This window comes from Dermacentor variabilis, chromosome 10 (assembly GCF_050947875.1).
Source record: "Dermacentor variabilis isolate Ectoservices chromosome 10, ASM5094787v1, whole genome shotgun sequence".
In the NCBI taxonomy this organism is placed as follows: domain Eukaryota; kingdom Metazoa; phylum Arthropoda; class Arachnida; order Ixodida; family Ixodidae; genus Dermacentor; species Dermacentor variabilis.
Genome location: NC_134577.1, coordinates 51039079 through 51090677, shown reverse-complemented (window position 1 = coordinate 51090677; position 51599 = coordinate 51039079). Strand labels below are relative to the sequence as shown.

At 47.5% G+C, this 51599-nt stretch overlaps 3 protein-coding genes across 3 annotated transcripts; 2 read left to right on the top strand and 1 right to left on the bottom strand.

The window, feature by feature from the left end:
* Positions 1-5858: 5858 nt before the first annotated feature.
* LOC142560534 (uncharacterized) lies at positions 5859-8439 on the bottom strand. Its single transcript, XM_075672710.1, has 2 exons — positions 7034-8439; positions 5859-6607 (listed from the first exon to the last, which is right to left on the bottom strand). Exons 1-2 carry the CDS (start codon positions 8420-8422, stop codon positions 6308-6310), a joined length of 1689 nt encoding a protein of 562 aa, XP_075528825.1. The 5' UTR covers positions 8423-8439; the 3' UTR covers positions 5859-6307.
* Positions 8440-13942: 5503 nt separating this feature from the next.
* On the top strand, positions 13943-29470 carry LOC142559236 (uncharacterized). The gene is made up of 7 exons (XM_075670863.1): positions 13943-14179; positions 14621-14786; positions 17643-17865; positions 19633-19805; positions 20487-20767; positions 27392-27781; positions 28334-29470. The coding sequence occupies exons 1-7, from the start codon at positions 14012-14014 to the stop codon at positions 29468-29470; spliced, it is 2538 nt and encodes an 845-aa protein (XP_075526978.1). The 5' UTR covers positions 13943-14011.
* Positions 29471-30677: 1207 nt separating this feature from the next.
* On the top strand, positions 30678-41139 carry LOC142559234 (endothelin-converting enzyme 1-like). The gene is made up of 3 exons (XM_075670862.1): positions 30678-30957; positions 34287-34639; positions 40223-41139. Exons 1-3 carry the CDS (start codon positions 30678-30680, stop codon positions 40526-40528), a joined length of 939 nt encoding a protein of 312 aa, XP_075526977.1. The 3' UTR covers positions 40529-41139.
* Positions 41140-51599: the final 10460 nt, after the last annotated feature.

Sequence of the window (51599 nt, the reverse complement as noted above, 5' to 3'; positions counted from 1 at the left end):
CTGTAGTGCCTAGGCAGAGTCACATAGTCAAGGAGCAAAAGCCCCCAGATTTTCTCTCTCGCACCCGCTCTTACTCGCGCCTGCGCAGAAACGTCGAGCGCCGTCAAAAGCGCCACGCCCCGCTGTACTTACTAGCAATTGCAAAAACGCTACCCGGTCAGCACCAAGTTGTAATAGTCTTTGTTGTTGAAAAATTGCTGTGCTGTTTCGGTACAAAACGCGAACTGCAATTTCTTGCATCAATATTCGATAACGTAACATACTCAGAATCGCTAAAAGCGGCTAGCCACCAGTGTTAGTTGATGCTCTGTCTATGCGGAAGGTATGTCGGGAACCGACATTAGAAAGTGCCTCATTAGAAATTGAGTTCTCGTATTGCTGTTCAGCCTCGATGTTGAATAAACTGTAATACTTTTGGAAACACACACGTACATGAATGAATTATGGGGTTTTACCTGCCAAAATCACGATTTGATTATGAGGCACGCCTTAGTGGGGGGTCTCCGGATTAATGCAGGGGACACGGGCGCTTTTGCATTTCGCCTCACCGAAATGCAGCCGCCGCGGCCGTAATTCGGTCCCGCGACGTCGTTTAGCAGCGCAAGACCATCGCCGCTAAGTTACCACGGCAGGTGCATATATATATATATATATATATATATATATAAATGAAGTTATTCTTACGGGGCCAGCTTAATTCCTACACTGCAATATATATATATATATATATATATATATATATATATATATATATATATATATATCAGTGGCGTAGCCAGAAATTTTGTTCGAGGGGGGCGGGGGGGGGGCTCGCACTGCAGCTCGGCCTCCTCCTTCAGAAGCTTTAGCTCAGGTGCTCATCTAAATCCATGTAAATGCGTTTTTCTCGGCAACCACTGCAGCAAATTTGACGAGGTTTGCTGCATTTAAAATAAAAACTTAAATTCTACTGACTTTTCGCTTCGATTTCTTTCATTAGGTTGTCAGTTCTTTATTAAAAATTTGAAAAAATTTGTAAAAAATCACAAATTTTCAGAAACCGAAACTATCAAGTTTAACACTCTGTAACTCAACAATTAAAAATAACATCGCAATTATGTGAATTGCATATCATAGTACATCTACAGCGGACAAAATTGATATGTTACACATGAATCTCAAAAAATTTAGTATTGTGGAAATACGGCTTTTGCAGAACCCTTGTACACAAAGTAACCAATTCACGTAAGATACGAATTGACCAATCAAATTTGTCCCCTTTGACTGTTATAATAGATGCCGTTTACAGAAACGCGATATCTGTTTATGCAGAGCTATTAGCTTTTAAACTTCCGAATTTTTCAAAATATTTAAACAAAATTCTGACCCTAAATCGTAATTCCGCTTCCAACAGACACTAGAATTTAACTTTCTATCTCAAGTGCAACAAATTTCAAGAAAAGCGATCGAGGAGTTATCCCAGAAAAGTGTTTCTGCGTTTTACATGTACTTTTATAGGCCGCGTCGGAGTTAGGCCCGAGCTAAAGCTTCCTCTTCAACAATTTGTCGAGGTTTCAAATACATGAATAATAACTGTATTGACATTGCAAAGATGCTGCAAACGAATTAACGCTACACACTGTCAAAACAAGTAAAATATGTATTTTTTCATAAAATAATATATTCGTATGTGCCAAAAATTGTGCCCAGAATACCTGATGTTAACGCTTCCATGTTTCTTTTTTTCCTATCTAATAAGTAAAGAAAATATCACACGAACTTTAGAACTATATCAGTTCGAAACCAGCAAAGCAGTGCATGTCGCTGATATGAAAATGCAAAGGCCATGAAATGAGCAATTTGATGGCAAATGTTTAATGAAACTTTGTCATTCAATAACCTTTTTCCCATTCCTGTACATGTGCAACAACCAGTGAAAAATCTCAATGACGCTGCCATTTGTTCGAGTGTATTACGCAGGAACAGTCGTGTGTCGTGAGTAATTGCATCGAAATTATAGCCGCAACAGAGAGCGTGTATAAAAAGCGGGAGTTCTGCAAAATATACGAGGGCGAGTTAAATGAAAATGAGCCAGTAGGAATACATGACAAACAGGGTATTTTATTTAAAAGTAGTCTTCATGAGCATTTAGACATTTCTCCCATTGACTATCGAGTCGCGTGATTCCCGTCTCATAAAGCTCCTTGGGTTGCTGCTTCAAAAAGCCTGCAACTGACTCTTTCACGTCATAGTCCGACACAAATCTGGTTCTCTTGAGCTGTTTTTTTTTCAGCTGCCCCAACATGTGGAAGTCGCAAGGCGACAGGTCTGAGCTGTGTGGCGGATGTTGCAGCGTTTCCCAGTTGAACTTTGCCAGTTTTGTAATAAACACATCAGCGACGTGGGGACGGGCATTGTCGTGGAACAAGATGACCCCATTCGTCAATATTTCACGTCGTTTGTTCTTGATTGAGACTCGGAGCCGATCCATCATTTCACAATATCTGAAATAATTGATAGTCTCTCAAGATTTAGCAAATTCTATCAGTAACGGCCCCTGACGACCGAAAAAAAAAAAAAAGAACTCAACACCTTTCCGGCGGTAATGACGGCCTTTGCGTTCTCTGGGGGTGGTGAATTCGAATGTTTCCATTGTAAGCTTTGCCATCGTGTTTCAGGATCGTAGTAGTGGCACCATGGTTTGTCCCCGATCACAGTTGCAGACAGGAAGTCGTCACCCTCATTATGATACCAGATCAGATGAGTCATGGCAGCACCGAGCTTCTCCGTCTTGTGGCGGTTCAAAATCTTGGGCATCCATTGCGGACACAAGAGCCGATAACCGAGATGTTCATGAATTATGGCGTGAACTGAACCGTGACTGATGTCCACACGCTCTGCCAGTTCATTGATGCTTATCCTCCGTTCTTGTCTCATAAGATCATCAACCTGCGGAATTTTGTTGGAGGTGATTGCACGATGGCATTATCCCGGTCTTGGATCGTCTTTGCAACTTTCACGTCCTTCTTTGAACCGTTTACTCCAACGCTTCACAGTGGCCAATCAAATGAAATGTTCAACGAACACGGCAGCCATACGGCGACTAATTTCTTTTTGGGAAACACCTTCAGCTGTCAAAAACCTCACGGCACCACGCTGCTCAACTTCTGGAGCATCCATGACGTCACGCAACCATGTTCAACCCAGTGTATGAGAGCATTAAAGAACATTTATCCTCACACCTGCGTGTCACTTTTGTAAATGAGAGATGCCTGTGTGCTACGCGCATGCCTCGCAGATAATGAACCGAACCATTATTGCACGGATTGGGTAGGCTAAATTTCATTTCACTCGCCCTCGTACATTATATGCGGAGATACAATTGAATATACAAATGCGAAGATACAGCTTGATAAAGGGCAAGAAAGTGCCACTGTAAACAAAGTTCACTGCACGTGTACACAAAACCTGGTAACAAGATATTTAAGTCAGTGTTAGATGATGATGCTAGTATATCTCGAATATTTCTAGCTTTACGGTATACTGCTTTAGGCGGATCAGCGAATATGTTTTTGAGGCGTTCACTTTGCATTAGAATATTGTGGTGTTTCTTTAATACATGCGAAACACTTGAGACTGACGCAGTGGGGGTTAGGACAAGATTTGTCTGGGGTTAGGGAGTCGGTTTGTTCGCAATGCAAAGAAGCGCGTCCTTAGGTCATGCACGTCAGCGCGTTTTATTGCATCGTCAATTAATTGTGGTGGGTAATTTTGTTTGGCTAAAGAGTTTTTCAGGGTACCGCAATTTTTTTTTGAAACTGATTGCTCAGAACAAATTCTTTTAAAACGTAAGGCTTGGCTATAAGGAATGCTAGTCTTGCAATGTTTAACGTGACTGCTATCGAAGTGCGAATATTGACATCTATCTGTCGGCTTTTTGTATGGGGCAGTAGATAGTTTATCACTTAGCACTGAAACGCTGATGTCAAGGAAGTTAATAGTAGATGCAGAATACGTGTGAGAAAATGATATGGATGGGCATTGTTAAAGTCAGATATGAAGGAAAGCAGTTCCTGTTCCCCATGAGGCCAAATCAGAAAAAAAACATCGTCAGTGTAACGTTTGTAATAGGAAGGTTTTAACGTCCTGGTTAGCAAAAATTTATCTTCTAGCTGACCCATAAATATATTGGCGTAGTATGGGTCAGCTAGAAGGTAAATTTTTGCTAACCAGGACGTTAAACACTTTTTTACGAACGTTAAATTGACGTTAAATTGAATGTTTTTCTGATTTGGCCTCATGGGGAACAGGAACTGCTTTCTTTCATATCGGACTTTAACAATGCCAACCATCGCGGTAAAAAAACAGGTTTAGCAATGTTAATTTAACCCTCTAAACGACACACACTACAAAATTTGTCCGTATACAGGATGTTTCACGTAACTTGTGCCTAGGACTAAAAAAAAAAAAAAGTGGTTAGCCGCATCTGAATGAAGCCAAATGCATATGGTTTGCCGTCATGTGGCGCTCCTTAGAGAATTGTTTACATTCCGCTTAATTAGGTGACTAACGAAAATAAATTATGCGAAATTTTTAATATTCACTTTAGGGCCAAGTGCGTTTCGTTGCGTTGGCGAGGAAATTCAGAAACGGCCGTTTTTTATTTATTTATTTATTTTTTTTTGCGGCAACGCGCACATGTTGCGTGTGGAGTATAAACCCCATGCAAGCGACAACGACAAGCGACGCGACGGCTGTCGCGTTCGCTCGTCGCCGACAAATCGTACCCCACACGAGCGACGTCTCCCCGGTGTTGCCTGTATGAGTGCAGCAAAAAACTAGCGTGACGCGTGCTTTAGTAACTTATGTTGAAGGTGTTTTACTGTAAAAAGCAGCATAACATTTCTGAAGGTCTTCCAGTAGGTTCCCATCCTTGCACTATAGAAAATCGTTTGCTCGTTCCGTGCCACAGTCGGTACTTGAGTGACGTACATCCAGTTCCAGCTTCGCGCTATTGACTATAGTCACTCATAGCACTTCCTGGCGACGAGCGACGAATTGTAGATTTGCAGAACCGAGCGGTCGTGCGACAAGACCGAGCGATCTGTTCAAGCGACGGCCCGATCCGTCGCTCGAAGCCGTCGCTGTCGCGCACGAAATCGCGCTCATGGGGTTTAGCCTTGAAGAAAGCCCGCAAAATATGAAATAAAGCCACGTGACTGCGCTCGTGCGCTATTGTATTGCAGCGTTCTCAACAGGGCGTCGAGCCTATCGCTTGTCAGGGACGACGGCGCTTCGTTTCCGTGTGCCACCTCCCAAGATGCTGACGCACTGCGAAGCCGATGACGCACTGTGAAGCGGCCGCTTGCTTCGCCACGGTCCGCGTGCACAGTTCTTTCGCACGGAAGAACTGCGCGAACCGCGCACGCAAACGCTGTAAAAAGAAACGGCAATACGCCCAGCGGTGGCGCGCTGGCAAAATTACTATCTCCCATTACTTCAGCGCTCCTCCTTCAGAAGCTGTAGTGGTTTTCAAAAGCTTCGCTGGATATCCACTTTTGCACGGCTCGGATGGCAAGTAATTTTCTTTTCTTGTTGTCCCTCAAAATATATGCACAGCCACAGAAACCAGCAACGACTGAGCGTAACCCGCATCGATCAGCCTCATTCCTTGTTCGTCAAAACTCGAGGCAACCAAATGGTGGCACGACTTCTTTTGGTCATTCTTGAAGCACAGACTAGCAATTTAGAGAGCGCCGAGTGGCAAGGGAGTAGGTGTTTACTGTGCACGTGGGTCATAGTGCCAACAAGAGGGATCATCACACAACGACATGCGAAGTTCCAGAAAGCGCGGGTTTTCGAAAACAAATTCGCGGCGATTGGTGAAGGTAGTAACATTTATTGGCCTTAAAATGAACATTTCGGGGTTAAGAAATGGGCTATCTTGACTAAAAACTGGAGCGGATTTGCGCTAGGACAGCATTTCGTAGTAGAGGCGATTGGTTGAGGCACGCTTTTATACAGGCGGAATGTTCTGCGGAACTATATAGTAAAACAGAGTGGACCGCTCATTGAATGCACTGAAGAGAGCGAAACAGCTCGGACCCTGCTACCATAGTCACGCCGATGCCTCTCGGACACCAACCGACCCTCAAGCTAGGAACATGTGACGACACTAGCGGACAGTTTCTTTCCCGGCAACACTTATATTATTGCGACAGACACAATCATTATTTCAGTTCGACCACAGCCGTCACTCGGATGAGCGGAACCAAATGCCCCCTGGACCGAGCCACCGGTCCTGTGGCGCTCTTGCTTGCTGCTCGGTCTACAACGCCTGGCGACGCGGTTTCGAGAGAGCGACGAACGTCTGGGTGGAGCACATGATGCAGGGTTTGCCAGTCATAACTTTTGCCTGCTCCGAGTTGCCAGCCGCGTCTTCGGGCAAGCGAATCCACGTCAGGCGTGCCTCTTTGCCCGCTTCGTCCACGTAGTGAATGTGCAGGTAGGAGATGGACGGTATCTGGGCGGCCAGCGCTTTGATCCTCTCCTCCGCGCAGCTGGACGACAGCCGGGTGTTGGACAGGAGGCACAGGCGCTTCAGAAACAGCGCAGGGTACAAGGAAGTCTGCAAAAGACGAAGTGCAAGCTTTTGAATTGCCGGCGACTGTGGAATTCGCCATATCTCTTAAGGTACAGCGACGGTAAAGCCCGCGGCATGCTACGTTCGACAATCGTCGTTGCGAGAGGCGCGTCACTCGGGATAACATTGCGAGTGCGTTCACACTTACGAAGACAAAAGGTGGCCTAAATCAAAGACTAGCAACTTGTAGCGACATGAGCGCTCAATTGCCAGCACCGCTCCATGCAGCAAGGCGCTAGCTGACGCGCGTACAGCGTTGCCGAGAAAGACGTTATTGCAAACGATCCTTCATTTTACTCACGCGTTGGCTGATATTTCGTGTAAACATAACCTATATCATGCACGTAAAACAATTCTGGCCCAGACGTTTGTACGCGGTAGAGCAGAAATAAATAAAAAAAAAAAACTTACCACGAAGTTTGCGTCGTAGAAATCGATGTTTGCGAACTTGACTACGAGGGAGCGGAGGCAAGTGTTAACGTTAGTGCACAAGGCTTTCGCGAGTGACAGGTAATCGAAGCGCGGGTTGTCACTGACGTCGATGAACCGCAGGTAGGGCACCTGACAGTTCAGGAAGAAGTCCAGCGAGGCCAGGTTCGGAACGTTGCAGAGAGTGAGACATCCGTAACCCTTTCTGACTCGGAACACGGTCATGTACGTGGTTTCGACGAGCAGCTGCTTGTTGCAGGAATCGCAGCTCTGGAGGCGATCGCCCGCGTTAAAGCGGATGTCCAGGTCCTCGATGTCGCCGATGGCGACGGTCAGCCGGAACACCGCGCCGCTCTGGCGCATGCCGCAGGGCGGCAGGCACAGCGCGCGTAGCCGCTGCAGAGCTGGCGTGGCCAGCAGCTCCGTGAAGTCGACGCCGTCGCCAAAGTGAAACGAACTAACGTTCAGCTCGGTGAGGCGGGAAAACCGGGAGAAGAACTTGCGCAGCACCGCGTCGCACGCGGTGCTGACGGCCGGATACGCGGTGTCGTCGGGACTTTGAGGAAAAAGCATGACGCACAGGCTCCGCAGACCGCTCCAGTCGTACCGGATGGCGGCGTCGTGCAACTGCTCCTCGAGATCCGGCGTGGAGAAGGCGATCAGGACGACGGGGTCGCCATGGATCACCGGGATGACCGATCTGAACAGGTCGCGAAGGAGGGCGTAGTTCAGGCTGTTCTGCCTTTTACGGTACACCACGTTGCCGAGGATACCGGCGCAGTACGCCAAGTTGAGGGGCCAGACAGGTTCCGGCCGCGTCCGTAACGGCGCTTCGCACGTTAACGTGAATACCTCCAGACTGTGCAGGCTTTCGACGGCGCGCACGCACGTCGCCACGTCTACGTCGGAGCGAGCAGGATGCACCACGTGAACGTGAAGGTCCGTCACGTGCGGACAGTACGCCAAGAACGCGGAGAGCACTTGCATGTTCTCTTCGCCCTCGACCTCGACAAACACCTTGCGAAGTCCGGTCTCTCGTTTCCTACGCCCGTTCGCCACGTGCTTGATATGCCTGATCTTGATCTGTTGCTCTTCGGCATCCTCCTTGCTGTCGACGAGCGAGAATTCGAGGTGAGTCACGTTCTCCAACGACCTGAGCAGGCTGTCCAGAAGAAAGTTCGCACTGAGGGGACACGCAACACTCCTGAGAGTTTGAAGCTTTTCCAGGCCGGATATATACCACAGGATGTCTCCCGGTTTCGCGACGATGCAGTTAGATACGTTCAATTCCTGGAGGTTGCCTCGCGCTTCTTCTATGCGGAGTCTAAGCATCGCCTGTCTGGCGTTTGCGGGCAACTCGTATGACGCCATCGTGGGCTTGTGGGGGATGCAACAAGCTCAGTGAAGCGCGAGTCGGGTACTGAGGGCACCACATGGCCGCCACCGCAATATGTATGCGCTGTGTTATCACAGACCAGCCCTGCAAGGCTTGGGAGGGCGTGTCGGTATCAAAGAAACTGGGACGCAGCGTTTAAACACAATCGAGAATGCTTACGCGCTTTCGATAGTCTTTTTTTTTTTTAAAGCTATCATTGGTCATAAATATTTTTGCGCGAATGACTACGCCGTTGATAATCGGCCCTGATATGCGGGAAAGCACTCGCTGTGAATTGGAGAATTGTTTTGTTCATTTTTTAATTAAATTTGGCACCTTACGTGCCAAACCCAGCGCGAACCGCGTGAAAATAAATTACATCTTTACGCGCCAAAACCACGATCTGATTATGAAGCACGCAGTAGTGGGGGACTACGTATTTATTTCGACCGCTTGGGGTTCATTAACTTGCACCTAACGGACGGTACACGGGCGTTTTTGCATTTCTCCCCCATCGAAATGCGGCCGCGCGGCCGCGATGTGATCCCGCGATGTCGCGCTTAGGCCACTAAGCAACCACGGCGCGTCCGAACCGTACGAAGCAACAACCAATGCATCCTGAGAAAGCACAGGATTGCACCCGAGTGTTTTGTTTAAACAAAGTTCAGAAACAATAAAGCAAATGGACATGAGAGTGAACGAAAAGATAACTTGTCGCAGATGGGAGGCGAACCCGCATCTTCCGCAATGCGCGTGTGGTGTGTGCTTTGCGAATCAAGTTACCGCGGCGGCCATCCTACTGCCCACTTTCTGGAGTTTTTGTGGTTAGCCCTATATCTTTAAGGTTAGCCCCTATGACTCTGATCTCTACTGGCATAGCCTTTGAAACGTGGCAGCGACAACTATAGTCACCTATAGACTTGAGATATAATCCGGTATATAACACTTATAGGAGTGTTAGTCAGCGCCCCTCGAGGCCACTTCTTTCCCTGACTTCGTATGGTTGTAAGAACCAGATGCGGCAACGCTTGCGCGCTCCCATACAGCCATCACGTGAGCCGCATCCGCGGCTGCATCACAAAGCTGGGTGCAGCCGATGCTGTTCGAGAGCGATGCGCTGCATAGCCAGCGTAGTTCCGGGGACGACGTATTTAGCTTTCGTGTTTTTGCGGGTGCTTGATGCGTAGCTTGCAGCAGAAGAACCGCGTGCGCTGCGCTTTAAGCGTGAAGGTGGCACGCGCACGTGCGTGAGTATAGTGTGCGAGCGGTAAGTTCGACAGAATCTTCGGTACCGAGACCAGGAAAAGGCGGCGCAGCGAGCGATGAACGTTTTTCTTTTTCAGCATGCGCGGCCTCGACAAGGATCGCAGTTTCGACGCGCCTTTATCTCTACCGTGCTATCTACGTAAAGCACGAAGTGCCCAAGTTCGTTGCACTCTTATATGGAGCCGGGATGCCGCTGAAATTGCAGCGGAGGGAACAGAATGCGTTTTGGATAGGAAGAGAAAAAAACAGAGAGCGATAAAAATGATCCAAGATGCAATTCTACATCAGGAATACGAAGTCAGTCATCAATTCAAGGCTGAGTAGCGCTATCGCCACGCTATCTTCGTTTCCGGTACAGAGCGATGTACCGATGTGTAGAGCGCGCGAGCCGCTCTGGATGGATAGATGGATGTTATGAGCGTGCCCTTTGGAACGGGGCGGTGGGTTGCGCCACCAATCTCTTGCTATTATACTGCCTAATGTCCTACCTAGGTTTAAAAAAAAACGAAAAAAAAAACGAAAAAAAACACGATGAACTCCCACAACCAAATTTCCTGACCCCTATTGTAAACTTTGCTTTTGTACGTCTCTGTTCTTTGTCGTTTCCCTACTTTTCTTCCACCAGTCCTCTAATCGCCTCTTACTAATCCCTATTGCGGTCATGTTTACTGTTCCACAACTCTCACTGAACCCAACGGCTTCAAGGAGGCCAGTGGTGCCTAAATCGACCGCTGGGCAGACGTCTTCACATTCTAATAAAACATGCTGCATAGTTTCCCTAGCTTTACTGCAGCGAGCGGATGCGTCTTGTTCCTTCTTGTATCTCGCTTTACAGGTGCTCTCTTCGCTCTACGGGGCGCCGCCTTGTGGTTGTTGCTGCGTCCGATACAAGGCGCAGGAGCATGCGCTGCGCGTCCTAAGAGACATGAGGTCTACGCGCATTGCTTTAAACCAGCCGCGATGCTGGTAAGCGCTTTTGTTTTGCCTGATGTGCGCATGGACTGAGGACCGGCGTCGTCTCACTGCGTCGTAGGGCAATCCCGCCACGCACATGGGATGGTGACGGGTGCGATTGGTCACGTCACTTGGTGTGAAAGCACATTCTCTTCACCGATCTCAGATGACGTCATCAGACAATAAAGTGAATGCATAATGCTGGCAATGACTAGAATAGCGGTACGTATACCAAGAACCTTAGCTGAATTCTCAGTTTGGCCATGGCTTCTCGACTCACAGCGAAAGGCGAACGGCACGTATCTCAGATACTTAATAAGCGCGCACTATTAATGCGTAAGAATAATTTGGCGAGTACTGCGGCGAAACCGTGTCTGTCCCATCATGCTTTGTAAAGTGCGTAATTGGCCACGTGGAGACATTTAATCGTTATAATAGTGTAACTGTAGATGATCGGAGGAGGAGTCGTCGTCGCCTCGACATAGTCATTTGCCGCAATAAAAATTATGCGTGGCTCTGCTATCGCACACACCAAAGACCAGCGGAGCTGGGGGTAAATTAGTAAAGTAGTGCCCAACCGCACACTTAGCCTAACTTTTTCTGTGCTTTTCCCAGCTCCGCTGGTCCCTGGTGTTTGCGATAGCAGAGCCACGCATAATTTTTTTTCCATTGCAAGAAAGAGGACCTCGGAAGCGAGCGCGCGGGTCTTTATCGGAGAGCAATGAAGTCACACCACCTGTGTCTTCGCCTCGCCGCGTCGCTATGCGGCGCGATGCTATTTTTATACTCTTTTTTCACTCTCTCTCAGCTTTCTCTCCACCAGCTCGGCGAAGCTGCGCACGTCAAGAGAAGCCCGGCGAGGTTCTAACAGTTCCACTGCAAAAAAACTATAAAATGATAAGAATAACTGATTGGTAGATGTGGTTTGTCAATAAGCGCGTTGCGGTAACGGTTAGGCTGTTTATAGGATCGCCTTGAAGTGGGTTGGATGTGCCGAGGGCCCGAGACGAGTTGATGCAATGGCACCAAGGAAACGTACGCTTGGTGAAACGGAGAAGGGGCGCAGGAACGCTGAACGACAACGGGAATATCGTAGTCGGCAGAAGGAACAACGAGAACAGCGACAGGAACTAGGGGACAATCAATAGCAAGAAGAGGAAAAGAGGCGTTCACAAGGGGATCGAAAACGACGTTATAGGGCGACGCTCGACAAATAAATGGTACAGAAATTCTGAGAATTGTCTATTAATATACGTAAGCATTCTTAGGCTCTGGAAAAAGCGACGGGTAGACATGCATAAACGAGCAACATAAGTACGCAAAAGCGCAGTAACAGTCGAGCCAAAGAATTTGCAGACAATTCTCAAAATTTCTGTAGCATTTTTTGTTGCAAAGGGATCGGGTGTAGCTTATCAGCCCATCCGCATCAATCTATGGCTCGCGGGGCAGCGAGCGCCGAAGAGCCGAGTGCATGTTATCTTAAACGAAGGCGCTTATCAACGGCGCCAACCGTAAAAAAGCGGTTCTGTGCATGCCCCTAGACGCACAAATTCGGACACCTTTCTCAGCATATAGTAATAGAGAAATGACAGAGCAGTTGAAGCTCAGCGTCCGCTCTCTTTATTTCTTCTCTCTCTTTCCAAAGTATTTCTTTCCTCGTAGCGTTAATGTGCATTTCGTAGTATATTAATACAACTCGCTCAGCAACAAAGTTTACGGAAAATATTATGTGGAGCTAGATTGAAAGATTAGGCTTCTGTAATAGCGAATTCATCTTTCGTAGCGAGCAGAGAGCTTAGCGAGGAAATGACGAATACGATGATGATTGGCATACCCTGTCATACGAAGCGTCGACAAATAATCACCTATCCTTCTTGGTTTAAGGAGGATTTACTACACCTATCGCTATCTAGTCTTCTGCCTACGTAATCTCGATCTTTCGTATTTAAAACGTATTACAATATATCTTACCGTTACGTACGCTTGCACTGGCTCCGATTCCACCAATGCTATAAACACCCCTTACTTATCTTGACTGCTGACCAGTTAATCCTTCAATCTTTGAATTCCAACGCTACTGGAAGGTGGACATTATCTACGGGTCTCGCTGCGTGATTACGTTCGCATTCCGTTAGGATCCGCTGACTACGTCTCCAGATTTTTTCCGTAGCAGGCATGTGCCTCGTTTTGTTGCGAATGTTTGCTCCGGTATACTTTTTGTCCTTAGGCAACGAGTTCGAGCTTTTAGTAGCGAGGCTTTAAGTAGCAAGGCTCTGCCTTTTGTGTCATCGTACACATTTTCCCTTCTAATTTCTTTCTTCCCAAACTTGCAAATCTCCGTGGTCTTTTTCGTTTATATTCTTGACATCCAATTGGCTGTCTCTGTTTCTCTTAACTTTCTTTCTGACGACTCCTGGTTGTCTATTTACGTTTTCGATTATCCCGTACTTTGTTTAAAAGCACGGAAGCTTGGGCCAGTTTGTAAGACATGATGAAATAACTGGGCAGCGGGGAAGAACGAGGACAGAGTAAACAGGACGCTCGTCCTGTCTGTTCTTTTCGTCTGTGCTCGTTCTTCGGCGCCATACAGTTATTCTGTCATGTACTTGGTTGCCAACTTTCTTGACCTCTTCCTCCATTAATATATCCAAAATATATCCCACTGTATCACGTTATGACTCGGCCCACCTACACACAGCGGAGGGTACTTGAAGTAGAATGGCCCGCGCCACCGCGTTGTTCGCATATTGTGGGAAAATTAGTAATGTGGAACACTTAGTCTGGTTGTGCCCACTGTTCGACTCGCAACGGAAGGCCTTGCTTCAGAGCCTACTAAAGAAAGGTCTTTCACATGCGAGCCTTCAAGACGTAGCGTTCCCTGAAGGACCCAGAGTAATCTGGACTGGAGAATTACGCCTTTTGATTGCATTCGTCCGGCACACTGTCTTGAGCGACGTTTGGCAGCACGCCTACGCCAACAACGCATCACACGCTCAGGCGACGCAAATGCCGGCCAAGCGTGCTATTGGGTAATCCCTCTCGACTCAACACCATCCCCAGCTTGTAGATGTTGATTTTCTTTCAACGTGGCACACAACCACGATGGGAATTGGCCGCAGAATTCAGAATTTAAGTGATAAAATAAATAAAATGAAAATATTTGAAAAAGATAATCAGTATATCTAATGAGAATATATAACAGCGAAGCTTTTACGGCTCCAGTCAACTTGAAAAGAAGAAGCAGGTGGGCGAATGACCTCGCGAGGCTCGTGCTCACCTTCACAGAAGAAGAAAACGCCACGCGGAGTGGGGCCGCGTTCTGCCCCGCTGGAACGTCTGGAAGAGCCCAGCCCCCCGGTCGCGCCATGGAGGAGAGCCCCTTCGCCGCCAGGGACTTCCTGGTGGAGAGCGTCCTCGACTACTTGGAGACCGATGAGCTCTTCACGTGCGCCGAGGTGAACCGGCTGTGGCAGTCGGTCGCCCTGTCCCTGCTGCGAAGGAAGCTGGTCTCGGTCTCCGTCTGCTGCACGCCGGTGAGCCACGTCGCTTCCGTTTCTGAGACCAATTCTCCAGCAATAAGCCATGAAGCAGCCTACGGATATGTATAACATAATGGCACCGTTTCGCAGCCATGCAGGTGGGGCCACTAGCTGACTGCGACCGCACTCGCGTAGCTCGGCTACATTATTAGAGCAGCATTGTAGAAGTGCCAATTTTAGAGTATGTATTGTAGTAGTATTGTGCCGTCGGAGGACCAGCGTTGTATACTATTGCAGTATTACTTCTCTCCATCTCCACCACTCATTTTTTGTCACAGCGTCTTGTGCTCAGCTTTGAGCGTCAGAGCTCAGGATCGGTAAACACACTGCTGAATGCGAGGTTATACTGTGAAACTGGATGTGGAGCGCTAGAAGCACGTGTGATAGTTCAAAGAAGCGGCAAGCAGCAGTGAAAACGTGAGCGCGCCTTCGCAGGACTCGGAGCGGGCTGCCCTCGCCTCAGCGCTGGGCGGCTCGCACGTGTGCGTTGACATCTTCTGCTCCAAGTTTTCGCGCTTCCGAAACATCGCGCGCATGGCAGGACTGCGACCGTCGCTGGTGTTCCTCTCCCACCACGTCGACCTCGGTGAGGACAAGCGAGGTACGCAACTTGTATATATATGGCGCCGCGGGAGTGCTGGAATCGTGACAGTTCCGGAGCTTACCGTCGGGCGTGCAGTGTTTCAATAACGCGGAACGCTAACTGGCCGTCACACCGATTGTCGCGTTGCTTGTAAGCGACGGAAGGAACTATAGGAACAACTCAAACATAAAATGAATGTAAATGCATTCTGTTTTTCAGAACGTAGGGAGCCAATGAGACCTAAGAACCTTAGTGCCGCTATAACAGCCTTGGAACGGAAAAAAATATCAGGCGTAACTCGGAGACAGGAAGACAGCTGTGTTGATGGGAAAGCGAGGGAGCGCAGCTAATATTTTATTTAGATTAGGAAGAGCAGTTTTGGGCAAGGCTATTAAAGCAACAGAACGCAGAGGTGGAGGACGCAAGGTTAGGTGGGGCCATGAGTTCTGGAAGCTTATAAGCATAAAACGGAGTCAGTTTACGTATAGGACAGGGGTAGGTAGTTGAAGAAAGCTAGAGAGGGCTTCACCCTGCAGTGGAGACAAATCGGCTCATTATCGTGATTATGAAATTGACGCGGAACCGTGTTAGCTGGCTCGACGACAAAGGTGGGAATGGCACGACAGCTCGCAAGCTGTGGAGGCTAGGTGGGAACAACTAACGTACTAAAGCGAACAACTATCTTCGTTTCTTTCGCCTGTTTTCGTGCTGATCAGCGGACTTCTTCCGCTGCAAGCATGTGCCCTCATGCGACCCTGTATCCGATCGAGCTAATGCTTGGCTGAGTAGGACTTCTTGTTGGCCTAGTTGGTGCAGGTTGATCTTGGTGGAATTGGCACAAAACAAGAGGACTAATTAGCATACATGACAGGACAGGTGCTGTCGTATACTCTTGTTTGACGTCTTATCTTGTGCAATTTTTAGCAAATTCAGACGCAGGTACCACTTTGAGACGTATCACTCTGAGACGTATCACTCTGTGAGACGTACCACTTTGAGACGTACCCCTTTGATACGTATCATTCTGTGAGACGCATCACTGTGACACGTATCACTCTGTGACACGTATCACTCTGTGAGACGTATCACCCTGAGACGTATCACCATGAAACGTATCACCATGAAACGTATTAATCTGAGACGTATCACTCTGAGACGTATCATTCAGAGACGTACCAATTTGAAACGTACGTGCTGTCGCGTGAGAGCTTTGCGGCGTCTTGAGTTGCCGATGTCTGAGATCGGCGGTGGCGATGTCGCGTTTCTTCGTAGCAGTGGAGAGCTGGGCTATCGAAGCACCTCCTGACGGCAGCGTGGCGCGTTCGGCGTCATAACCTCGTGAGCATGTCCTGTCCAGTCGTCTTGCCCCGAGCTTGCTCTTAAATTCAATGGTCAGAGGAGTATCGGGCCTGAGGGGAGTAAACGAGAGGAGGAGAAAGGGGAAGTGCGCACCTGTTGTGGTGCCGTCTTCGCCATCACGCTGTCGTCATTCCGTTTCATGCCGATGTCATCGCGCCTTCGTCGTCATGCCGTTGTGGTTCTGTTGTCACGTGGTCTAAGCCACACCGCCGTCGGTGTGGTGCCGCCAGTTATATTGTCGTAACGCCGGCTGACGTAACAATGTCATTGTCACACTTTAATGAATGTCGTCCGCACCAAAACATACCGAACATAATTTGTGCCGCTACCGTCAAACATTTTATCGACGCTAGCCAATATACTGGATGCATTTTTTAGACTGTACACAATTACAAAAAATCATCTGTGGCTTATACCACAATTTTAGTCCTTGAGGTGGATTACTCTAGAGGCATTACTTGCGCACGAAATCGAAGTGCATAAACAACGAATTATCGAAAATTCGCTGGATTTTTTTTTCTTGATTGCTTTACGGCACATATTGGGATTTATGAATTTTAGCCGGTGAGTTGGCAAGTCTTATGCAATTGGAAAGAATTCCCAGGGAGACATCACTTTCGAGCTATTCATTCCCATAACGGGTGACGAAATTTGGCGTTCCAGTTACTTTAGTGCTTCAATACATGAAACGGTGTTTGTAAATAGAACAACAGTGCAACAGGACATCAAAGCCGGTACGATACTCGGAATTCGTTAAACTCACCATATAGAATTTGTAAATTGCAATAGGTGTTAAGTAATCACAGTAAAAGCGTTACTAGTTAAATTTATTATTTAGACAATTACGCATTTTGGTTTCTCGTTTGAGGTCCGCCTCTTCGAGTAATCTAGTTCAAGGATTAGAATTGTGCTATCTGTAACTGGCGATTCTTAAAACTTTTGTATAGTATTATGAAAAAACAGCGCGTACTTCTCAAGCATTTTTAGTGTCGCCATTTGTTCTTTGCGGCCCACATCAGTTATCCCCTTACTTAGACGGTCATCGTCGATTATTTCTACAGCTTTCCATATCGCGGCGATGCCTGCCAAGAAATCATTACTGCAATGAACAATTTGCTGTCATCTGACGGACGCTTTGTAACTCGGGGGAAATAACCCATATTGCGCTTATCATTGCAAAACAGTTGCGGAAATCTCTGCGGAACAAAGCGAATAGCAATCGGCTGATTTCCGTTTGAATGGTACACCATTAATTGGAACCAGCGCATAATTCAAAAACGTTGTGCACAGGCGTGATAATTAACAATAAAAAAATTTTACAGGCGGCCCATCCATGTGTATGGTTTCTCTGACGTCTTTGCCGTTTCGCAGTATTCAGCTGCGTTACTAGTATTTCCCATTGAGATGAGTAGCTCTTCACTGGAAATTTTTATCAGTCGAGGAAAAACTCGACGCTTGAAGTTCCCGTGAAGTGTGAACATTTGAAAAAGCACCAGACCTGCTGTCCCCGCGCAGTGGTGGAGCGCCTGCGCGAGTTCCTGCACCCGGGCTCAGTCATCGTGTATTTTAAGCTGGAGCTCGTCCCAACCGTGAACGACGCCGAGGACGCCACGCACGAGGGCATCTTCGGCGAGTTCCTGTTCCGCGTCGAGGAAGACGTGTCCGCGGAAGCGGCAGCCACCACCTCCGAAGAGGCCGATGACCAGCCGTGGCAGCAACCGGATGGCGCCATCCCCGGGTGAGTAGTCATGGTAATTACCGCTATGCCCTATGTGGGCCCCAAAATAACTGAGCCTGATGTCTCTCAAATACTCGCAGCCTAGTGGATGATGGTACTGTGGTAGAAGGAGACCAGTACCGTATCTACTCGATTCTGTCGCGCACTTCTTTTCCCAGAAACACGGCCAGTGCGTTTAAACGGGGTACGGAACACAAGACTGATAGTGGCCAGCTATTGTCATTGTCGTTCGAAACAGCCGCAATCCAATCCACGCGTACACTGCAGCTGGGAGGGGGCGCGGTAGCTGCGACATCGTTTGTGCCTGCTTTGTAAGCTCATTAGGCTACCATCGCCGGCAAAGCGAAATACATTTAAAATGCCACGGAGGGAACCGAGCATGAGAAGCTACGGAATAATGATAAGGAGGCGTCCCACAGCGACGATGATCGATCTCCTGCCCGCTGTGGCTGTAATGCAATAAAACTTACATCAAATTATAAAAAAAAATTGTTGCTGTCTCTTCTACAATAAAAATCTTGACGTTACGCTAAGATTAAGTAAACTTAAAGGTCAAGTCGACGTTAAAATCTGGTTAGTTGGGTCAATGTTTGCGTTACAATTAAGGGCACGGTAGAACTAAGTGCTCGTTAGAATCGAGAAAATGTGGCACAGTCCCGCCGGTCGCCTGAAGCTATCCTAAAGTCTTGAAGCGGTCACAAGGTCTGCCTAATGTGGGGGAGGGCGTGTCACACCTCAGTCCATATTCCGAATTTTGACGTCACTTGACCAAAGAAAACCTAGTATGCCTGATACCACTGCCGAGCATTTGATTTATCTATGCATCTGCTTAAAGGCTAACAGGTAAAATCACGGCAGAACTAGTTGACTCTACAGTATGTACAGGTAAGGTACTGAAAAGGATACGCGAAAGAGCTTGCGCTGTATTTGGCTACTAATGATGTCCTTTATTCGTAATGCAGAATACAGGAAGCAAAGCAAGTATAATGGGATTTACAACGATAATGGGGCTCATTCATGAGCTGCTTGAATTGCGTGTTTACTAAACAGAAATGCAACACGGCTTCCAGTCCTCGCTACATCACTCTGTGTGACGGGATATCTCAACCCGTCAACGTGTGCGCCTTTCTGCTTGTCAGCAATAGTATCTGCAGCAACGCGGCTATGAGTCTTTACGAGAATTTCGAGAAAAACACAACTTGCGAAGCACGTTCATTCACACTCCAGGACTGGCACACTGATGCCTAAATAGGATCCACACTCGCACAACACGTAAGGCGAGTGTCGGCGCACGATACGTGAACTTGAGCAGCCAGTGGTGATTTGAACACGCTCCATCCCTGCGACCACGAATGCGATGAATCGCTGAGCCCGCCGAATGCCGCAACTTCTCTGGAAAGTTCAGATGATGGCCAATGTTAGTAGTTTCTTATGCACTCCTTCAGCTGATGTTATTATGATATTATTTGCCATCAGATCAGTAAAAATAAACCAAGAGGCCGGCATCAGGAGGCTTAAAGAAAAAGAAATATATAGGGTTCAGTTGACAAGCGTTATCTTCCTTGGACGAAAGGTCCATTTGTACGGCAAAGTAGGCAACACGTCCGACTTCAGCCGCTTGGAACAGGGTGCGCCTGAAAGGACAAGCCGTCTTGAAATACTCTACAAGACGACTTTGAGGTCGTCTCTGCAAGAGACCAAAGAGACTTCGCAAAAGGACTAGCAAGTAGCTTGACCAAGTAGCAAAACGCTTCAATGCTGTTGCAGGCCGTCGTCTTCGACATCTGGCTCGAACCGCGAACGGTGGCGACCCCGTGGCCTGGACGCGCCGTCCGCGCCGCCACCGGGCCTCGCTGCAGACCTGCCCGGCCCGTCCAACCCGGTGGCACCGCTGCGCCCGTGGCCTCGCCGTCCGCGTCTGGCGTCGGGAGGCGAGCGAGGTGCGTTGTTTCGCAACGTGCTCCCCGGCGTGCTCGTGTTCCAGGCTCTGCACGTGACCGCGGCCAACATCGAGGGCAACGCGGTCACCTCGTTCTTCACGGAGGAGGCCACCGGCAGGACCGTGCAGGTATCGGCGATCGGGACGAATGGTGCGCTCCGAGGAAATGGTTCCGCTGAAAATTCAGCCAGGTCGAAGGGCGTGCCTTAGATATTCATCAGCAATGAGCAAATGACGGTCACACCCAGTTACGCGCAAAGAGCCAAGACCGCTTGTAGTGGGTACGATGGAGAGCTCGCATCACTAATGGGGTAGGTATACTAGAGGGCAGGAACTTCACTCATAATTTCTGCAGAGTGGCTGCTCGCTAACATTACCGGCTAGCTCGCTGCCATCTTACGACTCATAAACGGCGGAAAGTACGACGAGCTGGGGGCGATATTTTTCTTTCATTTCGCTTCTACCTCAGCCGCGGACCCTTTCAGATAAGGGTGCTTGTGTTAGCGCCCGAAGGTTGTTCATCTGGCGACAAACTGATTTACACACCTAAAGGTGACAAAATGTTTAGTCTGAACGCCCTAACTCAAGTGCACGGACACATTAAACACTGATTCTGGGTCGTCGTTGTTGCGAGCTGCAGTGAAAACACCCGGCCCATTTCGGTTGTACTACCTCCTGGCAGGTGACGTCGGCGGCTGTCTTCAGCGTCATGCCGAGCAGCCAGCTGGAGCCACTCATGCGCCGGCTGAGCGAGGAATTCGGCTCCACCGACGACGCCATCGCCGTGGTCTTTCCACGCAACCAGGACGAGGTGCTCGGCGAGCTGGAGGCGTTCGAGCGCCACTTCCCCTCCGTGCCGGCGCTGGCGAACCAGGCCACCGAGTTCAACGTGGACGGCCAGTACGCGCCCATGAGCAGGCTCAAGATGATCCTGCTGCTCATCAAGCTGCTCGACTGAGCCCGGTGAGTGGTGTACGTCCGGGCTGTGAGATCTCGGTAGTCGCGCTCTAAATGTGGTGGCGTAAATATGCACATTTTTAATACTTTTTTCTTTTACGTTTAAACTGCGTTTCTTTACCGTAAAGGAAGGCGATAGCCCTCGCAGACTTGGATCTTCTCACAATTTTCGCAGCATCGCAATATCACGATTTTATCACAATTTTCAAGGGGGGGGGGAGGAATGCACTGTGAATGCTGTAACAACACTATCTAGGGCCAACTACCATCATTTATAGCGTATTAATTGCTATTTCGTCGAAATGGCGCCGCTTTTACCTATTGGTGAAATTCGCGCTGTGGCAAGTCTACACGCATGCGTGACACAGCACACATTCTGCAAATGCATGCACGTATACGCATACCATTACACTTCTATACTGCCTTGTCCACCTGTAGATGTAGCATACGTGCACATTGCGAAGCCATGGTGATATTTTGCTGTTGTAAGCATTTGACTCCTATAGTTTCAGATGACGTGCGTAACGTGACGTGACGCTCATTTCGTCAGATTTGAGATGGCCTCATGAGCTGACGGGACGAGCTGTGGATATTAAATCTTTCGAATGAACAAAACTGAACATTCGAATATATTATCGCAAACATTAAGGATGTTGTTTAGAGAGATTTACAGTGCCTCTCCGGTTCTCCCGTTTCTCCTCACTCAAAATGGTAATAACGGTCGTTTTTCTCCAGGTATCGCAAGTGGGACAGAGCTTCGTCACCAGGCCCTACGCCGGCCGCCGACCGCGCCGTCTGAATTGTATATAATATGTAAATTAGAGGCTGCCATAAAGGGAACCGCGCATCACCGACGTTCGATCGATTGTTTGCCTACTTAACAAATTCGCGGATACGTTATACTTTTGCGAGAATTTCGCATATATGTGGTTAAACAGGTGTACTTTGTTTTAGTAATTGTGCTTTCAAGTACGGGTCAGTTGAACCAGTCATGGCGACGTCCACGGAAGCGTTCTTGGGTCGAAGTTCAGCCTATCACTCTTGTCTTACGCTCTTCTGAGAGACGCCCGTTTCCTGCAGTCGACGCGGTCTGTGTCAGCTGTCAGTACAGGGCTCTCAGTTCATGTCCATGAAAATGTTTACGAGTTGACGCGGAATTTATTACGTTCGCGCTGTAATGATGTTGTATTGAACGTCTGTTTCGCACAGCTGACACGGGCTGCTGGTTGTACGTCCGTTTGAAAGTCAGTGCACCAACTTGCTTTTTCCTAGAGTCTTTGTCAACTGTCTTGCTCGTTACTGTGGCGCAGTCAGTGTTAGCTGTGCTCTTGTATTGTTCTCTGGCGGAATAAAGTTTGAAGTTGTCAAGTGCACTTTGGGTATGGTCCTGTAGAGTTCTCATCCGAAGTAGACAGGGGAGGATCACGTGTGTGCGAAAGCTCCTTCAGCAAGAGTAGCATACACAGAAGGAGGCAACCTGGCTTAGGTTGAGTAAATAAGTAGACTCTTGCGCGAAGCACGCGAATGGAGCGGACTGTCTAGTCGGCACTCTAGACAGCCTAGCTCACTGCAGAACTACACTGTCTAGAGAGAATTGCTTTCCTTTTGAAATCGCGGAGCAAAGATATCGCGCTTACTGTTGTCTCGTTCTTGCTCAAGTTTGTCAGCAAGATCGCATTTTCGCCGCTGATTGTTCAGTGTAATGCATGATCCTGTCTCTTGCCTTATTTTTGAATGAAAAAGAAAAGCCAGGTTACCTTTGTCGGCGCGTCCTGTAAGCATCTCCTGAGCGATAATGAAAAAAAAAGAAGAAATTCGAAGGTAATGGAAGAAGAAGTAAACTTATTTTGGAAAAGCAATGAGATTCGTAGCAACTTTAACCATGCCGCGCGCCGGAATAACCTTGTGCTTGCGTTGTACCGGAAGGTAAGATTCCTTCTGCCGCTGAATAAGTGGCAGTACTACTTAAATGCTGCGTGTGTTCTCCCTACAGCGCCTGGCGTTGGAAAGTGTGCGCAGATTTCCCTCTGCCTGTTCTGTTTCTTGTTTAACTTCATGCATTATCAACTAGGCCAAGTTAACGTTCTGGTGGTGGTGGTAACAACTTTATTGAGATTCTGCACAGTTATCTGGCAGGCCCGACTCCTAGGATGGCCCCTCACGAGGAGCGACCCTTTCGGCCCAGGCAACGAGGGCTTTTTGAAGTTTTTCATCCGGCGTACTGAGCAGCTCCTCCCACGTCTGTTGTGAGGGAGCTGGCAGGAGCGACCTGGGAGGGGGTAAGCCCTCGCACCCCCAAAGAATGTGATTTTGGGTAGCCAATGTTTGATTTGTGCAGTTTTTACATATTGGGGTTCCATTGCCCGTTGGTCATTATGGCCAGCCAATGTGGGCTGGGGAACGACTTAGTTTGGATTCGACGCAGGATTGAGGCTTGCGCTCGCGTGAGGCTTGCGTTTGGAGGTGGGTAGATTCGCCTTTTTTGCTTGTAGTAGTTTGTTATCTCGTGGTATGTCGTCGGTGCCTCATTCGTGGGATCCTGGTGAAACCGTTTCGCGTTTCGCCACCGCCTTCGCTGACGGTTGCGGGGAGCCTTCGTGACAGAAATCCGCTGCATGCGTGTGCGCACACAAGCTATCATCATCAGAGGCTAATACGCCCGTAAGCAAGCAAAAGATGCACCGGCTCGCAGCGCCTTAAGGTTCATGGCTACTCGCTTTGAGTACGTTAGTTGCGATGACACTACTACTGTGGACGTCGTCGGCGATTTCAGTGTGGATGTGCCGGGACCAAGAAGGGAGCAGTTCACGCGTTTCGTGTTGCAGACGTATCGCTTGTGATTCCACACCGACCTGGCCCCAACCGACCACCCAGCGGCGTACGTGCATCGATCTGACATTATCAAAGAACGCGTTTGCCGATCAGTGTATATCAAAATACATGCCGATCAGTATATATCATAGCGACCACAAAGCCGTTGTGACTGTCGTTACTAAGTGAGAATGAGCGATTCAATAAAATCTTTACAAGTTTTCTTACCACGATGTTTACAGCTTGGCTGATCATCCACCATCGCAGGGCTCAATGACCTTAAATTTCTTTCTTTCTCTCTCTCTCTCTCTCTGTTCAAACAAACTAAAATGCGGCCCGTCTTATTCTTCAATAACACGTATTCACCCACTTGCTTTCATTCATTTATCACTAGAATCGACCGGATCATCGTTTTTAATCCCTCAAATGCATTTTTTTTTACTCCACCCGATTCCTCGCCAATCTCCCTTAGTTCATACGAGGACGACACTGCACACATCCCCAACGAGTCATCCGCCAAAAGCTTCACATGCGCCACTGTCTTTCAAATAATCAACATCGCCACTATTCTCTGACCAAGCCCGCAACGTGAGCGCGTGATCACGTGATCCGTGCAGCAGAAGCAATCTCTGGCTCGAGCGCCCTCCATCATCGAAACCATCGTAGTTTCCACCGCAAAGCTACCTGAAGCTGTCGACAGCTCTGCGACAACGGCTTCAGTGCAACCCAAGGTTTCGTCGAAACTGACTTCGGCACTGTGATCGACGCACGTAAGACGTCAAGCGCCATGAAACCTGAGCCAACAGACAAGACTCCTAAGCAGCAGCCGCAGAGCGCAAACGCCATCGAAACGGGAATCAAGGACAAGGCTTCACTCAAGACCCCGGAATCCAGGAGGGCGTCCTCGAAGTCAGGAAAGTCGACGCCCAACCAATCGAAACGCTCGAGCCAGCAGCAACACCTGGAACGGGGAAAGCCGCGAGGAGAACGTGCCTCTTCAGGGTCTGCCGAGCAACCTGGCACGGTTCGCAAGGCAACAGCTGGCGAACTAGGCAAGGTGAATTCATTTCGGCATGTAGCTTTACCTGGCCTCTTTATTTAGGCCTGATTCACGCAGTTCTCATACGTCCCGTCCCTTCACCTTTACGGAACCGGCGTTTGTTAGGGGCACTTGGTCACCGCAATTATGATCATTGGCGAACGCTGTGATATCCCGTTTTGTATAGGAGAACCCGGTGAAGAAATTTTCTGTGTAAGCTATATTGCCATGTTGCCGTGACGGGGATGACTGAGCAGTGGCGTAGCAACGGGGGGGGGGGGGGGGGGGGGTGTCACATACGTCTGAAGACACCCGAAAATTGTCGATATCCTCGCCTTCCTCGACTACACACGGGGGGGGGGGGGGGAGGGGGGAGAGTGTAACAGAAGAGCTTAGGGGGCCCCGGGTGCCAGACGACCTAGCTACGCCACGGTGACTGAGACACGACCAGATGTGCGCCCTAAGAAGTTCTCTTATCATTGGGCGAGGTTGGAACTTATGTCGAGCGAAACAAGTAACACTCAGACCAGAACGACGACAGTGTTGCAATTTTAGCAATTTTGTCTCCATATTCAGCGACGTTTTCGGTCTGTTTAGCGACAAATGTTTTCTATATATAGCGACCAGCGACATTTCTTGACGACATGGCAGAACGATTGGTGACTTGCTTGCACAGAAAGTTGCTTCATAAGTGGCTTTCTAAAGTATACATTAAAGTTCAATATCTACAGGTATAGGTAGAAGAAATAGGCGGTACGGCGTGTGGGCTTTGTGACCAAACGCTGGGGTTAATAGCGCCGAAGGATTTCAACTGCGCTCTTTACTAAACCCATTGCCCAAATGCTGTTGGCACTGTATTGTTTTAGTAAATACGTTCCATTGGAGGTCATTCGCAAGCGTGGCAGTATAACTTATCGAAATTTACTGCAGTGAATTTTATGGCAGCATTTAGATCAGCTGCAGAAAGGCGTACATATCGGAGCGACTGGGTTGGTCCTCGGGAACCTGCACGCACGGCTTCCACTCCGCACGGCTTTGGTACAAATCAATAATGTAGGATAATCGGGGGGACAAAGGAGCAGTAACGTAGTGTTTGACGTTTATAATGGTCGCGTAAATATCACCGCGTTAAGATAACGATACGGGTGTCGTCGTGGATTATCGACGTTCTTCAACGAATGCCGACAAGTATAGAAATTTCGGGCATAACGTAGAACAAGTGCTTCATAGCCCTCGGAAAGCCGGGTTACCTGTGATATCTTTCTTAAACCGTGCTGGGGGTATTTAAAACCTTACAAGGCGGGCAGAAGCATAGTTTCACTTATAACCGTCCGAATGTCTGTAACTATAGTAAGACCGCCCCGGTGGCTTAGCGACTATAATATGCCGTTACGCTGCCAAGGTCGAGGGCGCGATGTCAAATACCGGGCGCGATGGCCGCCTTTTGATGGGGGCGAAATGCAAGATAGCCTGTGTACCGCGCCTTTGGTACGCGTTAAAAGACCCCAGGAGGCCAAAATTAATTCGGAATACCGCGCTACGGCGTACCTCATAGTAACATTGCGGGTTTGGCACACAAAACCCAACAATTTCATTTCAATTAGTGAAGTAAAGGTCCTCCGCTACACCCTTCTTTTAAGTTCGACGTCAATTCCTAACCATCCACACGGACACTATAGATGAAAGTGAAATGATTAGGTTTATGCGTTACGTCATGTTCGCCCATATAATGAATTGTTCCAAAGCTCCTACAATATTGAAAATGCACGCTATATACGGTTCAAGCGACAGTGGCTTTACAGCAAGATCTCGCGAAACTTTAATGACTTCTGCGTCTAAGTTTGGTGACACACTCGAACAAAAAAATGGCAACGCTGCTCCTAGGTTCCAGCGTAATCGCCTGTGCTCGCAAATGCGTTCAAGAATGTACAACAATACTCGCGTCACGCATGCGATCTGGTGAGACAGGGCTATTCTTCACTATATAGAAACGTAGATAACATTCGAGGGAGTTCCGATACATTAACGCGCGTCCTTCGCTGAGCGATTACATTATAACAGTGATTGGCCGGTGAAAAACGATCGACAAAAGCCATTAACGATTTACACGCGCGCCTAGATGATCTTACTGCCTATTTTTCCGGGATTTCGCTCTTCGCTAGAATTGTACGTTCGAAAAAAGAGCGTGCTCCGTGCACTCACGTTTACACCGCTACACTTGGCAATTTGAAATAAATAATAAATAAATAAATAAATACCAGGCGTCAACCGGTACGTTACGATTGTGGTGAGCAAAAGCCAAATGGATAACGAAAGAGACGCAGCCTTGTGGGAGGGACAAGGCTCGAACCTAGGGCGAGGTGGTAAGTCACATTAAATAGAGGACAGCCTAGAAGACCTGAAGAAAACACGCATACGGTGCTGGCTTTCGTGTTTCTAGCGAAGCAGGGATCATATGTAGTAGCGTACTTAGAAATGAAAAGAAACAAGGGTGTCTTATGAAACAAGACGGCGGGAATATTTAGTGACGATTCACTAGGCGCATTTGAAATCTTGAGAATTCTGATTTATACACGGAATCAGCGCAACGGCACTGATGAGTTAGTCAAGCACTCGGGAATGCAAGGCGCGCTAAATTGTATTTAATGTGTGGAGTGTGCACACACAGAGTACGTGAGCACTGGGTTGCCTTCTTAAGGTGGTCGTGTGACAAACGGGTTGAGAAAGTTTTCCTCCAGCGTTGACGACAGTGTACGGCGATTTTTTTTTGCTACGACCAGGAGGCCACGCCAGTGACCCCGCAAGACCGGCTTTCCAGAGCACCGACACCTCGTAGACCGAAAAGTGGAACGGAATCTCCGGTCGGGTCAGGGCAGAGAGACGCAGTTCCGGCCAACCAGAACATGGTTACCGTTGGTCGCGAAGGCGAGGGCAAAAGATCGCTACCAACAAGTCGCAGTCGTACACGGAGTGCGGTACCGACTCCGGTACCGCACACTCCCGCGACTCTAGTCGCTGGCCAGCAGGTTCTACCCGAGCAGCACACGACACCTGAGAGCGCAGCCGAGCCAGCTCCAGGCACACAAGGCCCAGAGATCCCGGAACCACCCGTGAGAGTGGCGGTGATAGATCCCCATGACACGGGCAGGCCTTGGGAGAATCCACTCATGGTGAGCTATGTTAGTCCGCCTGCACCGCTCCACTATCAGCCCTATGCGGTGCACTCGAGCAACGACTCATTATTCGGCGCGAAGGTTCGGAGGCGAAGGAGATTTGGAGTTCTAACTGTGACCGATGCGACTCGACGTACGGCCACTTTCGTTACGTGTAAGGCGTTTCTTCGCCATCGTATCCCACGTGTTATTGTTGCGTTAAGCCTGACAGACGGAAATGCGTGTAGTGAGTGAATGCAGCCTTGGAACACATGGCGACCTCGTACCATGTGAAAAGTACCGCCAATCAAATAGCAATCAAGTGCACTTTTGTTCAATGATTTAACTGTCAATTGTGAAGGACTGCGAAGAGAAGATAACGAAGGCTAACGAAGGCACCCGCTATCACGTGGCTTGGCAACTGCAGTTTAGAAACGACTGCTTTCGTTGGACGGGTATTCTTCGTAATTTAAGGGTATGCACGGCGCCAGAGCCAAACTGTTCAAGCTTCCACAACGCCCGGCCGCAAGCTCATGTGCGTCTCATTTCGGAGTTTCCCATTTGTTTCAGTGCCTGTACACGCCCGAGGGTGGCTTGCAGCCGATGGCCTACGCCGTGTTCGGCTTCATCTTGCTCGCCTTCGCGGCACTGCTGTTCTACTTCTTGATTCGGCAGAGCTCCGGTAGGACCCACGGCGCCTGTGATACGCCGGCGTGCGAGGCCTACTCCAGGCTGCTGCTCGCCTCCATCAACTCGTCGGTCAAGCCGTGCGAAAGCTTCAGCCGCTACGTCTGCGACGGCTGGCGCAGCGGCCACGACCTGAACGTCAGCGAGGACACCATTCTCGCAGCACTCGGCCGGGTGTATCGTTTGGCGGAGGACAGCGCGGTGCCGGCCAACGGTCAGAACGCGATGCAGCGCGCGACCGCCTTCTACCTGAGCTGCGCGTGCGTCAGCAGGGGCGAGTGCGACGAGCTGCAGAAGGTGAAGGCGCTGCTGCGACAGGCGGGCATCGTCTGGCCGCACAGGGCACGCAGTCCGGCTGTCGTGAAGACGCTCCTTTACACGTCCGTGAGACTGCGCTGGGCCAGCCTCCTCGACCTCGAGGTTGTGCCGCGCAAGAGGGACACGCAAGTTTACCTACGAATACCGCCATGGTTCTATAGCCTAAGTTCCAAACTCGCGGAGCACCAGCCTTCGCCTGGCGCTCGGAAACGATACTTCGACGTTCTGAGATATAACTTCAAAAGCGAAGGAGACATCGTTACGGATGAAGACATCGTGTCATTTGAGGATACCCACATCGCGGAACTTGACATTGTGGGCCTTTTAGATAGCTGCGAGAGCACAAGAAACGAAGCGACAACCAGTGACTTGTTTATGTACAGGACGGCCAAGGGCTATCGTGCGGTTTGGATCGACGCTTTGCGTGACTACGGCGTCAAGATGCGCAAAAATGACGATATCGTGTTCGTGACCAATAATCCCACTTTCGTAAACAATTTCCTCGTGAAGTGGGAGCAGTACCGTGAGGAGAACATGCACATGTTCATTTCCTGGGGCACCGTCCAGGTGGCGGCGCTGTTCTCGAACCAGATGTTGCAGGCCAACTTCTACGGCAGCCCGTCAAAAGCAAGGGCCGGCCATGGCGCGTACTGCTTCAGCAAGACGCTCCTCTTCGTTGGCGACGAGGCAGTTTACGCGTAAGATAATTTGCGTGGCTCATAGAAGTACCGGGTGTCTCAGCTAACTTGTGGCAAGCGTTTAAAAACATCATGTATGCGCTGCGCGTATCCAACATTGCTTGGTGTGTTCTTTAGCGACCCCAAATACTTTCGCTGTGAGCTTACGTCAATAATTAACAAATTTTTAGCTGTGGTGGTGGTGCACAATTTTACACGTGGACATATGTTGCCCTAAAGTACGGTCATAGATGGCTATGTGAAACACCAATCTATTTGAAATGTATTTAGTTATAAGTAGTGTTTGCAGATGCTTATTTTTCACGTAACGTTCTATAAACGAAACAAATTCGCATGGGCCGCATTGTCGCGCGTAGTTTTATACCAACTCATGAAACATGGTTTAAGGTACACGTGAAAGGTTTCGGCAAAGGAAACCTGTACGGTTTTTCTAAAGCTTTCGCCTCTGAACGAAAGTTTACTCTGGTATGGGTATCGAACGCTGCACCATCGCATGCCAAGGTAGTCGCTCTGCCTGCCACCAAGTTTCTCGAGCATGCGGATTTTCCCATCTCATTTATTTGATCTTTCATATCTAACAAGGTGCCAGATCTTTGAAATGGTGAAATTGAAATATTGCTACATAATTCAAAGCATACTTGGTATCTTAATATGAATAAATTTTATCTACTCGTTTGAATTCATTACAATCAGCAACGCGGTCGGACGTGCCGTCGAAAGGATTTTTATTTCCTTTTTTTTGCATACTCAAACACGAACCTCAGTGACATCATTCGCTGCCAGGCGCCATGTTCGTGACACAATTCTTTAAACCGTCGGGTTTCAATAGCCGATTAACTTACATAGAAAAAAAAATGCACAAGAAGGATCTTGTTTTCTACATTTTGTGCTTTGATATTACCATTGTCACATTGAAAGTTTGTTACAGTCTATTGCAATTATTGCTACCCTAAGTAACAATTATTAACAGCGAACGTGTCAACCTACTCCCACCGCGTACTTCAACGCTGCGTACCCGTGTCATGCTCTCGCCAGGTAACAACGCAGAATGCCGTCAGATTTGGAACGTGTCTTCAGGAAGCAGGTTTTCTTTGCCGTCGGCGTCTAGCCAAGAACATCAGTCAAGATTAAAACAAGATTAGTGTTTGTTAGGCATCTAAAATTATTTTACATTAGCTTTGCTCCACCCGTTTGGAGACGATGCAGCGGTGATGGAAGCCGTATATCTGTCCTGCGTCCAGAATCTGAGCACGCTCACAAAAACGAAGCTGCCGTTCAGGTACCGGAACGAATTCCTGCCAGAGGAGTCGGGTCACGTGGCCGAGACGGTCGTCGCGGACGTTCGCCGAGCCCTGGAACGCCGCGTTCGCAGTTGGAGTCGATACGACGGCAACGTCACCATCGTCGGCGACTGGTACTCCACGCGAACAGCGCTCAAGTACCTGCACGAAGAGGGCAGCGCCAACGCCCGCGCCGGGACCCGGCAAACGAGTGCGTCACCGTTTCCCCTGATCTCGGAATACTGCAGCTCAGCTGTGCATCCGTAATGGTAACAGCGCGAACAAGACGGCGACCTGAGCCCTTTCACGTCCTGTGCCCTTTCACGGAGTGAAAGGGCACAGGACGTGAAAGGGCTCAGGACGGTTCAGGACGGCTCAGGACGTGAAAGGGCTCAGGACGGCTCAGGACGAAAGGGCTCAGGACGTGAAAGGGCTCAGGACGGGCTCCTGTGCCCTTTCACGGAGTGAAAGGGCACAGGACGAGCGCTCGTCCTTTCACTCCGTCGCCATCTTGCTCGCGCTGTTACCATTACGAATGTATATCAACTCGGCCAACTTTCCACTTTAATACAGCTATGCAATCGCAATGGCATTATGCATTCTACGCGGTAATATATTTAACTTGAACGGCCGCGGAGGCCCATTGGCTTAGCCATTCTGCTGCCAAGTTCGTGGTCGCGGATTTGATTCACACGCCTGGCGGCCACATCTCGGGAGTTGCAGAATGTAAGACCCCCCTTGCAGCTAGATTTAGGTGCACGTCGGAGAATCCTGTGTGCTGGCAACTGCTGACTCGGAGCCCCATTCTTGGTTCGTAACATCAAAGTAACTCGGTCAATCAGTCTGGACGAGTGTGAATTATTACAAATTTGGTGCCAACGCCTGCGCAATCGCTTTGGTAACGCCTGCACGACCCCGCCATATCATATCAAAAGCCATGTCAGAAACTGTCGTACGGTTTTATGAGGCTCATTGCCAAACCAACTACGTAATAAATAGTTATGCAAAGTATAATTGAATTTTTTATTAGAAATATAGTTATGTCTGTTGGGGCACGAAAGAAACGCGAAAATTTGGGTTCAGAGAAAATCTGCGACACAGAATTGAAATACCTCTAGCGCTCACAAAAAATACAAATAAAACAAATAAAAGTCACCAAATTAGTAGCATGTCTCCTCCTGATTCTTGTTTTTGTCTGATCTTGTCCATCTGACACATAATTAAAATTTCTAGGTTGTTATGAAGCACCATGACTGTAGCTGCAGACCTTCACATTGAGCGGCTGGTGAATCGCACGAAAAGATTTTACTTTGTAAAGGCCATGTTCTATTGTAACTGGTTTAAAAACGCCAAATCTGTCTTTCTCCATGTTTATGAAATGACAGAGGACGTCAGATACCGTAAACACGAGAATCTGTGGTTTCGAATGTGTGCCCTTGGTTTCCCTTTGCCAACTCGTACTATTCAAGCACTTATTCTGGGTAAAACAATGTCTAACAGAGTGCCAAAATCTGTAATTGTTACCTTCCATTGTAGATACTTATGCCAGAATACCGCAGGCCCATTTTCTGCATCAATGACCAATCTTCAAAACACTTCCGGAAGCGCTTTCGTCACCGCGTCCTTCGCGCACGGTGACTTTCGTGCATTGATTCCCGATAACTTATGTTTCCCTCACCTTCGGACTCCGATCTTTTGCCAAAACTACACCGGCAATTTGCTATTCATTTAACCCACAAGAAACGCCAGGCTAGTGTAAAACATGTTTTAAACGTAGTGCGTCTCCGTTCTGAGAGTTTGTTTAACACAGGTGGAAACACGCTGTAAATGTTTTTGAAGCCTTATTAGTTCTTTGAACATGAAGTTAACGTAAGGAAAAGTAAGAAATGCACACAATCCGATAAATTTCTTTTGTTATGCATTGGACCGCTGCTTTTCCTAGTAGACATTAATGATATAACCGCATGCACTGACGATAGCGTAAATATTAAATTGTTCGCGGGTGGCTGCTTATACATTACAAGGTGATTCACCATACTAATGACGAAGTAATCCCGAACAAGAGACTTACTGCGATTTCTGAACAGTGCGATACCTGGGACATGAAACCTAATGAAGAAAAACAGTTTTTTTGCGCATAAACAACAATAAAACATATTCTGCCATATCAATACACTATTAACCAATCAGCAGTCACTGAAACCGACTCTTTTGAATATTTAGATGTAACAATCAACAATCGCTTGAACTGGTCACAACGCATCAATAATGCTTGTGCGTCTGCTCGGCGTAAATTCGGTCTGCTAAGGAACACGCTGAAACTCTCACCTCCACCCGTGAAACTCAACGTTCAACACACTGGTAAGGTCGAGATTAGAATATGCTTGCGTCGTCTGGGACCCTTTCACGAAAATAAACATTAACAGACGGGAAAACAAACAGACTTGCCGCCCGCTTCATATTTAATTGCTCTGCAGGTTGTGACTGCCCATCTCATTTGATGAACGAAAATACCATTGCCATCCTGGAATCCCGAAGAAAGGTAGCACGTCTAAAATTGCTTTCGCGCCTCTGGAAATGTTACAACTTGATCATTCATCCTATCTCCATTCCCTATCAGCCAGACCTACTAGGAATCATAATTCCGGCAAGATAACCCATATTTTTGCGGGCACTAACTGCCTCGAGTTTTCCTTTTTTTTTTTTCAATAGCAATCAACGAATGCAACTCCCTGGCAGCCGATGTATTTCTGTCCAAAAACGTACCATATGCCACGGAAAAACTGCATTTGTTGTAAAAGTAGTTGCGTATGCTTGCTTTAGTGCATGTTATCCTGCGCGTCAAGAAGGATGTTGTCTATCCTCGCTGCGTTAAGCTTGATAAGTCTGCATTGCTTGTTGCAAATCTTTCTTCCCTCTTACTTTTTCCACAAAAATTCTCATTTCTACTTTACGCTCTTCCTTGCACTGTACATTGATGTTTTTATTATGACAACGTTTTTTTCTGTTTATTATTATTTTTTCCTTCTCCTTAGGATGTTTGTATTTCGCATCAATACTGTGTAAACAAATGCACTCCTGCCTGGGCCACATGTTGGCCTGCAGTATTCTGTAATAAAATAATAAAACCCACCCGCATCTTAAGTTTTGATTTCGCAGACAGTGGGTGGGGTGGGATGCTTTCCTTGGCTTGGTTATGTGTTGCCGTCTTATGGCTGTGATTATATATATATATATATATATATATATATATATATATATATATATATATATATATATATATATATATATATATATATATATATATATAATCATCAGGAAGTGTTTCGGAAATTTGTAATTGATGAGGAAAGTGCCTGCGGTATTCTGGTACACGTATTTAACTGGATACGCTGGAAGGAAACAACTGTATATTTTGGCACTCTGTCAGGCATTGTCTGACATGACGAGCTTTCGAGCGATTAGCGCGGTGCAAAATATTCGCGGTTTCGCTTCGACGGGGTGTTTAAACTGTGTTCCTTGACGTCGTTGTCTCTAAAGGCGGACCCCAGCCAGACATGGGCAAGTCGCTGGTGGGCAACTGGCGTCTGCTTCCGCGGGATGCTCTGTCCGACCCGACACTCAGTCGGCTGTCGAGTGCCATTGAGAAGCTCCGGCTATACGTGCTCCAAAACGGCAGCGAACCGCAGGGACCGGACCTGTCCCTGTTGCCGTACGCGTTCAGCTTTCCATACTTCGACGCGAAGGCCTCGGCCGCCTTCAACTACGCCGGAGTGGGTAGCCTTGTTGCGCAGGGGCTCGGCGAGTTGTTCCTGGACGCTTACTCCAAGTCCAAAATAGACCCCGCCGTCAAGACGTACCTGAAGTGCATGCAGGGCAGCTCTCCGTCTTTGGTGAGTGCGGAATGAACTTTCAGCGAGGGTTACCTAACAGCTGCCACGAGTGTAAACCGCTCGAATCGGTGATCGTAACATTTGCATACCTTGCACGCGCCGCTGCTCTCTGCATAGTATATACGAACGGAGAGACGGCAGATAGAGGCGAAAAAAAAAAAGAAAACAGCGCATCTGTGCGACCTTGTAGAATCAGAATGTGATTCCATGAGAAGAAGAAGAAGGAGGAAAACTTTACTAAAAAGAATGGTCCGGCATCTTTGATTGTGGTGGCCTCAGGTAGCGGCTCGAAGTCCGTGGACTCGGGTGGCGTCTTCGGCTTGCTGAAGATGCCGCCCGAGACGCCGCCCGTTGCACGCAGTAAATGGAAGTTCAGAAATCATTTGCAACAATTGTAGTTGGGTCTGAAACGTTAAGCCTGCTTGACTCATCACCTATAGCATATTTCCGCCGAACGTGAGCTCAATGCACCGTACAGTTCTTCTAGGAATCTGGGAACGGCCGTATGGCGCTTTGTAGAAATTGTTAACATTTTCTACAAATCCCGTAATCACCTGACGCGCTGGAAACTTTGCCCGCCCATCACGCATAATACACTCCCTGTTCACGTTGAGTTATTTGAGAACATCTGGAAAAATTCCTTCGTGGGTCTTAAAATACGCTTGTTGGCTGTGGAACGCTTGAACAGGTAATCTTTACAAAGCTGTAAGTTACGCAAGCAAACCTTTCATCGTACGTTACCCAGAACACGTTTCCTTCTTTAGCAAAATATAAACCTACTTCACGCCTCGCATATAACGCACGAATAGAGGAAGAAATCGAGTATTCGGAAATTTCGAAAGTTCGTATTTACCCTATACACACTTCAAGCTTTCATTACTCGTTATCCGTAATAACGTGGCCTCAATTCTCTCGAAGTGAACAATTCCTCGCATTTTCCCTTCCGTTCTTCCTGAGTAACGGGAGAACCGGTACGTGTTTCACGTAACGATGTTAAACAGGCATCGAACAATCGTTCAGCAATTACAGCTTAGCTCTTAATGAGGCCGCACACTTCATAATTTGCCCGCGCGTTGACCGTAACATGTCTCACGCACACACGTGAGCAATAGTACACGGACCACAGGGTCTCCGAAAAAAACTAAATTTCTTTGCATTTAACATGCATAAACTGAAATTGACGAGTACATTGGAAATTTCGCAATGCCAAGTCTGGACTGCAGTCCTCAATGTCAAAATTGCGTTCACAGGCAGAGGAAAAAAAAATCGGCTTTATCGCGAAATCCCTGGTCCGTATACTTTTGCTCACGGGTGTACCTACTAACGTACACGCAATGAATAATCTACATTTTTCAGGGGATCGTGAATAGACGCGGGCAACGTTTTCGGGCATTTCTAGTCGCACAAGAACCATTGCTGCAATAGTTTATCCACTGCCGTATGTGGGGATGGATGCCACGCCCCAATGTAAACATGCATTGCAACCGAACCCGCAAGCCATGGAAGTTACACGCATCGTTCGCAATTCGTGCGGGATTGTTCGTCACTCGCCGCCGTTCCGAGGGATGAACGTCAGCGCCAGAGTTGCGAAGTGGGGCTTTTCATTCCATCCACTCCATTCCGGAGAGTTGAGATTCCCATAATTCCACTCCTTCTAACTCCTCGGCATGCTTAAAGTTGGATCATTCCCACTCCTGCAGTGGCTTATAGTAAATAAATTCCGTTCCTCCAAGTTTAATAAGTGTGAAACAATTTCTCTATAATTGCTTAACACTTGAGCCTTTGCGTGTGTAGTAAGTGAAAAGCATACTTTGAGTGTCTTAACAACGTTTCAAATAATGATCCGTACTATTTCGTCGCAAAAGAAGCAAACGCGCTCAGTGCATTTTGCCTTCGCAGTGCGTTGTTGCCTGTAATCTCAAATATCTACTCTTATTGACAGTAGATACGTGTGCTCGGTGCGCAGGTTGAAGTCTCGAATAAGTGGCGTTATTACAAAATGCGTTCAGTTGTTGCGACCATAATACACGCATATCTACAAAACATGCCAGTTTCGGGAAAATGGACCAGCAGCTTCTCATGTGGTGCCTTTTTTTTTCGAAGTTCCTCCCACCTGAGAACAAGTGAATAAAAAGAAAAAGAAAAAAGCAAAGGCACAGTCACTTCTTCAAATTAATAACAAAAAATAAAAGAAAGCTCTATAGTGACTGACGCCTTCATAAGCACTTTCGTTTCGTGGTGTTTACACAGCTTTTCTTATATTTAGGATTAAGCCTAATGTTTTCTTTAGCCAAATAATTTTAGACAACAAGGTGCAGCGATCTGGCAAATACTATTAGCCTACAGCTACCCACTCGTGACCGCTGAAGTTAGCGTCAAATGAGCTGCTCACACGCTTGGCGGTTCATGACAACATCGCACGCGGCGATACAAGCAAGGTTTGCCTTCCAAATAAAATCCATCCGCCATATCCAAAAATCAGCACTACTTATGCAACAGTATTTATTCGAGTAAAGCAAAGTACAAAATAATATTGCATCGGTGTGCGTGTCGTGCCTCCAGCCAGATTATTCTGTCGCTTATATGGCTAAAATAAAAGCGAAACACATTCACATATTTTTCTTAAAGACGCTATTATTTGTTTAAACTTCACTAGCATTTTAACGGCCACCATATTTTCTAGCACACCTCTCTGACCACCTGTTATCTCGCCCTCTCAGTCCTATACAGTGTCGAATCGCTTGCTCTTGCTACAATAATTCTCCACAACTAAAAGATGCTGTCTTTAATCTCACTTCAACATTGCAACGCAGAAAGGCTTCTGGGTCTTCGGAAATGCAGAATACTGTGTCGCTTATCTTTATCGTGACTGAGGTAGTCACCTATTGGTAGATACCGGAAGGTACGGTTTTGAGTAAGTATTGAGAAATTTAATAAAATTGACCTAGTCTACTTTATTATAATCCGAAAATTCACCCTCTTTGAAGTCTCGCTTAAAATCACATTTAGTGCTCCATGAATATCTGCCCATTCCATTCCAACTTCACCCCAGAATCCCGGGCTCTCATTCCATTCCCATTGCATCTTCCCGACTGATGCCGTGACCCCATTTCCGTTCCATCCCGGGTGTTTAATATGGTGGAATGGTACCGGAATAATCGCAACTCCGGTCAATGCATGTATTTCAGAGTATTTCAGATATCGCGGGAGGCAATAGAGAGATTTAGATTTTGCGCAGCCATAGATATGGTACGAAAACCGCCGGTCGTATAAAAGAATGCGGAAGGAGTAAAGAAAACAGGCTGGGCTCGGGGCTCAGGGCATGTAAACGCACTTGGTTGTGCTACTGCTAAGACAGCGCACACGGACGAAGTTGCGCATGTCGCAACATGGCCTCAGAAAAGGGGCGGCGCGTGCTGTTTTCCTAGCGCTCCGACGTCTCGGAGACCATCATTGCAAAAGAGGCTTTGGGACGATGGCGGTGTCCACTACGAAACTTACGTGTTGTCGATGTAAATGCGTTAAGAGCCGGGCGAAAAGCTAAGGTAGGAGATTTTCTTTTACGCGCAAGCGGACATGCTGTCTGTGCGATTGGCGTGATTAAAGGAACACTAAAGTGAAAAATGATTTCTTCTGCATCAGTAAATTGCCATTCTACAACACCAAAAACACCGCTCTTACAACGATAAGACGTTTGGTAAGCCATAAAAAGCGCAACGACGAAATACGGGTGGCGATGCCTACTTAAGTTCCCGCACCTGGGGGCTGTGACGTCATGGATTTTGATGGCATCTTCTAGGGCCTACTAATTATATATAGCCGTACAAATTGACTACATTGTGTTCTAAAGGAACGAAATATTAAACATGGCAAGTTTCGGGAACCTTTATTCAGCCAACGCGGCCCAAATGCGAAAACATACTTTGGAATCCCTGACGTCACGCTGACGTACCGGCGCTATGGTTTCGGCGCGAAATTCAAATACTGATACTTGGACCTTCATTTCCTCATCTAATAATCAAACAACATTTTTGAAATGACTACCTGCAGGGTTCTCAAACAATGCTTCATTAGTCTAAACTGATTTATTGTTTCGCTTTAGTGTCCCTTTAAGCCGGAGGCCGCCGAACTGGGAGAGGGAAGTGAGCGCCGAAGGAGGAGGGCACCTGAAGGTGGAGAGGAGGAACGCGCACGGAGGAAGAAAGGGAGGAGCGTACGGTGAAGGGGGAGGACGCCTCCTCCCCCTTCAGGGAGAGGATGCAGCGTCCAGTCTGTCCTAGACTGGACGCTGCATAAATGAACGAGCCAGGGAACACAAACTAAATCTAATGAAAGATGGCGTGGCACATTTGCCTGCGCACTGCAAGGCCTGCATGTGCAAACCGCGGTTTTCTGAGATTAGGATTCTTGGCAGAAGTAGATTTCAAACAGCACGTGAGCTGATGGAAGCCTACTATATAAAAAGAAAGGAACAAATTGCATTAGTGATACATCTATCGTGCTCTATAAATCAGAAACAAGATTGTTTGACCGCTGGGTAACGTAGATCTGTGAACAGCCAGCGCATGCATGTATGTATATATATATTCTTGGGGCACAGCCCAAAATAAATCAGTTGGAAGTGCCGCCTGTGTTGTCTTTATGTGTCTTCCTTTTGTGAGTGTTCAATTGCGGCAAAAAACATGTCTTTTAGGCGGAACGTCGTGGAGGAGGAGGTTCGGCAGAGGCGCGTTGGGTTCACCGCCTCTGGCAATTATTACCACCGTGGTTGCTACGGACTCTGTGTGCGCTATGAATGTACCGGGTTGATCTGGCGGTCGAGAGGCTGAGTGTCTAGCAAGAAGGACGGAACAGCAACGCAAGCGGCGGCAGGCCGAGCGCGAATCGACCGACACCGAAGTTGTCAGCAAGCGCTAGGCACAAGCTGAATGAGACCGACAAAAGGCGTGGGCTAAGCGTGTCCAGGAGACTCGAGAAGAACATGCTAGGTAGCTTGCGACAACGCGGGTGTGCCAGGCAAGATGGCATAGTTTATAAACTCCGGAAAAGCACCCATATGCTTGCGCATAACCCGTGTTCACGAAGTTAAACGTCGCCATATTTCCTCTTCATTCTGGTGCCACTGGATAGCCGCAGAAGTACTTACACATGTTTCGTATCCTCATCTGTGCCATAAGCTTCTCACCACTGTTCTTGCCGTGACAAACATAATGAACGGCCCTCGTCCACGTGACATTGCAGCGTCGACGTCTTAAGCTGTGCTTTCGCCTGATTCGGCGTGGCCATTTCACCATAGCTCGTGAAACGTTTAGTGCATGTTTATTACAATAATAAAGTTGCTACCTGTGCGGTGCGTAAACCTAGATATTGTGTGAGCTTTCACGTTGCATGAGATGGAAATGACACAACTGCATGCATCGCATTTTGTTTCGCAGAGTTTATGTGACCGCTTCACGAAAACGTCGCTTCACGCAAGTTTTGAGTTGAATATGCGTAATGTTTGTCATTTTCTTCTTCACATGTCACCGGAAGACTTGTCGTACAAATGCGTCTCTTCACAGCCAATCCTGCTTCTGTATGCAGCGCGATAAAAGCAGCTGGGCTCGATACCTGGATCCCATCTCCCTGAAGACGAGCCTGGACGCTTACCGGTCGAGCAGCGGCGCGTCCGACGACAATCCTGCCAAGGGCCTGGAGTTCCTCTCTCGAGACCAGCTGTTCTTCGTGGCCGCGTGTTTCACGCGCTGCAGCGGCGGCACCTCACGCTCCGGCGGCTTCGCGCATGCGCAGTGCGACGCCGCCTTTAAGCACGTCAAAGAGTTCGCCGACGTGTTCGGCTGCCCGCCCCAGTCGCCCATGAACCCGATGCAGAGGTGCATGCTGCTGTGACCGAATGGCACTGACGACTACGACGACTTGGGTTTTGAGCGAAATGGGTCAAGTTTTGTATACTTGTGACAAATCTAAAATTCCTGTATGAACGCTATCTTCGGTACACTTCGTGCTGTCAGGAAGATAACGTTGTGCTACATTTTTTTTTGCCTTCTCATTAAGACTTGTGGTGTTTCGCAGCAGCTCATGTCGACAGCCTTTCGGACGAAATACATTCAGACTGCGGGAAGGCGTTCGTTTGTATTGTAATGAGAATTATCGTTTCCGGTCGTGTATATTGGCAGGGTTTATTTTCGGCATTAATAGTCACTTACGCAGAGAATGACTGCTCATACTTCCAAAATGTTTGCTGTGGGAAAATATTTGTCGCGTTCCTATTATCGTTTCCTTTTTTTTCTCTCTAAGTACAAGAGCTGATGTCGAAGTTAAGTAAATTAACAATGTGCTGCTTCGTCCGGTGTTTAAAGCCTGACATTAATTTTCAGCTGAGAAGGGAAATTCGTACGTCAAACACAGCATAACGTAAAGTTGCTGCGAGACTATACCACCCCCACCCCCCCCCCCTACTTCAAAAAAGGAAAGTGAAAATAAAACCAATTCCCTGAGTACACAGCTTGCACAAGATAGTCCCATTAGCACCAAGGCTAGAGTTGCGCAACGACTGCATAGCATGGCACAGCATAGCATAGCATACGCTTCTTGAAGCTGAAGTTATTGGGAAAAGTTTAGGAAAGAAGTGTGTAAACGATGAACTCATGACATTCCATACAATTAAGATACATATGTATACTTTCGCAAGAAAATGAATCCAGGTGGACTTTTACGCTGGGCCTACGTGTATGCTAGAGGGGTGTACCTGATCTCGAAGCACGCGCGATGGTTTATTTACCTGTATTTCGTGAAAATAATTTTGTTTTGGCTGGTTACAAGAACTTCATAGACAGTTGCAGTAAAGAAATGTGTTTAGAATTACACCAACATTGCTATTATTCCTCCTGGTTCCTTTCTTGCTGCCGACAAAGATTACTATGCTCTTGTCTTCTCAGACAATAAGGTAGCGAGCAGTGTTACAGTAAATTTAGATAAATAGAAACCATTTCGATAACATATGAGGATTATTCAAAAAGATGATTCATCCATAATTTATTACAAATTGGAAAATGAGTGGGAGGGAACACAAAACAACACTATGTATATTCCTATGCCATTCGAGGTGGGTTATGCAATAAAAATAAGGCAACCTAGATTGGTGAACCAGGCGTAGACATCGCATCTTGAAACGACGGAAAATTCTGACAAAAATGACACCTAGAAATCGTACAACAGGATTGTAATGCAAGAACCGACTGTCATTGGAGGAGATTTCACCAGTCTCTTGAATGTTTCAATTACCACTGAACGTAATGTTAATTGCTTTAGTCTTGAATGCCTGTATACATCGACAATCATCGCATCTAGATCTGCGTCAGTAATATATTTGCTTTGCGCGCGCCTGTGAAAGCAACAGCAAAGCCCGTATTTATTACTTGATGAAGATCAAGAGCGAAACGGAACAAGCAGAGACAATCCTGCGGAAGGCCTACAAGACGGCACTCTACCTTCCAAGAAACACACCGAACGACAAGCTGCTACAGCTAGGGATTAGCAACACCTTCGCCGAACTGCAGAAGCACAGCTTGGAGCACAGTTTCACCGACTCAGAGACACTGCTACGGGAAGAGCGATCCTGACAAGGTTAGATCGCGACCCAAGGAGGCATCTCGATCGATCCGCCGATATACCCGACGAGATCCGTAAGACCCTGCAGGTCAATCCCATTCCGAAAAACATGGATCCAAATCTCCACGCGGCCAGAAGGCAGGCGCGGGCAGATTATGTGGAAAGGCATTCAGCCAAACTAGAAAACACGGTTTTCACGGGTGCATCACTGTATCCATGCAATAGACATACAAATTACATTAAGGCAGCTTCGGTAGTGGTTGACAACGCAGGCAAGCTAATCAGCTGCGCAACTACACGTAGCTCCAGGATAGTGGAAGCGAAGGAGGTCGCTGTTGCGCTGGCAGCGGCTGAGGGCTATTGAAAAGACACATCAATGGTCATTTTACCGGATTCAAAAGAGACATGCAGGAACTACACAAAGGGTAGAATCTGCAGGGCTGCGTTAGCTATCCTCCGCAAGGCAGAACACCTCAGACACACCGCAACCCACAAACTAATCTGGATTCCGGCACACACGGGGATAGAAGGAAATGAAAGGGCAGACAGCTTGGCTCGCGAGATCACGTACCGAGTCGAGCGGCCACACGCCCTGGGACAGCACTTCACCGTGGAGATCGGCTATTCAGAGTTACTGAACTACCACAGAGGCAAGAGAATTAGATACTCCCCGGCACACAAAGCCTTAACACAGCAAGAAGCAGCTAGTTGGCGGAGGCTGCAAACGGGAACCTTCTCTAACTTATATATACTAAGCAAGATGTATCCTACACAATTTAGGAACACTTGCCCGTGGTGCGGGGCAACCCCCACGCTTTACCATATAACCTGGGAGTGTAAACGTAACTACACATTCCACCAACACAAAACCCCGAGTGCGGAGCCGTGGGAGAGCCGGCTCACCAGCTGCGAGCTCGCCGCCCAAAGGGCAATGGTGCAGCACGCAAGCGAAGCAGCGCGGCTCAGTGGAGCCCTGGACTAGGGGCCCAGCCCTGCTAAGAAGGTCAAACGTCTGCAGCGATGAAGACGAAGACCGAACGCTAAACCCTTAATGGACCAAATAAAGTTTTCTCTCTCTCTCTCTCTCTCTCTACACACTTGATAAGTAAAACCACCTCCAAAACAAACAATATTTTCCCACTAAAATGCTAATTTTGCTACCACCAGAAGGCTGCGCTGCAGAGCCTTTTTTGTTTTTGGAAGCTCCAGGATATAGCATACATCTATTTCGTGAACTACATCAGGTTTTGCTCCCATAAAGGCCCAGCGCACTTTCTAAAGTACACTGTCGTAGCGTTTCAAAGAACAAAGCGCTCTCACAAAACTTTCACAATGTATTTGCAGTGTGAAAAGATCATCTGACACGAAAAAAAAATGTAGCTGGTAGATTTTTCTTGGGCTCTAATGGGGGGGTTAAAACAGAACGAATGCTGAATGTTTTCGATTTGAGACTTGCATCAGTCAGGAAAGCCAATGAGGATCGCAAAAAATTTTAAAATTTACTGTAATATATAAAAGTACGCATATTAGATACTGAGGAGGTTAGTGGACGTATAAAAAATAAACGGCATGTTGTCGCTATTTGTGGCATAATCAACAGTCGACCAGGCGGTCAAGGATAGGCTTGAGCTTGTAAAGTCAAGTCTAGGGCAGAAGCAAGCTGACCCTCTGACCAATAGTAGGTTGTCCTGAATAGTAGGATGTCCTGTTTTTAAATCACATTAATTACTATGGGAGTTAATGTCCCCCGCTAGTAACATATCCTTTCTACGAGTAGTAATTATAGTATACAAAGGGTTCGCGTCATGAACACCTGAAGGAAAATATGCATTGGCTAGAAAAAACCGTCCGACGGGCCGGAACTCTAGTAAAGCACCTCCTTCTGGCAATTATTTCTAATACCTTTACTCAACCTGGACAGTTTGAATAGCCTGCGGGGTGTGATCCACCACAAAGGCAACATCTATCATCTTGGGCCACACAATCACTGTTAAAGTGACCCTCACCACATGTGCAGCATCGTGAAGCAGATTTACAATCGCCAGCACTATAGCCATATCACCAGAAATTACGGCATTCTAGGGGACGTGACGCCAGCGGATCGACCGTGAACACTAAAGGCGACGCTTTAATTTCCGATGGACAAGAAGCACCGGCGAAAGTCGCAATCACCGACTCCATGAGGACTCCCTTAGTATCCGGAACGTGATTTCAGCATTAAACAGCTACCACACCCGGCCACAGAGAGCTTCTCCAAGGTCTCAAGCGAACTCAGTTTCGAGTCGACGCCACACACGATACTCTTTATGCATGAAAGATGTTGTATACACGCACTCACCGGGATGGATGCAAACGAGGAACACTTGGGCAGGTCCGCTACACACGTTTGGTCTGGCGACCTGCACACTGTCTCGCCTCGACCAAACTGCCGGATACCAGTGATACTCTGGTAGTCGGGAGCCACCGCATGTAGTTGCTCCTGGACAGCCTTAGGGTTGTTCAAGCTGGCAAAGTCTCCACCCAAAGGCACCCTGCAGCGCGACGGGAGTGTTGCTCACGCACCTGCGGAGAGAGAGGCCTAGAGGTAGACCATTTTGAAGAGGGGTTGACCAAGGCGAACGCCCATGTCCAAGGGAATTCCTGGACATTAGTGCGGTCTCAAATGTGCCAAAGTAAAAGGCGTTGCTTCAACCTAAAATGAAAAAAAAAGAAGCGAACACAGTAAGCAACGAAACTAACGAAAAAAATGATCCGTTGCTTAACCATACCGGCCCAGAGTGCAAGCTAAGAGGTAGAACGGCTGCTGTCACCCCGGACAAATTCTCGACGTTATCGCTGTTGCTGTGTCGCTAGATCAGCTGGCCACCCCATTCACAGACATGTGCTAGTACTATGCGAAACGAAGAGGAACTTGAGAATGCAGGGGAAATGTAATCGAAATAATTGAAAAAGCAAACCACGTCCGTCTCAATTAATTTACTTTATCGCAGGGTATACTGTGCTAGAGAAAAATACTTGGACATCAATATTCCATATGGTCAGCTCACGCTGATTTAGACAGCCACATTCGACTCGTAAGGACTATCAGATGTCCTGGCATTAGTACCTTTATGTATTGCAAAAGTTTATGATAGTGTCGAACATGGAATCTTTATTTCAAGATAAGCAAGTTGCGCTGTTCCAGACTAGATAGTGGCCTGGATACAAGAGTTCCTTTCGGATTACGAATATTTTTTGTTGCAAGCATGGGGTGACGTCAGGTATAAATAAACATACGAGAGGCATATGCCACAGGGATTACGTTCTTTCACCCCATTTGTTGAATAATTTGTTATCTTCTCTCCCAATTCATCAGGATGTGCAACTAGGCTGATGATGTACAACTAGGCAACCTGTAGGTAAACTCTCCTAAGTAACGAAAAACCTAAGAAACGACAAAGATCGAAAGCGGAGATCAGATGGAATTCGCGGAACAGTCAAAACTTATCAACAAGGCGAAAATAAGTGATATTCGAAATTACAACGCGAGTAAGACTGAGGAAGCAGTAAAAAAAATGGGCGCAGCATGAAATCAATGAGAAGACAACTAGGCGTAGGACAAGATGTATGTATTGAAAGATAAACAGGGTAATATCATCAGCAATTTCGAAGATGTAGTAAAAGCAGCGGAAGAATTTTATAATGACCAGTACAGTACCCAGAGCAGCCACGATACATTCATTGATGCAGTAATGAACAGGTTACAGAGACTCCTATAACCAGCGACGAAGTTAGAAGGGCCTTGTAAGACATGAAACAGGGAAAAGCGGCAGGAGATGGAATACCAGTCGATTTAATCAAACATGGAGGAGACATAATGCTTGAAAAACTGGCGGCACTTTATACGAAATGTCTATCGGCTTCCAAGGTCTCAGAGAACTGGAAGAAGGCCAACATTATACTACACAAAAAGGGAGACGTTAAAGAATTGAAAAATTATAGGCCCATTAGCTTACTTCCAGTATTATAGGAAATATTCACTAAGATAATCTCCAATATAATAAGGGCAACACTGGACTTCAGTCAACCAAGGGAACAGGCTGGTTCCAGGAATGGATACTCTACAATGGCTCACATCCATGTAATCAATCAGGCTGATCGAGCAATCCAGAGTGCAATCAGCCTCTCTATATGGCTTTCATAGATTACAAAACGAAAAAGGGAAGAAAAACGCAGTCGAGGAGGACAGAAGACTAGGTGGGGTGATGAAATTAGGAAATTTGCAGGCGCAAGATGGAATCGGTTGGCGCAGGACAGAGGTAATTGGAGATCGCTGGGAGAGGTCTTCGTCCTGCAGTGGGCATAAAATAGACTGATGATGAACTTTCGACGATAACCATATGCCTATAAATTGGACACTTCCATTGTACTCACGTTTGGCTGATGCTCATTCGATCTTTACTTAACGCTGTTAACGCAAGATGTGACTGCTATGGTATGACTAAGCCTAGGGAATGAAAGAGAAAGGTTTAAGAAAATTATGCAGAAGACAACAATACAATTTATTTTCTATCAATACATTAGATGGACATAAGAAAAAAGAAGCAAAAGCGCTTGACGAGACTGACGAAATACTGGGACGAATTTAAATTTCTGGCTGAGTTGGCCAGCTGGCTTCGTTGAAGTTTTTGTAATGTTTTCCAGGTTTGCCTCGATACCTTTACTTTGCAGGGCTTTTCCGCACATTTTTTTTTACACGAAGCGGGCGTCGTGAAGGAGGTATTGCTTTCTTTGTAAACGAAAACTGAAGTTTCTTTTGCTGATGCATCTTTTGTACATGCTGAATCTATGATGGTCGAAGTTTGTGAGAGGTCATTTTCTGTACATATCTTATCGATTTATCGACCACCCTCATGCAACCTTTCACGATTTCTTGTAGAGGTTGGTAAATCTCTGCGGCAGTGAAGCTCGGTGGACCGATTCTGCTTTATCTGATACTTTAATATCAACATTTTATGCTCTGAAAAAGTGACTGATTATTTATCTACGTTGTCCGCTTATGGCCTGTAATGTACAATTGGAGCTCCTACTAGAGCGGAATTGCTTAATGATAGCCTAGTGCAATCTTGTTTAGATCACATAGCGGTCAGAGCTCCTAGCTGGTCATTTAGGTCATGTACTATTCTACAAAGATTGGCTGACCACTACTTTGTAGCCTGCCGTCTTGTATTACCACGCACGTCTGGAACGCCGTCGGTCGTAACTGCATCCGGACAGCGCAAATGCCTTGTCCCTATTGTTGATCAATCCAAGCTTGTTAAGCTTATAGTTTCGTTTGACTGGTTATCCTTAACCAAAGAATATTAGTCGGGCAAAGTGTATGAAATTTGCACGCAACTTTAATATTTCGAATTGCATTGCACATGGCTGATAGCTAAGCCGATAAAAAAGGGTCACTGCTGGATGAACACGGAAATTCTTGCTTCTATACCGTGGTGAGACACCTTGTGGAAACGCTGCAAAAGAATTGTCTGAGAAACAACGCACAGCGATTAGAATACAAGTCGGTAAGAAATGCAGTTGTTGCTCTTCTGCGTGGCGCCAAACGCCGTTACTTTTTTGATAAATTCCAACATTCTTCAAAACTTGTAGGCAAAACTTGGTCTTTGGTAAATCATCTCAGAGGAGTGCGTTCCAGTGAACGGTCTGTTTTCGGTGCTTTTCAGCAACTTCCCACAGCAGCGGCTGATGCTTTCAGCAGGCACTTTGTAAGGGCGTCCCTAAGAGCTGTCTCTCCATCCACAAACACTGGGTCGTTAGGGCAACCCGTACCTGCGTCAGCTTTTCTTCTGAAAATTTCAAGGGGTGATCTGGAAGAAATTATTTTCAGCTTCCGTCCTGACAAGTCCGCTGGCTATGATGGAATAACTTTACAAACTATCAGAAGGAATTTCAAGGCACTGTCAGATATTAACCTGCATATACTGAATGGCTTTTTGGAAGGTGACGAAATTCCGGAATACCTAAAAACTGCAGTTGTTTCGCCACTGCGCAAGTCAGGGTAAAAAGATAATATTGAAAACTATCGGCCACTTCCTATATTGCCGGTTATTGCTCAGGTCTTAGAAATGTTTTTCCCCACACTATGTCTTCTTGCCTTAAGAAATTTTCTATGCTGACTGATCGACAGTTTGGCTTTGCTTCAGGGCGTGGTACTGTGGCACTGCTTGAGGAATTCTCAGATGAACTGTTCTCGGCGTTCGATCAGAACGTTTTCACGTGTGCGCTGTTCTTAGATGTAACGAAGGCATTTGACATCCTGAATCATCAAATCTTGTTAAGTAACCTGTATCTTTTGGGGAATTTCGTGGGCCTTTTTACAACATTCTCGAAAATTACTTGAGCAACAGATTTCAAGTGGTCGATACCGATGATAAGGGCGTTTTTAGTTCTAAGCTGCCGCCTGAAAGCTGGAGTTCCTCAAGGGTACGTTTTATCCCCATTGTTGTTTAACATCTTCATTAATGACTTTTCTTTGGCAATTTCCAAATGTTCCGTGTCCCAGTTTGCTGACAACAGTGTGTTACTGGTAAAACATCTTTCTTACAAAACATCCACTGAAATGTTGCAAAATTATGTGTACAATGCAATGCTTTGGTTCACTAACAAGTGGCGGCGTCGTGCAACTGCTCCTCGAGATCCGGCGTGGAGAAGGCGATCAGGACGACGGGATCGCCATGGATCACCGGGATGACAGATCTGAACAGGTCGCGAAGGAGGGCGTAGTTCAGGCTGTTCTGCCTTTTACGGTACACCACGTTGCCGAGGATACCGGCGCAGTACGCCAAGTTGAGGGGCCAGACAGGTTCCGGCCGCGTCCGTAACGGCGCTTCGCACGTTAACGTGAATACCTCCAGACTGTGCAGGCTTTCGACGGCGCGCACGCACGTCGCCACGTCTACGTCGGAGCGAGCAGGATGCACCACGTCAACGTGAAGGTCCTTCACGCGCGGACAGTACGCCAAGAACGCGCAGAGCACTTGCATGTTCTCTTCGCCCTCGACCTCGACAAACACCTTGCGAAGTCCGGTCTCTTGTTTCCTACGCCCGTTCGCCACGTGCTTGATATGCCTGATCTTGATCTGTTGCTCTTCGGCATCCTCCTTGCTGTCGACGAGCGAGAATTCGAGGTGAGTCACGTTCTCCAACGACCTGAGCAGGCTGTCCAGAAGAAAGTTCGCACTGAAGGGACACGCAACACTCCTGAGAGTTTGAAGCTTTTCCAGGCCAGATATATACCACAGGATGTCTCCCGGTTTCGCGACGATGCAGTTAGATACGTTCAATTCCTGGAGGTTGCCTCGCGCTTCTTCTATGCGGAGTCTAAGCATCGCCTGTCTGGCGTTTGCGGGCAACTCGTATGACGCCATCGTGGGCTTGTGGGGGATGCAACTAGCTCAGTGAAGCGCGAGTCGGGTACTGAGCGCACCACATGGCCGCCACCGCAATATGTATGCGCTGTGTTATCACAGACCAGCCCTGCTAGGCTTGGGAGGGCGTGTCGGTATCAAAGAAACTGGGACGTAGCGTTTAAACACTATCGAGAATGCTTACGCGCTTTCGATAGTCCTTTTTTTTTTAAAGCTATCATTGGTCATAAATATTTTTGCGCGAATGACTACGCCGTTGATAATCGGCCCTGATATGCGGGAAAGCACTCGCTGTGAATTGGAGAATAATTTTGTTCATTTTTTAATTAAATTTGGCACCTTACGTGCCAAAACCAGCGCGAACCGCGTGAAAATAAATTACATCTTTACGCGCCAAAACCACGATCTGATTATGAAGCACGCAGTAGTGGGGGACTACGTATTTATTTCGACCGCTTGGGGTTCATTAACTTGCACCTAACGGACGGTACACGGGCGTTTTTGCATTTCTCCCCCATCGAAATGCGGCCGCGCGGCCGCGATGTGATCCCGCGACGTCGCGCTTAGGCCACTAAGCAACCACGGCGTGTCCGAACCGTACGAAGCAACAACCAATGCATCCTGAGAAAGCACAGGATTGCACCCGAGTGTTTTGTTTAAACAAAGTTCAGAAACAATAAAGCAAATGGACATGAGAGTGAACGAAAAGATAACTTGTCGCAGATGGGAGGCGAACCCGCATCTTCCGCAATGCGCGTGTGGTGTGTGCTTTGCGAATCAAGTTACCGCGGCGGCCATCCTACTGCCCACTTTCTGGAGTTTTTGTGGTTAGCCCTATATCTTTAAGGTTAGCCCCTATGACTCTGATCTCTACTGGCATAGCCTTTGAAACGTGGCAGCGACAACTATAGTCACCTATAGACTTGAGATATAATCCGGTATATAACACTTATAGGAGTGTTAGTCAGCGCCCCTCGAGGTCACTTCTTTCCCTGACTTCGTACGGTCGTAAGAACCAGATGCGGCAACGCTTGCGCGCTCCTATACAGCCATCACGTGAGCCGCATCCGCGGCTGCATCACAAAGCTGGGTGCAGCCGATGCTGTTCGAGAGCGATGCGCTGCATAGCCAGCGTAGTTCCGGGGACGACGTATTTAGCTTTCGTGTTTTTGCGGGTGCTTGATGCGTAGCTTGCAGCAGAAGAACCGCGTGCGCTGCGCTTTAAGCGTGAAGGTGGCACGCGCACGTGTGTGAGTATAGTGTGCGAGCGGTAAGTTCGACAGAATCTTCGGTACCGAGACCAGGAAAATGCGGCGCAGCGAGCGATGAACGTTTTTCTTTTTCAGCATGCGCGGCCTGGACAAGGATCGCAGTTTCGACGCGCCTTTATCTCTACCGTGCTATCTACGTAAAGCACGAAGTGCCCAAGTTCGTTGCACTCTTATATGGAGCCGGGATGCCGCTGAAATTGCAGCGGAGGGAACAGAATGCGTTTTGGATAGGAAGAGAAAAAAACAGAGAGCGATAAGAATGATCCAAGATGCAATTCTACATCAGGAATACGAAGTCAGTCATCAATTCAAGGCTGAGTAGCGCTATCGCCACGCTATCTTCGTTTCCGGTACAGAGCGATGTACCGATGTGTAGAGCGCGCGAGCCGCTCTGGATGGATAGATGGATGTTATGAGCGTGCCCTTTGGAACGGGGCGGTGGGTTGCGCCACCAATATCTTGCTATTATACTGCCTAATGTCCTACCTAGGTTAAAAAAAAACGAAAAAAAAACACGATGAACTCCCACAACCAAATTTCCTGACCCCTATTGTAAACCTTGCTTTTGTACGTCTCCGTTCTTTGTCGTTTCCCTACTTTTCTTCCACCAATCCTCTAATCGCCTCTTACTAATCCCTATTGCGGTCACGTTTACTGTTCCACAGCTCT

Bases quoted from the DNA above. Each gene is read 5' to 3' on its own strand.
- LOC142560534 (XM_075672710.1), bottom strand. From the start codon at position 8,422: ATGGCGTCATACGAGTTGCCCGCAAACGCCAGACAGGCGATGCTTAGA. The intron at 6,608-7,033 runs GTAAGTTTTTTT...CGTCTTTTGCAG, and splicing joins TCTACGACGCAAACTTCGTG to ACTTCCTTGTACCCTGCGCT.
- LOC142559236 (XM_075670863.1), top strand. From the start codon at position 14,012: ATGGAGGAGAGCCCCTTCGCCGCCAGGGACTTCCTGGTGGAGAGCGTC. The intron at 14,180-14,620 runs GTGAGCCACGTC...GCGCCTTCGCAG, and splicing joins TCTCCGTCTGCTGCACGCCG to GACTCGGAGCGGGCTGCCCT. The intron at 27,782-28,333 runs GTGAGCTATGTT...CATTTGTTTCAG, and splicing joins CTTGGGAGAATCCACTCATG to TGCCTGTACACGCCCGAGGG.
- LOC142559234 (XM_075670862.1), top strand. From the start codon at position 30,678: ATGGAAGCCGTATATCTGTCCTGCGTCCAGAATCTGAGCACGCTCACA. The intron at 30,958-34,286 runs GTGCGTCACCGT...TTGTCTCTAAAG, and splicing joins CGCCGGGACCCGGCAAACGA to GCGGACCCCAGCCAGACATG. The intron at 34,640-40,222 runs GTGAGTGCGGAA...TTCTGTATGCAG, and splicing joins AGGGCAGCTCTCCGTCTTTG to CGCGATAAAAGCAGCTGGGC.